A 61970-nucleotide genomic window follows, 5' to 3' on the forward strand; every position below is an offset into this window, starting at 1 on the left:
GTATTTTAATGGGTTTTATTGATGTTATTATGTAGAAATCATGCTTAGGTTGTTATTTTGATTCCTAGTATCATGTTAGGATGTTTTTCTTAATTTGGTGTTTAGGGTGACAACAATAAGTTCCTAGTATCATGTCTAGGGTAATTTTAATATCAAGTATGATTAAAAGTGTGATGCTTCCTATTTTCTTTTCTAATATTTTATGATTGTTAGTATCATGTTAGGGTTAAAGCTTTGATTTTTATATGCTTAGTGACATGCTAGGGTTTGTTATTAATCTTGTTAGTATCATGCCTAGGATCTTGCTATTATTATGCTTTAACATGATTATTTTAATTATAATTTAAATATATGATTTATTATTATTATTATGTTGCTTGATATTATTATTGTTATTGCTTGATCACGCCTTTTATGCATGTTTAAAGGGAATTGGTACTTGTAATCACGCTTAATAAGATATTAATAATCTTGTTTAGGATTAATTTGATTATAATTCAAGTGATCACCAATAATAGATTTATTTGTGCATTAATATTCAACCAACATAGATAAACAGGTTTAGGGTTAAACCTATTGATTGCAAGTTAGTCAGAAAGCGCACATGAATACGATCAGAATACAGTAGAGGCCTATTATTAGGGCAGGTTCAATCTCTTTTAGGTTGGATTTGTACCTTCATCCCCGAACCCTATTTGGTTTAAGACCTTATGTTGACGATCTCTTGGATCGTTAAGGGATGTAACCTTCACCTCGTGAACGGTTTACAAGTTCCTAAAAAACTTGTTGGCGAATCTTGCTCTATCTTCTTTCCCTTTGGACGCCACCTTACTTTAGTGTATGATCACAGTGGGGTTCAAGCTAGGGGTTAACGCTTGAAATATTCCCTACACGTTGGAAAAGTGTTTCCGACGAAAAAGGTGGTTTTTCCTACCATGCCGTTTCCGACAACCATTTCTGACGGAATTTCGTCGGAAACACCTTTTCCGACGAATTTCAGGGTGTTTCCGACAGAATTTTTCCATCAAAAAATAGGCCTATTTCTAGTAGTGTTTCAAACTTGTTTAAACGTCTTATTCACACATTAAATTTTCCCCTATTTGGTGAGAATAAGTCGATTCCAAGATCCAAAGAATCAATGAGGGTTAAGCATGCTTTGGCTTGTCTTAACACTTATCACTTTAAGATAAGCAACTCTTTATAATAATTTATCTCTTTTGCCATGACTTGTGAGCACTCCATCACTCATATCGTTGAGTTTAACCAAAACCAACATGTATTATGATGTCTTGCTTTGGCAAACCCATCAACATACCTTGCGTTCTTAGGAAAGTAGTAATGCCTCGCTTTGGCGTAGCCCATCACTATTCTCAATAGTTTGGTAAGTGTTGCTTTGGAATGACAAGTTTTACTCAACTTTTTAGGGACGTAGGTTTTCTATGTTGGTTGATATAAGTGAACTTAATTAATCATTGCAACATTCGAAATTCTAAACATGCATCTAACATATCATTCATATAAATAAGCATAAGTATATATAAAAACATAAGTAAATGATGCATTCGACAACTAGCATGACCCCTTGAGTCTTCAAGTCTTCAAGGGTCTTGATTTGCAACTTCATGGCTTCGTCTTCTAACTCCGTCTTCAAGACATAACCAAAATAATGCAACTACTAGTTTCCTATGATTAGGACTAATCTAAATATTAAGGTACAAAATTACGTAATGGTTCACAAACCATATTTAGATTTACAAAAATATATCAAGGAACGCAGTCCGTATTTTCTATCATAATCGGGCCTCACTAGTTGCCATCTCTAAAAACTTGTGAGTGAATATACATTCCATTCATCTATTCACTATATGTGAATGGCCAATGCATTTTACAATGATAAACAAGTAACAATGCATAAATATGCATAAACTAGTAACTAACTTAGGTGGTTAATCCGATTAACGCCCCTAATTAAAACCAGTCAAAGTTGTTAACCGATTATGAGATTAAGCACAATTAAATATAGCTCAAATAAATAATGAAGCTCGCACTAAATTTTTCATCCAACTTAATTAATCCGATTATTCAGCCGGTAAACCCAATATTTTGCCAAATTAAAAATTTTCAAGTTCCGCTCAAAACCAAGGCCTAGCCTCTAAAATTTAATAAAATTAAATAAACATAAATAAAATAATCAAAATGGAAATAAAACACAAAATTTCATAGCCCTAAACACGCCCAAGTGCCTAGCATCAAACCTTGTGCTAGGAAACTAGGCTCCGGGTGCCTTTTCAAGGGCTCCCCGCACAACCACAACCACGCCAAACGTCACCCTGTAACCTACAACACGGCAAAGCGCGTAATGTTGCCTATGGGACATTCTCGCAACGTTTGGCACAACAAGGCCCTTTGTAGGCTTGCTGTTGTGCGGGCTTATGCTTCCTCACAACAGCCTGCCGCACACAAGGTGCACACAACAGCTCCCTCGCACACGTCGCACGCACAACATGCACTAACGCACCAGCTCGCATCGTAGCCATCCTCAATTTTTTTTAGTGACAATGATCTTCCTCAAGCTAGGGAACACCGTCGAAGGTGACTGCTTGTAGCATCTTTAGTTTTGCTTCTCATGTCTTTGGAAGACTTGTGTCTTTCCTGTCACCAATTTGCCTAAAAGGTTACTTGTTCACTAGGGACTTAGTGTACCTGCATTTATATTTTGGACCATAGGACTTTTCTTATGTTTTTCTTTGGGTTGACCTAAGGCTTTCTGTGTTTTGACTCATTGTGTTTGTTTGACTTGAGGGTGACTCAAGGTTTAGCTTATTTGACTCTTTATGTGACTTAATGTGTTTTGACACGTGTGTGTAGACTCAACTTGATGTGATATGACATGACTTAATGTACATGACTCGTGTGTGCATAATGTTTATGCTCGTGCATTTTAAAAATGCAGAAAAAGCAAAAAATTTCCGTCATTTTTTTAGAGGGTACCAACTTTCTCCCAAAAAAGAAAGACGCAAAAAAGAATCGAAGTGAAGTGTGAGAGAATTTGTGGTGCATGTTGAATGAGCTTAGTCGAATGTATGCATTGATGTTGTATCTCATGGTGCAAGGATTATAACATCCTAGACTATCTTAGTTGATGACTCGATGATGGAAGTATTTAGGTAACTTAGGCGCGAAGGCTAAGTACTTCATACTTTGTGATGCAATGATGAGTGATTTTGATATGACAAGGCATGCTTCAACGTTGTGTTAAGATTTCATGACAAAGGGTTCTTATGGGAAGGTTTATTTGGCCATGTATTTTGATAGGACGTCGTCGAGCCTACCAAAGATAAAAACCTAACTTGGTCTCTCTAATGGGTAGAAAGGGCAAGTAAGGGTCGATCCCACAACGACTAAGGGGAGCACTAACAAGTATCGATTTGTGATTGACAGGGTAAAGTCGTATCCCCTAATCAAAAATAATTCCTAAGTCCTCTAACTAAAGTAGATAGGGAAGTAGGGTCGATCTCCACAGGGAAACAAGTCTTTTTACTCCTAATTAATTATTATAATCTAAATTATCTAAGTAACCAATATTTATATTTGAGTATGAAACTAAACTACAAAGAATAAGAATAGGGAGAAAACAATATATAAAAGGATCTAGGGCATAGGTTCACCAATAAATAATACTCCAGGGTAAAACATAGTAATCAATCATTGACATTGCATAAATAACATAATTAACAGGCTCTCGCAATTTACTAGATCTAAGTTCTTATTGAAAATAGCCTTTAATATCAAATTAACATCTGCTCGATTCATCAATTTAATATTGCTATACTTTTACAAGCCGCAATTGTAAAACATTAAAACAATCCAATAAGAAATTATCATGCAATACCAATAATCAATAATAGTTAATCATCAATGCATCAATTAACCAGATTGTAAAGGGCTTTCACTACGTATTACAATCACACAATTAATTTACCGGTATTAAATCTCATCTCTCGATTCTCGACTTAACCATTTATAAATTAATCTGCCTATTGAAACTAGACCTAAACATCAATTCTCATCTATCGAATCTTGAATCAATATTGTCAAACTCATGCATAAAAGATAGGCCTAATCTAGTCACAGAGCATTAAATCAATCAATAGGAAATTAATCTAACATTGATAATCAACAACAACAAATTACCCCTTCATATTATTTATTGGATCCCCATAAACCCTAGAAATTAAACTACTCACACATATTAAAAACTAAACTAATCAAAGTAATAAAATAAATCATGATGTAAGGAATAAAATAAATAACTAAGATTAAGGGAAGAGAAATCGTTACCAAAATAAATCTGGAATTAAGAGTAGAATTAAGAACAAAGGTTTAAGAGAAAAGAAATCTAAGAAAATAATTAAGAGAGTAAAGAAAAGTGAAAAGATAAGAAGAAGAGAGCCTAAAATCGTATTATGGAGGAGTATTTATACTCCGTACAAAAATCCTAAACCAAAACAAATTAAAACGACGCTAATCGTCTCCTAAAAATACACACGCCCGATCGGGCGAGGCACCGCCCGATCGGGCGCGCCTTTTTGCTCATTACTACTAATCTCGCGCCCGACCGGGCGCGTCATCGGGCGTCAGACTAAGCTTCTCCCGCCCGGCCGGGCGCGCCTCTGGGCGCCAGCCTCTTTGGCCGGGCGGCTCATTTGGGCCACTATTTGAACTTCGATTGGGCTCCAATTCTTCGGGCCAATCTGGGTTTCCTCTTTGAGTCTTGAATACTCGGTCCAAATGCCCCGATATCACCTATACTGAGCCCTTAATCACCGGTTTGATGGCTCTAACCTGGGCTATAAACTCTGGTCGTGCTTCTCCAACGCTCGTGATTGCTCCAAAATATCTCGGGAAAATACTCCAAAAGTGTAAATCCCTACAAAAGTCAACCAAATATACGAAAACACGAGAAAACACCAATTAGTAATAAAAGTGGCTCTAAAGGCCAAAAACACTACTCATTATGACCAAGGGACAGGGGTAAAATAATATATAAAATAGACACATCAGTGATAATCTAAGTCAAGTCTTTTTGGGTTTTGAGTTATAATGAAAAACTACAAACAATAATAAAAAGGATCTTGGGAAGGTATCCACCAATTAAGTCATTCACAAACTACAATTTAACATACAAAACATAGCAATTTGGGGATAAATTAGGGGAAGTCATCTAAGGCACCCAACTACTCTCTCAAGCTAGAGGGATTACTTGAGTTATGAATACAACCTACTCTCGTGGTTACAAAGTATAAAACAAGTGTTAAAGCATTATCACGATGACATAAACATTCCCTTGACTGGAAATTCCTATTCTCATGGCATTTCAAGTCAATTAAGCATAAGGGAGCTAACTCAAGTTCATCTCTCGATCCTTCGTTGAGAAAGCTTAGATAAATAGTTCTAGGAATGGCCACTTACAAGAACTAACAATGAAACCATGTTGTTGGAGATGTATGATCATTATTTATTTTTTATCATGGGTTTGTTAGGATTTGGCTCCCTTAATGCATAGTTTTTCTCTCACATATTCCTAAATTTATCCTACCCTTTACCCTAGCCTTACATTGCAAGATTTAAAGACCTTCCGACCTTGTGCATAGAGTTGTGTTAATGTGAAAGTGTTGTTTATCAATGCAGGTTATGATTTGACATATTTCGAGTCGACTAGTAGGTTGAGTGTTCATTGTTTTAAACACACGAGAGTGTGAGATGGGTAGGCATTGTTCACAAGTAAAGGGGTAAGTTGGAGAGAGATCGAGTACATCTTTTACTCGCCACATAAATGAGAGTTGAGTGTGTGAGCACTAGTCTTGAATTCTATATGCTCTTGTGGTTTGCTCTATTTGACAATTGTTGGGGAGGAAGGGTGATTAGATGAATAAGATTGATTGATGTTGAAACATGTTCATTAGATTTGCCTTGAATCGTTTGTGCTTGATTTGATTATTGGGGTGAGGCATGTTTTATATGTTCATTGATGAGCTCTTTGCTTAGGGACAAGCAAAGGTTTGGCTTGGGGGAGTTTGATATGTCCATTTTATATAGTAATTTACCCCCGTCCCTTGGTCATAATTAGTAGTGTTTTTGGCTCTTTCGAGCCACTTTTATTGCTAATTGGTGTTTTCTAGTGTTTTCGTAGTCTTTGTTGAGTTTTGTAGGAAATTGCACCTTTGGAGCATTTTCTCGGGTTTTTCATGGAGCGACTACGGAAATTAGAAAAGCACGACCATCTTTGAAGCCCAAGGCCAGTTAGATTCATTGAGCCGGTGATTAAGGGCTCGGTAATCGGGATACCGAGGTATTTGGACCGAGTATTCAAGACCCGAAGAGGAAATCCGGATTGGGCCGAGGAATCAAGCCCAATCGAAGTCCAAGCCTCAAAGAGAAGCAAGGGCCCGATCGGGCAAGCTAGCACGATTGGGCGCGGCGTGCAGCTTTGGTGCTGATGCGTGGCCTAAGGCACGCCCGATCGTGCGAGCATCTAGCTCGATCGGGCGTTGCTGCTGAGAAGAGGCACGAGGAAAAAGGCGCGCCCGATCGGGCGGCCTCTAGCCCGATCGGGCCATGTTTTTCTCAGACCTGATTATATTAGTTTTAATTTTTGTTTTGAGGAATGTTTAAGTACGAATTATGTATGTAATTTTAGATTACCTTCTTTTTTAGATTTTCTTTCTCTACTTAGGATATTTCTCTCTCTTAATTTCTCTCTCAACTTTTGTTCTTAATTACTTTCATTAATCCAGATTTCTTTTGGTAACAATTTCTTCTCCTTTAATTTCAGCTATTTCATTTACTTCTTTGATTATGTTTTGTTTTATTTATTTGATTAGTTTAGTTATGATTATGTCTGAGTAGTTTCATTCTAGGGTTTATGGGGATCCATAATTAATATGAAGGGATAATTTGTTATTAATGATTATTGATATTGCATGATAATTTCTTATTGAATTGTTTTAATTCTTTGCAATTAGATTATGAATAGAGCAAATGTAATTTGATTGTGAATGTTTAGCAATATTGAATTGATGAATCGAGCAGATGTTACTTTAATATTAAAGGCTATTTTTAATAGGAACTTAGATCTAGTAAATTGCGAGAGCCTGTTAGATCTATGTTGATTAATAAATTGCGAGAGCCTGTTAATCATGTTATTTGTGCAATGTTAATTATTATGTTTTATCCCGGAATATTAATTATTGGTGAACCTGTGACCCTAGGCCTTCTTATTATTGTTTTTCTCCCTAAACTTATTTTTCGTAGTATAAAATTTATTCCCAAAAATATTGGTTACTTAGATAATTTAGATTATAATAATTAATTAGGAGTAAAAAGACTTGTTTCCCTGTAAAGTTCGACCCTAGTTCCCTATCTACTTTAGTTAGAGGACTTAGGTATTTACTTTTGATTAGGGGATACGACTTTACCTTGTCAATTGACGGGTTTAGCTTAATGATTAATGGTTGTGTATAAGCTATTGGAATCAAGAAGGGGGTAATGGACAAATTAGTGGATTAGCTGACTTTAATATGCTTTAGTAGTTGTTCTAGCTATTGCCATGATAGATATGGGCAATGAAGAGGGTCTTGCTACACCAATTGACTACTTAATGATTTTTTTTGAAAAATGGGAACCAGAACATGAAATAGACAGCTCTTATGGTGCTTTCTCTTCTATGCATATCAAATCTAGATAGAGCTAATGTCATAGAAACTTTGCCCTATCCTCTTCTTTTTCTTACTTGGTTTAACGGTACCTTTGGGAGGCTTGTCAAGATTTGACTTTAATAATATTGATGGTAGCTGCCGTGACATCTTTGGCTCTCAGTATTACATCAGAGCACATCAGAGCCTCACTTTATTGTTAATCAAATAGAGTTTAGGAAAAGGAGTATTGATATATATGGTTCTATTATTATTTTTTCCACAAACTACAACTACTTTAAGGTAATGTTGTGGTTATGAACCTCAAGAGCTATTGTTTTAGATTACGGTGCCTAATTTTTTTTAATAATTTTTTTTAATGAAATTTTCATTTAGGCAGTCTTGCAGTGTTTCTTGTAAGTGATTAGGCTAAAGAGAAATGCTCTTTGGTTATTATTTAATTTTTTTTTTTTTTTTATTATTTTTTTTTTTTTTATCATAAATCAATGGTAGTGAAGCTCACTTTCTATTGGTATTCATCAGAAAATTGGCATAATTTAATAAGTCAAATTAGGCATGCATAAATATGTGTATTGAAGCTATACACCATCGAAAATGGATGAGATAGAGTGGAATAGTTCAAAAGAACAAACATTGCACCAAAAAACTGTATATTTAGGGACAATGGCTGAGTAGCATACCTTTCGGCCAAGCTAATTTATGGGGGAAAAAAACCTTTGATTGTGTTATTTGGGTATATCTTCAATGCCTCACTTATTAATTTGATGACACAATTGCTTGATTTTATCCGATTTGGTTTATTTAAGTTGATTTATTAAATGGGGTTTGTTTGATGTTTGAGGTACCCATTTTTTTTATTTTTTTTGGATTGAATTTTAGTTTAAAATTGATAAGATTTATGTGGGTTTGAGAATTTTGGATTCGGTTGTGATGATTTGTTGATAATTTTTCATGCTTTATAGGGTTTTGGAAGTTTGAGAAGCTAATCTGTTGAGTGAATTAAGAAATAAGAGGTTGATTGTGTGTTTAAAGGTGAACAATTGTTCTACTTCATAGAAAAATATTCTGTTTGTTTGTAATTTGGATTTTACTAGAACAGAGTGAGAAAGAAAGAGAAGTAAGGAGAAAAAACGAGTGAAATAAAGAGAGAATGAGAAAGAGGGCCACGAGAGAGCAATAAGGATAGAAAGAGAAAGTAATAAAGCAATAAGGGAAAGTGGTGATAGGATTTACTTTATTATTTTATAATAATGCCTCCGTTTCATAATTAGAAGCCAATTTTCCTTTTTTGGGTGTTCACAGACCAAGTATCCTCTATAATACTAATTGAGCTATATTATGCTAAATTTTTTATCGGTACTAATAGAAAATGAGCTTCACTCCACTCCAATTTTTTTTTTTTTTTTTTTTTTTTTTTTTTTTTTTTTTTTTTTTTTTTTTTTTTAGCTTAGATAGATCATGTTTACTTTATTCATCATAACCTAAATCTAATTTCTATAAAATTGTTAGAAAATCTCTAATTTACTTTAATTGTGGCTTTATAATGTTTTGGATTGATGCAAAGTCACGGCATTAAGTGAGAGTTTATTTTCATTGAATTTATAGATTTTATACTCAAGCTCCCTGAATACATATAATCATATATGGTAATGAGTTTAATTTCATTGAATTCAATTTTTTTTCAATTTGTTTGGATGGAAAGTGGTGGTGCTTATTTGCTTATTTTATTTGATGCTGCAGGTTGATGATCATGTTAGTCTAAAACAATATTAAGGAGGATTTGAAGCCAGTGAAGAATACCGACCATATGAATATTGCTTGATCTCAGTATTTGAAATTAACCAATTAAGCAAGATGTGTAATAGAGGATAGTGATTTTTATAATTAATCAAATGTTGCTTTTATTTCAACAAAGAATATGCAGTACAAGATGCTGCCTTCAATTCGATAATTTATACAATTTTTTAAGGGTGAGCAAATTATTTAGGCATGAGCAAACTATACGGAGGTGAACAAACTGTTTTAGAGTAATGTAATTTGAATATGATTTTTAGGAGTGAGAAATTCTTTGGAGGCGAACAAATTATTTAAAGATGAGCAAATTCGGTACGGGTAAGCAATTTATTTAGAAGGTAATTGTATATTACATTTAGAGGGCGAGGCAAACTATTTATAATGATCATGAGTATGTAATTTTGTATGATTTTTAGGGTTTAATAATTCTATAAGGATAAGCAAATACTTTAAGGGTGAGTAATTTTTATAAAGGTGAGGTAATAGTATACAATATTAATATACTTATAGACAATATGAATAATAATAACATCTCTATACTTAATTATAAAACGCTTTATTATTCTTAAATTTTCCATCCAACGTCAAATTATAACCTAACAAAACAATAACAATTATTTTTACTCCTTATCGATAAAAATAACAATTAGTATTATTCACTTACACTAACATTCTATCGGCACGGCACTTAATATTAGTTCATTGGGCTTGCGCACGATGGCTCAAATAGTGTAGTGTTAAAAGCCAAATTGAGTGTGACAGAACTCGTAATTTGTGGCTTGAGGTTGATTGCGGCAAGTTACTTGAATTCATAAATTTATCCCTTTTAATTTAGAGCAAATTTGGGAAAGTTGTATTCCACCTGAAATTACACCCTTTTGTACTCATGGATTCTCATCTAGTGTAATACATATTTTGTTCTGCCTTTCAAAAAAAAAAAAAAAAAAAAAAAAAAAATCCAAATTTTCTTATAGTAGACAAATAATAAAGTACAAATAAAACAAACACATATCCCTTCCATCGTACGATATAGGGCCTACTTCATGAAGAATGAGAATTTAGTACATTAACCAATTAAAGAGTTTTTCCTCACTTTAAAGGATTAGGAATTTAGGATTTAGGGCTATCTATATAAATAATAAGTTAATAAGAAATAAGAAATTTCTTCCTCGCCATTTTCTGGTGTGCAGGTCTAGCTAGGCATCTCAGAAATTATTCGGAATTGCAAGAACAAAGAATACATGAATTTGAAATTTGTATACTGTAATATCACTAGACAATGGAGTAATGGATTGATTAGGCAACATAATTTACTGCGTGACTTTAATGTAAATATAGTATGGTAAAAAATTGTTACGAAGTATTATTATTACTGTACAAGCTCTTATAAATGATTGTATAACTCATTTTAGTAACAAAGTTACTACACAACTATATTACACAAGACATAAACACAGGCACGCAGCAACACGTGGCACGACTATGCTTTGATAGTTCATATATAATCTACCTAAACTAGATATGGAACTTAAACAAAACCTCATAAGTACACATCTACTACCTCCATTTCATATTATTTGTAACAATTTGACATAAAGTAGAGAGGAAAAATGTTTAATCGTTGCAAATAATATGAAACGGAGATAGTATATGATTATAAGAGAACATCGGAAGATTGAGCCTCACGAGCAACCTTGATGAATACATCCTCCAAAGTGGTGTCAGCAAGTCCCCATGCTTGGACTGTGAATCTCTTCTTAAAGTTCTCGACTGCCTTGAAAACATCAGAAATCCGGATTTCATGTTTTGGGATCTCAAACTTTTGAGTTCCTGATATGTGGTATATCTTTTGAGCATTTGGCGAGAGGCTCATCACCATTGTTTCCACTTCTGTATCATGCTCTGCAGAAGTTGTCATTGTGAATACAAAGGACCCTCCATATCTTCCTTTAAGCTGCATTATACAAAAACAAAACACTATTTATATATGTATAGCAGAGAAAAGCAAGGTTACCTTATTGAGATGGTGTATGTGTATCCATGCAATGGTGGTTAGAATTCCTACCCAAATTTGACAATCCTATGTTTTTACGATTCAAAAACATGCATCTGTGCTAAATCTTAAGCAGGGATAAACTCTTTTCAATCTGTTTGATTTGATTTTAAGCAGGGATCGTGCTCCACTAAGTGTAGTGCTACATCAGCACAATAGGTGTGCTTGCGTGTTTATAGTCAGGCACGGGAGAAGTGTCAAGTGAAGAGAAAATCTCACTTGACTTAACAGGAATACTTTGGTGAGCAGTGCCCAATGGCTGACTTGCTAGCAAATAGTCGAAGGTGTTAGCACATAACATGCTAGACCGACAATTTGGGTAGCATAGACTATGTTAGAATACTATCTTCTATATCTGTGATGATTAGAAGTAGAAATTACCTGCTTTGGGCCTCCTATACATTGCAAGCTGCCATCAACAAAAATGCCTATCCGGTCACACAGAACTTCTGCCTCTTCCATAGAATGGGCTGAAAGAAGCAAAATAAGAGAGACAAAGAGAAAAGATATTAGGGATCACATTAAGAAATATAACCATAAAGTATATTGACTCACATTCAACTCAATAATAAGTAAATGTATAGAAATATAGAATGGGTACTTGTGAGAATAATCGCTCTGTCTTGTTTAGCTTGCTTCACGACATTCCAAAGATTATTTCTTGAAGCAGGATCTAATCCAGTACTTGGTTCATCCATGTAAACAACCTTTAATAAGAAAAATCAATTAGAATATCCGAAGTCCAAAAAGTTACAAGCAGCAAAGTCACGGGAAAAACCTTAGGGTCACCAATCAAGGAGATAGCAACACTAAGTCTCCTTTTCATTCCTCCACTATACTTTCCAGTAAATTTGTCAGCAACGCCACCATAATATAAATTGACGCTTTTTAAAGATTCATCAACTGCCTGTAGTAAACATAGAAATTACATTCCTCCTGATTTTTCAGAGCCTTTTCTTGTCCCATGCAATGACACTGTATATTAAACTTACCTGTGTTAAGGCAGAACCTTTAAGGTTCTTAAGTCTGCCATAAAAGATTAGATGCTCTCTTCCTGTTAGGGTCTCCCATAGCAGGCTGAGTAAAGGAAGAGTATAAATGCATTAGCACAAACGTGTAAACAAGTGTAACTCAAATGAAAATTTTAATCATTTTACTAGGATAAAAGACAGGAAACATACTCATGTTGTGGGCAAACACCCATGCTGGTGTATATATCATTCATTTGAGAACGGATGTCTGAACCCTCAACAAATGCTGCTCCAGATGTTGGCTCTGTGAGTCCAATCATCTACACGAGAAAAAAGAAGACATTGATCGTCTATTTTCCCATTTTGCAAACAAATAAACATTACACTCTATATTTTTCCTTTTATGTTAATTTTAGTCATCACCAAAACAAATCTCACATTCTGTATTAGTTTGCTGGATTCAAGAGCGAATAGTTGAAAATAAGTAAGATCACTAATTCACTATGTGTTCCCTTGAAATTAATAAGAGAACGCTTGAATTATCAACACTAGTTCTTTTAACTTTAAATTTGCTTCAAAATTACTTAATGATCATACATGTGTTCAAAATCATACTCCCTCTTGCCCCCATTGGGGAGTAATTACATTAATAAGTTTGGTGCGACAGAAAATTTGGTGGGACCAAACGTATTGTATGTGAGAGTAAAGTTGTGGTCCCCTCGTATGGAATAGAGCAAACTTAAAAGAAACAACCCAAAAGGGCATACTTAAATATATGAAGGTAGTACTTTTGAAGTCATGCACATATGTAGCAAGCAAAGGGAACAATGTTCTCACCATGCTGATGAAAGAGGTTTTCCCAGCCCCATTTGGGCCAAGCATCCCAAAGCACTCACCACGAGGCACAGCGAGAGATAATCCTTTAACTGCAAGCTTTGGGGGGTTCCCATCCCTACCAGGATAGATCTTTCTCAGGCTGCTGCAAATTATAGAAGTGCTTGAACTTGATTCTGATAACAGCTGATCCACCCTCTCCCTCTGTTCAAGATTGCAGAGATGTTAACAACTTCTTAGTGATTGTACAGTAAAAAATTTCATGTGGAAACTAAAAACATATTTATATTTTAGGAGTCTTCTCTCAAGATTAAACCCTAACTTATCAAAAGGATGGGCAGGGGGAATAGAGAGAGATTTTACTATATAAGGGGAAAAAAAAAATCTAAGAATGGTTCTATTATCTAATCTAAGTTTTGTACAAGTGCACAAAGTGCAGGCTATCTGTCTGACACTCAGGTTAAATGCAAGGCTCTATGAACTTTTATGAGAGATGTTATGATGTTGACCAGCTGCATCTGAGTGTTTTCATCACACTGACGGCCAGTGTGGAAGTCCTAGATAGTCATGAAGTGCCTAGGAGGCCACATGCACTAAAAGAGTTTTAAGAGTTGGTTAGAAGAGCGTTGACATAGGAAATTTGCACAACACTACCATGTTTTTAGCCCTTTTTCAGAGGCAAAGAAAACATACCGCCCCAATATAACTCATGCTTAGGTAATGACCACCCAAAGAAAACATAATACTCTACGTTACAGTTTGCAGTGGCTTCCAAATGAATATTGACCAATACAAAGAGACTTACAAAAAGCAGCATTTGCATGTATAATTGGGATATAATTCCAAAGATAGTATGATATGTTCATTCCCAATTTTAAAACACTTGTTACTTTAAATGAAGATTACAAAGTACAAACAAATATGTATACAATGGTTTAAAAAGAATTACCTCTTGCACAACATCAGCTTTCTCCATCTCCACAAAGACTTTTGATCCTTGTTTGTGTAAACTACGCTTTCGTGAAATAGAATTTGACTTTCTTATCAAGCTGCGGAAGAATAATAGAGGATTTCTCTTCCCACCACTTCCAGATGATATAACTTGATCAATGTAATATGCAATAGGAAGCATGATCAACCACTCAATGAACATGATGATCATAATCTCTTTCATCCCATTCCTGCTGTCACCCAAGTTTTCCCATCGCATACCATGGGTGCTCATTTGATTCCCAAGATAAGAATATTGCCCGAGCTCATATAAACCTCGATACAAAGAGAATCCAGGATATAGCTCCATAACAATAATCCATCCTCCTACAATAAAAATCCAAAATAGATAAGAACCACATGAATTTCATTATATCAACTGACAAAATTTATGAATTTCCCAAGTCCAATTAAGAATATAGCAATTCAAGCCCATGCATAATTTGCGTTAGATACCTACCAATCTATTGCTTGTTATGCAACTAAGTGCTATCATATACTTCCTCTATTTCATTTTAGTTGACACACTTTGACTTTTGCCACAATTACATGAGTTACTTTGACTTCATTTTGTGACTACTTTTAAGAAAAAACATAGCCGAGTGGGGTCTTGTATGATTTGTCTCAAAAATTTCGCAAGTATCAAATTTTTATAATTTTTGGCGGTACATAATTGAAGTTATGCATTGGTAAAAGCCTCTAAACAAAATGCATCAACTATTATGAAACAATGAGGTATAAAGATAGATCTAAATTCGTGCATTGCTTGCTTCACATTTTATAAAATGCGTATGACAGCTCATAAAATTTTGACATTGAAAATACTAAATTAAAAAGGATACCATAGAACAGTAAGGGTTATTTGTGAAGCCAGAATCAGTTCATCAAAGATTTTAAATAACTATATTTAGTTTGTATAAGAAACCTCTTTCTATCAAATTGGCTGTAAATGATGAAGTTTCATCTTCAAGTGTGTATGGCACATGAAAATCTACTAAATCCATCACATATACCATTATATCTATAAATGTACTTGATTATTATTGTAGCATATATTTTTGTACATAAAAACCCCTAAATGTTGTATACTTGCATAGTTGCATTAACCCCCAAAGTGCAGAGGGAAATGGGCAATGCTAAAGAGTATATACTTTTCACCGATTGACAAATTTGCATCTGTTATTGAGAACAATGACATGTGTGAATGACCAAAACAAATATGTAGAATAATGGAAAATAGAAATCAGTGACGATTTACTTGGAAAAGAGGTATCTTCAATGAAATTTTGAAATAGGAATCCTCCCAACAGCCCGGTACCAAACGTCAGTAAATAACCTACAGCTGAAAGAAATTGAGACAACATATTAGAATCATGACAGTTTAGCAGACTACTTCAGTGTAAGAAGGCGGTAATAGGATAAAATTCACACCTCTTGCAGACAAAACATTCGAGAACAAGGGGGCTACAAGAAAAGCCATTGAAATCTGCAAATTCATATAGATGAAATAGAATACAAATTGGATGCTGTAATCATTTAATGTGAAGATTTTTAGTCCTGCAGAGAATACAATACAAGGCATGAGAGATATACATAGTAAAACACTTGTTGTATGTTAAAGGGTAAAAAAAATATGAAGTAGTACTTATGTTTGGTTTTATTTACCAATAAGTGATCCGAGTACCACAAAACATATCATGTAGATCACAGATAAAGCTAGAAAGTAAGCATAGGAAATTGTCCAATATGGACCATCACCAAGCCCATGCATTTTCATCATAATACGCAGTCGTTGTTGTTTTTCATAAACCAGAGCAGTTAGCACAACCTGCATCAAAATACAAAATTCATAAGAAATAAATTAAATTTTTTTAAAAAATTATGTGAATTTCTCAGTAAAATAGGCAAACACCATGGCGTAATGATTACGTCAACTGCATACACAAATAGCCTACAATTTAAACTTTGAGGCACCTGAATACTTTGTAAGGATTTAAGAAATGTGATAGATAATTTATAATTCAAGACATGTTGGGGAAAATATTTGACTGCACAACAGTTAAACTGTCTCTACTTTGATTTTTTTTTTCCTGTTCTATCCTATTTATTAAAAGTTGGGGAATGAAGAGGTGGTTTTGGGCTTTTAGCATTATCACTTCTATCTGTAAAGTAGAAGGGAGTGTAGGTTATGCAAGTATTGTAGATTCACAATGAGCTCCAGTTAAATACTATCCTCTTCTCCTTTTAGCATTATCACTTCTCCATATAATTGCGTACACCCTTCAAGGTGTTCATTCACACCAAGAATATGCTTGTCTTTAAAAGGAAATTATAATTAACATAGACCATATAGCATGTCTTTTGACTTGACTAAGGTAACTTTGAGTCTTTCCATATAAGCTTGATCACACTTTAAATCCTTCATTTAGATACCTTAATAACCAAAGCATAGCGTTGCCTTTTTAAACTGAGATTGGCATCAAAACTAAAATTTACAATCTCCAAAAAAAAATAAAAAAAATAAATAAATAATACTCCCATTTTTAAGTGCTTGTTTCTTGAATTTTATGGGAATTTAGGGTGGATGGAGAGAGTATGTAACATTCTTGAAATGAAGAGAATTTTATATGGGAAAAGTAAAAAAGTACATAGTAAATCATACAGTTAATTGAGTTATTTTACATTGAAAAGGTCAAATTAAATGGTTTTTAATGACACTGAAATTTGGGAAAATGTTGGGCTTTTTCATATGGGAAAGGTAAAGAAGTAGATTTGTAATGATAAAATTATGTGGTACTTTTAGTAGTACCACTTAATTCTAAGACACCCAATTAAGGAAGTAGGCACTTAATAATGGGACAGAGGGAGCAAAACACAAGGATCATCATGCAAACACAACAATACTGGTGAAGGTGGATGATAGGATTGATTTTATTAGCTTAACTTTCATAAAATGAGTAAGATGTTGCTGATGGGTGCCCCGATAACTTCTGAATTTTATTCACTTCCCTCAATAAGATAATAAACTCTCATTACAAAGTATCCATCACAAGCTACTGAAGACAACTTATGTATATTGTACATTCAACTGGACTTACTACAAGACATTAAAGTCCAATCGCTAAGTTTCATAATATATAATAGAGCTATGGCTGCAAAAAAAATAAAGGGAAAATCCAATATATGGTGCTTTTATAAGATAAAAACATTTGAAAGATAAAACATACTTACAGGAAATAGTGCTATAATGACATATGTGAAAAATTGCGCACTGAGGAGAGACGAAAGATCAACTCTAAGCTGACTTCCAGGCTTTGGCATTTCCTTGACATACTCAAGAAGCATTTTGGTACCAGGTCCGAATAGACTTTGAAGATAGGCATTAGATACCTGTAATATAAAATTGAATGTTTATACTGAATAAACATACAAAAATGGACATAAAAGCATAGAAAATCATAGCATAGGGATAAAGATTAGTGCATAAAGCTCCTAGCAGAGCAAAAAATTTGTTCCCACTTTGACTTTCAAATCTGATGTAAGGTGACAATGAGCAATTGCACCAAAGCATCTACTACCATTTGGGTTGAACGCCAAGATTTGGTACAAATGTACAATTGCTAAAGTGCACTATGATAGAGATATTTCAAATCACCACAATTGAGGGAAGAGCACATATACAAGAGAGGGCAGGAAATAAATGGGCCAACAAGCTAGAACATTAATATAAATAATAAAATCAAATGAGGAAAACAAACAAAAGGAAAATCTCAGTGACTGCTGAGCCTAAAAGACAAGCAAGGAGCTAGAAAATTACCTGATTGACTGAACGTGGTACACGTAGCAATCCAATTGTAGAAAATCCACTGTCATTTTTGTACGTTGAATTGTACCATATGCTCACATTGTAGTTGTTCATGTTTGAGTTGAGAAAATCATATGCTGTTAAAAGGAAAAAATATAATAAAATAAATATTTAGAAGCGAATTTAGAAAATTATATATGGGAAAAGAAGTGATTCTACAAACTTAGTTTAAAAATTGCTAAGGACTTACCAGACACATATTCATTTATCTTCCTTTCTGGGTTACCTTTACGGTAACCCTTGTACAACTCATCATTAATATCAGATGAACTATTGCGCCATAGATGAAGACCTTGAGCACATTCTACATCTCTATAAGAGAATCAATAAGATCATTAGAGCAAAAAGCCACAAGGTAGTACATGAGAGGGAGAGAGAGAGAGAGAGACAGAGAGTCCTCAGGAATTCTAAAATTAAGGTAGTACTAAAGGATGAAAGGACATATCTTTTGAGATGCAATATGGACAGTCAATTTGACAAGAAAACCTTCTTGTGTATTCATGCGCGGCACACAAAGTACGGTAGAAGAGAAAAGGTGGGAAACAGTTTATTCTCATACAAATGAATACATGCATGTTTGAAGTTAGATAATCTTAGAAACTTTATTAAAAGATTTGACATCCAGAATTCATTAACAAAAATTTTAGGATATATAGAAATGTTGTTACTTGTATATTGTAAAATAAAGTTGCCACAGTGGTAATGACTAATGGGTTAAAGATTTTTCGTGCAAGATCCAATTATTTAACTAATTAAGCTATTCAATTTATATGATTATCACTCTATTAGTAGCTTATTTCTATTTTATTCTTTTAATAATTTCTTCTATTATATACTGTTGATTGCCAAATCTTAAGGGTTAAACGCTGACTAAGCTACTTACACGGTTAATTAGTACTTCCTCCATTTTCTTAAACAATCCCATTAACTTTCTACAACATTCACATAAGTTACTTTAACTATTACTTATATATGTGATGTATTGACAAGGTATAATTTACTTATGCACGATGTTGTTAGATTGGCCTCAATGTGTACTTTACTAATATGTAACTTTTAAAATTTTTGTAAATGCATAATAAGACATATTATGGTTAATGTAATAAGTTAATCTGAACTTATCTAAACTTATTCACTGCTGAACATAAGTTCGGATAAGTTAATATAATAAGCTCATAAGTGAATATAACATGCAGATAAGTTAATCTGAATTTATTCTTTGCTCGTAGAAAAATAAGCTATGAAAAGCCAGAAATCTAGTTATACCTAGCTGCATAGATGATGATATAACCTCTTCAGGTAAAGACAACGACGAGTTGGACTGGCAGAATGGTCTCACAAAGTGAAGAGGAAGGCCTGAGGAGTAAGCAGGATCAAGAAAATTCTCTGTTGCTGGCATCGAAATTGTTCCCTGAAACAGTTGAAGGCGTCAAGATTTCATATCTTTCCATAACAACTAGTGAAGACAAAGTGGATGCCTAAACACTTACCAAGACATTGTTTGCCAAACTAAGTAAAGGGTTGGAGGAATTCAAAGGGGAAGTCGGAAACAGGTTGCTGGCCATGCCTAGAAAGATCAAAAATCACATAATCAAACAAAGTTCCAAGAAACAACCAAAGTGAAAAATCTTTGTACATATACACAGAGAAGAGATGTACCTTGCCCCAATGTTCTATTAGTCCCGGTCACAAGTACAGTGACAGGACAATTACCTGTCCGTCTACATGACTCGCTAGGCAAGTTTGGAAATGTAAAACCATCAGTTCTAACAGCGCGACTCAGGGGATCAGGAAGTTGAAGCAATGCAGGCCATTTTTGGGGATTAGGAATCGGACAACTAGAAGCTTGATCTAATGTTGAATATTGAATCCCACATTCAGTTTTACCATTAACTTGAGCACATCCACATTTGTACTTATCTTTGTTCAATTCATTGTCTATTGCTCGTTGCAAGACAGCAAGAAGAACACAAAGTAAAACTGGAAAAATTATGAGACAACAATTCGAACGTTTGTTTCGTCTCTGCAATGTATAGTTCAGGCAACAGCAAAGTTAACATAGTAATTTAATTAATCACAATGTTATAAGCTTATAATCTTCTCAATTTCAAATGAATTGACATCTAAATTATGCAATATGATAAAATGATGATCATCTAGATGTAAGAATCTAATAGTAAGCAAATTTATGTCTAGATAATTGATATCTTACTTTATATTAAATAAGTTTTATATAATTTTTCAATATCTTAGAATCATAGATCATCCACCAACTCTATTTATTTAACACTAAAAAAATCTTAAAAATTAATCTCAATCAACATACATTCCAAGATCACCCACAATATAAACACCCCCAAATTCACAACTTGAGCCACATTTGACTAAAATTTTACTCCCAACATCCGGATTAAGTTATCACATCGCTAGTTTAAATCACATTATCAATGTGGCTATTAAATCGAAATAATCCCGAAACAAAGGGCATGACAAATTACTTTAAATTAAATCACACATTTACACAAACCCACTAAGAAGTAAGAAAACACCAACTACAGCAATATTAACACTACAATCAACAAATAAACATTTGAATTATAATATTACACAAACCCCATTAAAAAAAACCCAAGTTCTATACATCTAAACCCATAAAAATATAAAATGAGTTTTTAAACAACAATTAAAAAAATATAAATGAAGCTTAAATTAATTGCACCCAATAAAAAAAAATTAAAAAAAAAAAAAAATAAATATGCAGAAAAAAGGTACCTGAAAAACCAAGTTTTTTCGGAGAAGAGCATTGGCCTGAGTAGAAAAACTGGCGCGCCCATGTGAAGGAATTGCCATGGAATTTTTTTTGAAACAAACAAATTCAAACTAACTGGGTTTGTGAGTTTGACCGTTAAATTTAAGAGAGGTTTTGTTCTTTAAAGTACGAATTTACCCTCATGGAAAAAGATAGACTTTTTATTTTTGGGTAAATTGCGTTGAAATTTCCATCTGATTACCTCTGTAATCACGGAAGTTGTACCCTAATTTTATATCATTAGTGTTATAATCTAATACGAGTACAGCTTATGCGTTGTCCTTAGATTCGAAATAGTCAAAATTCAACCCCATCATCGATCATCCCCTTGGTAAATCCTAAGTAAATTATTTGTATAAGTTGTAATAAGGAGTCACATCCAACTTGTTAAAAAAAATGACTTTTTTTTTTTAACATTATTACTGATCTATATTCCCATAATGTTTTTCTCAAAAAAAAAAAAAAAAAAATATCCCCATAATGTAAAACAACCTTGAAATTTTAATTGTATATATTTCATTTGTTTATTACCAATCTATATATGTACCACAACCTCGAAATTTTATTTGTACTTCATATATAATTCATATGTTTTTGATATTATATATAAAGAGTTATAAAAGCAAATGATGTAGACAAGATTAGATTACATATCTTAAGTGTCTTTTTTAAACTTTAACCAAAAGGTTATATATGATTCATCATTGATCAAGATTCAAGAGAATTATTCAATGTGATGTTTATGTATTTCATTTTCACCAAACAAAAATATTTATGTATTTCATATTACACAACTAATTGAAAATAAAACATATACTTCGTACAAGTATTTGTTTAATGGTCTAATTTATACTTATATATTATAATACATTCCTAAAACACCTAAACAAGTACAAACTTGCAACTCGGGGCATCGCCATACACTAGTTTGATGTTGTTATTAGACTCAATCACACACCCTTTCATACAAAAAGATAGACTCAACTACATTAATATATGCTTCGTATATATATATACTACGTATCTAGTATATTTAGTTATATACTTAGGAATTTTCAGCTTGATGTAACAGAGAAAATCAATTAAAAAACTCTTTTAAAAAAAAAAATCAATTAAAAAACCAATGATGTAGCAAATGCATACTTTTTAATGTTAATAAAGCTATGTTCTCCTCATAATTTTTTTTTTTAAATGTTAAGAAAAATAGAATTAAGAATGTGTTTTTATCAATAATCTTATTTCACTTATAATCTGATTTATTTTTTATTATTTTTTTTCAAATATTTACGGAGTACAGTAGTTTAAGGGGAAAAAAATCACTAAATTTTCTCATATCCTTGGTTTTCATTGTTACAATAAAAAATCAAGTCATTAAAATTGGACATTGTTCATTTAAAAAACATGCTTAGGGTCTGTTCACATTTACTTAATTTCAGTTCAGTTCAATTCAGCTCCAATCAGTTCAATTCATCTTCTAATTTCTCTCTCTTATAAAGTATTCATTTCATTTCAATTCAGTTCAACTCAGCTCCAATCAGTTCAGTTCAGCTCAGCTTTAATCAGTTCAGTTCAATTTAGTTCAGCTCAATTCATTAAATGTGAACATAACCTTAATATCTAAGATGAATCTTCATTGTTATGACTTCTGACCTATACCTCCTCGATCTTTTCAACCCAATTAACGTTGAATTTGATTAGAGTAGTCATAGTGTGAATCAATATACTACATTATTAATTTATACGCGCTGTATTATTGTAAAACGACATGATTCACATGAGTATATAATTAATTTTACTCGTACTAACTTTATTAATATATTCATGTTCACTTTATTTATATTCATAACGCTAACATTTCATTGCACGAACGAACACTCGTATTAAATAATGGCGGGACTTCTTCTTTTTGTCCTATTATCGAATTATTGACGATTTATTAATTTGTTATCTTATTACTTAGGAATGTGAAATGAAGGAACTTTCCTTTTAAGTTTGAAGTCAAACTCACTGATTAAGTGTGACGATAGTATTATACTTCCGTGATCATTGACCATGAAATTAAAACATGTTAACAACTTTAGAACGAGTAACTCATCTCTAAAAAAAAGTTTGTAAAGCATATCATAATTTTGCCTAAATCAACTCAAATCAAATTAGCACATAAGCAATGTTCTTTGAGGATTAAGAATCATGTACTACTCCAAATTAAGCACTCATAATAGGGATTGATCCCATAATAGGGATTGATCCCGAAATTTGAGAAATAATTTATTTTTACCACTAAACTAAATATTATTTGGTGAAGGAGATATCAATGTATGTAATGGTGTATCAAGAGTTCATGACGTATGAATTTAAATCATTTGATTTATTGCATTAATTGATTGATTTTCAATTCAAAATTGAGTATTCGTCTTTTACATTTACCAATACTTAATCACAATTTAGCCATTTATATTAAATCATCTTAATCAGTATGATACGAGAGAGACCCCTCACTCTATCACAAAAATTGGGGGAGGGGGATGAGGATCGAACCCCAATAACTTGGGGGGGGGGGGGGGAATACCATCTCCATTGTCCTCATTTGTGTAAAATCATTGAATCTTTGATGATACACTATATTCCTTCATCAACACACAAGTTGCAGTGTTGTAGCTGATAAAATTTCACTAAATCGAATCGATGAATATCTAATTAAACATATATTTTAAATGACACGACTATTCAATTACGTAAGTCATTGCGTAATGACATGAACTTTGCTTATGAGCATATCTAAGCACAAGCCTTAATTATAAATTTAAAATTTTAGTTCCAACTTGTTTTGAGATGAACTTTGTACTACCAACTAGTATTTTATTAAATTGAGATCTTAGTTTGACTTAGACCAAAATTCAATATTATTATATGCTTAATAATTCCGCGTACTGCGAATTAATTTATTTTCTGAAATGTGTTCTAATTTGAGAAAACAACAAATAGTAATTTCTTTCTTAATTTATTTAAAAATTGTATCTTTTCAGCCTCATTGTTAGTTTTGTGACAGTTGCATGTGCGAGAATATTCCAGGGTTGGAGTTTCCTGCTCACAATTTTGTTATGTGACATGTTACCGTGTAATGCTAAGGGCCTGTTAATTTTTGCTTAATTTCAATTCAGTTCAGCTTCAATCAGTTCAGTTCAGTTCAGTATATTTTAGTTCAGCTCCAATCAATTCAGTTCAGCTCTTAATTTTTCTCTCTTATAAAATATTTATTTCAGCTCAGTTTAGTCCAGTTCAGTTCAGTTCAACTCTAATCAATTCAGTTCAGCTCCAATCAGTTTAGTTCAGCCCTATTCAATAAATGTCAACAGAGCCTAAAGTTATTCATCAAACAAATCAAACTTTACTCAAAGTTACATGATGATTCTGAATAATGAGCATATGTTCTGCATTAACTTGACTTCTAAAGTTCTATTATATTGTATATATATAATCAAACTAATGAATAATGATGATTATAAGGTCTTCTGACTAGTTTTTTTTAAAAAATAAATAATAATTTATTTTTGAATATATATATAAAAATTACATTAGGTCCGTGGCCTTTTGCTTGCTCATGTATCACAAAATTTTACAACGAACTTACAATGAATCTTCATTCCATGAAATAGAAGAAAATAATTTGATTGACGATATCAAGAATTTAACAAATGGACCTAGAATGGAAATAGAGTTATTCACTTTTTTGAGTCTTAATTAGAAGGAATTTCATTAGCTAAATAACTCAAGTTCAAGCTCCAAACAACGCAAAGTTGCATACAGGTTGCTTTAATGATAATCTTCAAAGTGTTATGAGGGTAATACTAATAATAATGTCCACCTCTTTAGAAGGGTTCAAGTGTTGGTAAAATACTTGTCGATTCCAATAACAAAAAATAGAGAAGATGAAAGGGAAAATACTTGATTGAAGATCTCACACTCACAGTCGCGCCGTGGAACAATAATCCACTGCCTTAGAAGCGAAATACGCCACCACCGGTACAAGTTTCCTAGTGACGCACGCCTCCAAGTTTAACGCAACTCTCCCCGTAATTCGTGCACCCGAACTCAAAGAGTGAAATTGCTCAAAAACTGTTCAGATCTCAAAGGGTAGTTTTTTGTTTATGTGTTTAGGGTTCAATAATAATAAAATTATGAATACAGGAAAGGCAATGCTCATATTTATACGAGTCCCGAAATAAGGAAACAAATAAACAAACCGACCTAAGGAAAAAGGCAGGCCCGATCGGGCGCGAGATAAAGTTTTCCCAGACCTGGTGTCGCGCCCGGTCGGGTGAACACCGCCCGGTCGGGCGATCTAGAAAACCCACCTCGGGCGAGCCGTCGGGCGAGAGCTGCCCGATCGAGCTCGTCAAAAACTCGAGTCCGTCGCCCGGTCGGGCGAGGGCTGCTCGATCGGGCACGAGAGTTCTCCTATTTTCCTTAGCCACCTCCGCCCGGTCGGGCGAACCATCGCCCGATCGGGCGCGAGAATCCGTTTGCATTACCTATTTCCAATAATCCCCCACTAATGCGAGCGGATCTTCAACATGAAATCTGAACAGTAAATGAAAGTCTTAGTACTTAAATGCTAGTATCCAAAGGTTTGAACTAACACATTAGTGCACAAGGTTTTCAACACTTCCCTAGTGAGTATCCTAAGATTTGAACTCCTAGGAGCGAGGAAGGGACCTTGAATACACATACCTTGACTTTAGAGCTTAAGCAACTCCGCCCATCTTGGCCTACACCTTGGACTCTCATGAGTACTTCAGGAAAACTACACCACAATTTTCCCTTGAAGGAGGCCACCCCTCGTACTCACGTAGGTGTTCCGTCTGTGTATAAAATACATATTCCCAGCACATCTAGAGTCTTTCCTTGCAGGCTTAAAACACATTCAAGCACCTTGCAAACTCAAGATTTTTCTGTGCAATGGAATAAGAACATTAAGAACGAAAAGTTCAACCCTATCAACTCGACGGTGCATCTATCAATCCACTTCTCAATGAGCTCTTAGGCTAGATGCATTAAGGGATACTCCCAACCTCAGTCATTCGGTACCACTATCGTTCCCTACTCGAGCAGTAACCGGGCTAGTGATTCTAATTCATTTAAGGATCACTATCGTTCCCTACTCTCAAGCAACTGGGCTAGTAGTATTAAGAGCAAGCAATGCTCAACCTTCCACCTTCGGTGTCATTATCGATCCTACTCTAAGAGCCACTGGGCTAATGGTCTTAAATCCACTTAAGAACCATTATCAATCCCTGCTCAATGAATAACTGGACAATGACATTAAGAGCCACGCTCAACCTTACTGAATCCACCTGATCAACAAACCACTGAAAAAAGTTATAGATTCAATAAACATAAATGGTGTAAATCCAACAATGAGTCAACCAAAACAAGGCTCTAGACCCATTCAGAACAAAATTTCAACAAATTAAAACATTTCGGTGTGTCCATGTAAGCTGTCTTAATTGACCACCCAATCTGGGTTATGGACATATTAAGAGCACTTAAAGCTCAACCTGCAAACATCAAGCAACAAGTCTACCAAAGCATCTCATAACCATATAAATTAGAGGGTTATTAAGCCAGATCACTTCAGGACTTAGACTCAATTTTTAAACTTCGTCATTAGAATAATTTAAAATACCCCACAGGATCTTAAATATATATATTCTCTTAGACAATCAAGCACTTACCTGTGCTTCATCCTAGTATAAGGACCTGCTTGATTCTTCTTTGCTTTCACATACTCTAACATGAGTATCACCTCCACAAGATCTGTCTAACTTTGTCACTACATTTGTAGTTCCTGACAACATACATAGACACTTGTGAAAAATAATGTAGAGAACATGAGGATCAACTTACCCCCACAATGGACAAACTTCCAGAGATTAATTTTTGCAACAATCATCTTCTTGACACACGTCATCCAATCTAATGAACCTTGCTTCATAATGGATAGTATACAACAATTTGTTTTGCAGCTCACTCGAAACAGAGCACCACCCTTCATCATATAAAAATCATACACTGAAGAGGTTCAACTAATCATCGTTGTTCATTCAATCATTGTCTCTTATAATTTACTGGATAGGTACTTGAGAAACTTCCTTAGTTTAACCTTCATCCCTGTACTAACTGAAACTCAAACAATAATAATTAAGTAATTCTCTCTTGACAAACAGAATGAACAATATAGTTCACTACAAAACCACTACACGTCAAGAATAGTTTGTTCATCATTTAGATTGCAAAACATTAGCACATTTGAATCAAACATCAAGGCCAAATCATGAAAATAACTCTAGCTTAGACATGATAAATATAATTTACCAAACCACTTTCTCTACATCACAATAATGAGATTGATGCGTACCTTTATTAGTTCATTGGCATACTTCCTAGAACCATTCTGCTTATCACATTATCTTGTACTTGTTTCTTGGCTTAGAGACACATATACATCTTTATCTCAATTAACAACATGCATGTGAAGTTAACAACTTATGATGATTCTAGCAAATGAACTCTATCAATGCGAACCATAGTAACATCACACATGCATCAAGAAGTTCAACTCACATGCCAAGAAAAACTTAACATAACAAGTTAGAGTACTCAAATCTAACCCCCACTCACCATACATATCACAAAGGATATAACACCATGAGCAAAAAATACCTCATCTTCTAAGTTGTCACCTCTGCATGCGTTTTAAAATACACACCCTTGATTTACAATCAATCATGCTAGGAAGCTTAAGCAACCTTACTGCAAACCAGACAAGCTTAGAACAAACCAGGTGAGTCATAAGAGTTAGTCAGCACCAAACTTACAAAATAAATCCTAACAACATAGTATCTTACCTTTAGCCCATTTCCAATCAACCACCTTTCAACTCACCTTGAAAGATACTTACAACTGATGGATTTATAATAGCAAGGAAATATATACTATTCTCAAACATATCAGACTCAAAGAGACTGCACAACTCGCTTTAACATGCTTCTTTCCACAACTAGTCAATCAGGTTTATCCATATGGTTCAGGATTTTTCCATTCACCACTACATGAATATATACCACACAACAAACATCTATATACAACTTTCAAACAAGAAAATAAAACCCAGATGATATAACACTAGTTTAAGCTTTAATCCAATACTCCTTAGATGATGAACTCATCAACTTTACTGGCAGAATAAAGCTTAGGAAACAAAAACAAATCCTATGAACGAGCAAAAACTAACATGTCAAGTCATAGGAAAACATATACTTGAGACATTTCAAGGATTTAACATATCAAGCTCGTACATAATAAACGTAGCAGATATTCAGCATACATATCACCCACAGACCCACAAGCCTTCATGCTTTACGTGAAACATATCTAGAAGTCAATTCTTTATTATTGGAAACCCCCACATCACAGATACTACATGAAAATAATCATGAATCAGGTAGCAAATAAGGGAGTATAAACCAAATTCTTGGGTGAAATACTTACTAAACAAATAAACAACTGATACATATCTGCAACCCCCACAATACTAACATTCACAGAAGATTAATAGTTTGTAAAGACATATAGAATGTTAATTCCCATCCTTATCTCACGTGGTGGGGCACTTACACTTCAAACTTGCACGGCCATTCTAGCTTTACTTAGTCAAGCCTTTTTATTATGCTAATAAGCACGGAAATCAACTTGGTCTCATCTAGACCATCAACATGAAAAATAATTGCTACACCTCTAGCAAATTAAATACATTTCAAGTTCGGGAAAAAAGCTAATTAAGATCACAAGAATTAAAAGAAACAATAATTCTAAATCCCTTTTTAATCTAAAAAAGGGACACTTACAAGCTTATCACATACTTTATGCTCAGCAAAACATTGTCCATGATTGGGAATAAGGTCAACAAAACACTATCGTAAAATAGAACACATGTCATCCCTAATCTACTGGGACAAAACATACATTAGCAGAAATAAATTACTTGCAAACCAACAAACAAAAAGCTATAGATAAACGTCACTTTCGGAGACCTTCCTCCTCAATACCACTCATCAACAAGAGTACAAACTAACATACTAGTTAGTCACAAAAATCTAACTCAAAACACCCCCACATTGCTAAACAATAGCTCATAATAATTAAATTATGCATATATAATAGGGGCACATAACAATAGACACAAATATTATGTAGAGTTAGAAATCACTTAAATAAATTGAGAAGGATAACTTATCTGATTACGAGCAATGGTCTGACCAACGATTGTTGCATATCTCGGCTCACTCGCTAGACAGATTTTATTAAGTTATAACTCGACAGTCGACACCATTGCTTCCCATCGATCCTCGCACTCCATAACCGATTGCATTACTTGCATATCCTGTTGGAGTTTTCGCTAGAGAAGGAGCAACCTTTTGATAATCTACCACTTTATTTAATATTCCAAATTAAAGACTTCTGAATTGCACTGCTTCCATCGACATTCTTCAATGGAAATTTCAGGTTTTCTTTTCTCTAAATTCTTTAAATAACATGGTTCAATATGAAACCATATTTGACAAACGAAAAAGTTAGGAATTAACTTTCCTTAACCTTGCTGACATGATGTCCACTAGGAGCCACAAAATAAAATCAGGTGGGCTGCTTTATCAAAGATTAAAAGACAAAGCTAAGGTTTAGCGGCGACACATATCATGAGTAGAAATATATGCAACCAATCATGAAGCAAATAGCTTCTGCCTGTACATGGTATCAAATTGATCGAAACAACTAGTTTCTGACTCCTTTGAAATCTTGATTTAATTACCCAAATTAAATCACCCGAAAACAATAATCGGCAAATAAAATCAACATCAATTTCCCTTGTCCTATGATCGAACGATTTATGATTGAATAATCTATGAATCAACAGTATAATAAATTAATACTATTTCGCTTCTAAATTATTGGTAAAATACCTGTCGATTCCAATAACAAAAAATAGAGAAGATGAAAGGGAAAATACTTGATTGAAGATCTCACACTCACAGTCGCACCGTGGAACAATAATCCACTGCCTTAGAAGCGAAATACGCCACCACCGGTACAAGTTTCCTAGTGACGCACGCCCCCAAGTTTAACGCAACTCTCCCCGTAATTCGTGCACCCGAACTCAAAGAGTGAAATTGCTCAAGAACTGTTCAGATCTCAAAGGGTAGTTTTTTGTTTATGTGTTTAGGGTTCAATAATAATAAAATTATGAATACAGGAAAGGCAATGCTCATATTTATACGAGTCCCGAAATAAGGAAGCAAATAAACAAACCGACCTAAGGAAAAAGGCAGGCCCGATCGGGCGCGAGATAAAGTTTTCCCAGACTTGGTGTCGCGCCCGGTCGGGTGAACACCGCCCAGTTGGGCGATCTAGAAAACCCACCTCGGGCGAGCCGTCGGGCGAGAGCCGCCCGATCGAGCTCGTCAAAAACTCGAGTCCGTCGTCCGGTCGGGCGAGGGCTGCCCGATCGGGCGCGAGAGTTCTCCTATTTTCCTTAGCCACCTCCGCCGGTCGGGCGAACCACCGCCCGATCGGGCGCGAGAATCCGTTTGCATTACCTATTTCCAACATCAAGTTGCGTATATCGTTCCATGTTTGGTGGTATAGCGGTGTAGTCGTCGTGTAAGCTAAATACTAGAGTATATAGGAATACTAGGGAAGGGGAGGTGCTCAATATTACAAGGGAAGTATAGGAAGTTAGAACTATATAGTTAACTCTTTACATTAGCTAGGTTTTGTTGTTTTCAAGTTGATTATATAAATGGGATGAAAGTTCAAATTAACCAAACATGCATGTTTATTAATAAGTAGAGTTATCCTTTTTTGTTTGCCGCACTTATTTTTTTTTTAAGAAATTATCAGAGCTTAGATCCAACTATACTCGGATCTGACCTGTGTCATATGCATACACCTGTTTTATAGTGGGTAAGTCTCCTAACAAAAACTTCTGCATACAGCGGTGAAGCTTGAACTGTGATCAACCTTCCTTAGCTTAAGTGGTATCAAGGTGCTTATTACCACTTGAGAGGTTGAGCCAATTCTTTTGGTAGTTGTTTGTTCAAGAAACTTTTATTCGTTATATTTATATGAGCTAATCTGAATCTAGTAGACCTTATTAAAACCAATGTTAGTAGTATTTTGAACTTGAATAACTCTACCAAGAACTTATTTTTACAAAACTTTTTATATCTTTTTTTTTTTGAAATAACAAAACTTTCTATATCTAAACTCATTAAACTTTATCTAGATCTAATATATATTAGTGAAAACAGGGTAAATATAACATCAGGCCCTAAATAAATCGAACACATAGTTGTTTAAGCTTGAGTAATTTATTTAACGAGCTTGAAAGAATTTGCTCGGAACCAGTGGATTCATGAGTCATTCAGCTCAACCAACATTCTTGCGAAACAATCGAATTAATGTTCAAACTCGTTTATATACTGATCAATAAGCTTTGATCGAACTAGTTCACGAGTGTATCGGCTTATTAACATCCTTCATTTTGTTATATGTCATTCAATTCTACATTTTATTTTGGGAAAAAACCCCATATATTATCGTTTCTATTTTATATTCCTACAATACACATTGTCATACATCTTTATTTTTTACACATATTGGTTTTTTTATTCTCAATCTGTGAAAATCAATTATATAAAAAAATTCATTAATAAAATATAGTCAAACGGTACTAACAAATGCAAAATTGAAAACATATTTTATATGTTTACAACATTATTATTCTTGATCTTATTCAAAAAAAAAAAAAAAAAAAAAAAAAAAAAACATTATTCTTGAGTTCACAATTCCCATACAAAAGAAAAAAGAAAAAAGAGTTCACAACCTTAAAAATAGCCATTCCAACGCGCCTTAACAAAACAAAGGGAATCACGCAACTCCCTTCCTATGAAATTTCTATGGTACCCCGTTCCCTTCCTATAGTCAAAAAGTCAATCTGAATCTGTATTTTTTTTTTTTACTTTTTTTTTTTATATTTTTTTTTTTGTTAAAACCCAAACTTATTCAAAATCCCAACAAAATTCCAACCAATCCAAACAAAACAATCCAATGTCAAATTTCTGTTAACACACAAAACGAATACAGAACAGTATCAACGGAATTACAAAGGGATTCCATTTCATTGCTAATTACACCAATCCAAATCCTCAAAATAAAACACAAACACGAAAACAACCCCGTTTTACTAATACGGAGTAATAATAATGGAATTACAAAAGGGGATTCCATTATTATTACAACAATTGAAATCATTATTCTGTAAAAACGCATTGCTTTCATGGCGTCATAAATGGGCAACAATTCTCCAACTATTTTCTTCATTGGTCTTCATCTTCTTGATGTTCTGTATCCAAAAAGCATTCGATGCCCAGTTCAAGAACACCACTAATTTCCAGAATCTTCTCGATCCAAAGCCCCTTGTTTCGCCACCGATTCCGCCTTGTGAAGACAAGTTCTTCATCAAACTCCCTTGTTATGACTTCGTTTATAGCGGTGACTCAAGTCCTAATGTTAGACGTATTGTTTCCAGAATCATGGCTAATAATCCTGGCCGTCCTATTTCCCCTTCTAAGGTACGGGCTATTTTATTTTATTATTTTTTTTTTTCGGGATTGATAGTTACTTTGATAGTGTAATTTAACCGATTATTGAATTGGTAGAAGGTTAGGAGTAGTTTCTTCTACGTATTTTGGCGTGATGATGTGTTGATTTGGTAAAAATGTTACATACATTGCATTTCACATTGTGCATAGAGTAAAAAAAAAATGTTATACATGACCTTACTTTTTACCTTTGGTGGTTAACAATTTTCAAGGTTATGCATAAGAATTTAGAAAATGCTACTATACAATTTTTTTGGTGTTTAGAAAGTTAGGTGATGAAAATCGATTTCAGAATTACCTAGAATTAGAAAGGTAGCTTTAATCACTTGTTCTATCACTCACTTTCAAAATGCTACTGTATATGAATTTTTTTTTTTTAATAATTTTGTTTCCAATTTTCAAGATACACTATAAATCTATAATTGTTAAGTTGATGTAACTTAAGAAATGAATGAGGTGTTCGAGGTCTCTTGTTGATCATAATTCTTTTAAAAATAATATATTTCGTAGATATAAACAAATAGTGGTGTGTTAATATTTAATTGATGCGAAGTATGATATATTGATATAAAACATTGAACCTTGGTTAGTTATTGTTACTCACGTTTACAGAGTAAAATGGAGAAAAAAAATCAATCATTAACGATTTAAAAACACTTTGTGTATTTCTTCAAAAAAAAAAAAAAAAAAAAAAAAGCAAAAGTACTTCGGCCTTGTTCTTTTGAGCTTACGGGAATAGAGCAGAGCAAGTCTTACAAGTAGAGTGTTACAAGTTTTCAAAGAGGGAGGGTCTAGGGTGTGTTAGATACTTAGCTGGATGTCTTACCTCTATACATTTTTCTTTTGTTTTACCTCCTTTTTAATTGACTTTTTTGTTTCTGGACTTTTCAAAGAGGTTGGGAGAAGGGGTAGTGAGTTAATGAGTAATGACTACTATTATCTATGATTTGAATGTTCATACCCAAATCTAAATTGCACTCGAAATTACTTGACTCGAGCTAAATAAAATCAATCGATTTATCATAATAAGTTAATCGACAATAGGCCCTCTGTGACAGCATTAAGAGTCGGTTGACTAGCATTTACTAGACCATTTTGATCAAAGAAGGGATTTTTTTTCGTTTTCTTGCAAGTTGGTAGAGGCATTGCTGTGGCTGTTTAACATAAGAAACGACACATTGAACTCGCCTTGTTTTATTTCTTATGAATTCAGTTGCACTTGCATCATGATTACTGCTGGTTGCATTATCTGAGATCTTAAGCTAAAGTTTTATCAAAGATTATAACATGGGAATACAGGCTTCTGCAGTAGCTAGCAGAAGCAAAATGCTAAGCTCAAGATAGTACTCGTTTAATTTATTGGCATATGACTTTTCCGCTATAAAGCATGGATGCTGCAGTCTGAAATTTACATTAATTAAATGAAGTGAAAAAGGACAGCTGAAGAGGGAAATGAAAATTGCAAATCAAAAAACTTTCTCATTCATGCTCAATGATAAATTCTTTGATTCGCGCTTGCTTATGCAGGTTAAGTCCTTTGCAACGGAAGCTGAGGTTGATGCATGGCTTCTTAGCAACCCAATGTACTGTCCAGGAGCACTGCATTTTGTCGAACAAAATGCAACCATTATAAGCTATGGTGTTCAAACTAATTCTACACAAGTACAAAAAAGAGGGAGGTATGAAGATCCTACCTTCAAATTTCAGGTTCCACTTCAGATTGCTGCAGAACGAGAGATAGCAAGGTTTCTTATTGGAGGTATCCTCTATTTTCTGATACTCTTCAGGTTTCTATCTCTTTTCTGATTCTTGTTATGTTTAACCAATGCTGCCTTTTTTTTCCTGGATTTCTTGCTTGATCAGATCCGAACTTTAGCTGGACAGTAGGCTTGACAGAATTTGCTCATCCTCCAGATGACCCCTTCTCCACCATTGCCACTATCGGTCCAGTCTTTTTCCTTGCAGTTGCCATGTTTGGTTTTGTATTCCAATTGAGCTCCCTGGTGATGGAAAAAGAATTAAAACTTAGAGAGGTTATTTCACTTTATTTTCTGGAGAACAGTTTAAATGAAACAGAATTTTATAGGAACATTGCTGCAGTACACTGAAGATTCCATGTTTAATACATTTTGTGCCTTTTCAGGTGATGAGTATGATGGGTCTGTATGATACTGCGTACTGGCTGTCATGGCTAGCTTGGGAGGGACTTCTTGTTGTTGTTTCATCAATTTTCATCGTACTATTTGGGATGATGTTTCAGTTTGATTTTTTCTTGCACAACAATTTTGCGATCTTATTCCTTGTGTTCTTTCTTTTCCAATTGAACATGGTAAGCTCTTTGTTTCTTTTGTTATTGACCAGTTTTAAATACACAGTTGATTCTGGATTACATAATATAAAATGTTCAAAAACTCTGTAGCGTCATTCTGTTATACTACTTTTTTTTTTTCATCCACTGACCTCCTCTCTGATCTTTGCTAAACTTGCATCAGACTGCCTTTGCATTTGCGCTATCAGCCTTCATTAGCCGGTCATCTTCAGCTACAAATATAGGATTCTACAACTTTATTATCGGCTTAATCACCCAGGCTAGTTTCTCTAATTTCTTTTGAGAGTTCTTGGTTAAAAGCCAGGGAAACCAATAGACTTGTTTACTGACGTTATTTCATATTGTGCAGATTGTGACAGCATTTGGGTTCCCATACAGTAAAATGTTCTCACAAACATACAGAGTCATATGGTCCTTCTACCCTCCAAATTTGCTAGCCAAGGGTATCCAGATGCTCACAGATGCAACTAGTACACCTCAAGACCCTGGAATGAGCTGGAGTGGAAGGACAAAATGTCCACCTAACGACGATGAATGTATTTTAAAAATGGTGAGTTTTATCCTACATATTTATAAATTCTATTAAATTTATCTCCCTTTTATATCCTTTGATGTGATGCTTATCCTTTTTGTCATTTTCAAATATTCCCCATCCTTGCTTAGTGGACTGCTAATCATTAAGTACTGCCATCTTGTGACAGAACGATGTCTTCATATGGCTGTCAGGGACGTTTTTTATGTGGTTTGTTTTGGCTCTTTACTTTGACAATATTATTCCGAACCCCTATGGAGTAAGGAAATCAGTGTTCTACTTCTTGTATCCTGGATATTGGACAGGCAAAGGTGGAAGCAAGGCACAAGGTAGCAAGTCATGTCCTTTCCTTTTAAACTTTTCTCAAGTTCTCCTAATTTAATATATCATACTAGTTTTCTAGAAAAAAATAAAAATATCTCACACTAGTAGCTTTTTTTAATAAACTAACTGCACTTAACATGGATGCATCAGAGGGTGGCATCTGTACCTGCTTTAGTTCGTCCTCACAGCTTGAGCATGTAACTCCTGATGATGGGGATGTTCTTCAAGAGGAGAACAATGTTAAACAGCAAGCAAACGAAGGCGTTGTTGATTCAAATGTTGCAGTCCAAATACGTGGCCTTGCAAAGGTGTATCCCGGATCAACAAGTCTTGGATGCTGTAAATGCAAAAGGACTCCTTCTTACCATGCGCTCAGGGTAAAAAATCTTGCAGTTTCTTTGTTAGACAAAACTAATCCAGTATGCTACATCAGAATGGACAAAAGACAAAACAAAGCTATGCTATATTAATTATTCTCATTAAGGTTTGCCTGCTTAAAATAGGGAAATGTGTCCCATAAAGAACTAGGAAAGTTGAGCTGAAATTTCTATTAATTTTAACTTTTTCCATTGTGCTCCTTGGTCTGAAAACCTTACAGTTATACTCCATATAATTTTGTTCAAATTACATAGTGTCATTTTATGAGGAGGCCATGAATTGTCAAGTTGCTGCTGATAAAAATATATAGCTGTTTAAATATTTGTATACAAAAGAAGAATACCTTATATGTCGATTTCTCCAGGGCTTATGGGTGAATCTTGCTAAGGATCAGCTATTTTGTCTTTTGGGTCCCAATGGAGCTGGTAAAACTACTGCTATCAATTGCTTGACTGGAATTTCACCAGTGACCAGTGGAGATGGTAACAGTTTGTTAGAGAATCTGTACTTTCTGGTTTAAATTTCTTTTCTATAACTATATTAATCTCACAATTATTGTTGATCCACAGCATTGATCCATGGTAATTCCATTCGAAGCTCTGTTGGCATGTCCAATATTCGCAGAATAATAGGCGTGTGTCCTCAGGTAGTCTTCTGATACTGTATGATTTTACAATTTGAGTAGTCAAACAGGATGACAGCTAAAATCTATTAAGCTCTAGTTAAGAAACTGATTGCCCCCTTTTTTTTCATTCTAGTTTGATATTCTTTGGGATGAGTTGACTGGTCAAGAGCACCTCAACCTCTTTGCAAATATCAAAGGTCTTCCCAGAGCTACAATTTTGACGGTATGTTTGCCAAACCAACTCGACTTCATTTTCTTTACTTCTCGAGACTTTAGATATGAAATTCAATCCACCGCCAATGATTATTCTCCAAGATTGATTCCTCAGTCTTAATTAGGATAATGATGTCACTCACTCATAAGAGTTTCAACTTAAATATGATATGCAGGTTGTTCAGGATTCGTTAGCAGAAGTGAGGCTAACTAATGCTGCAAAAATGAGGGCTTCAAGTTACAGTGGAGGAATGAAACGCCGTCTAAGTGTCGCAATTGCACTCATTGGTGACCCTAAATTAATCATTCTGGATGAACCTGTATGTATGCAATTCATCAGAACTTGTTATTCATATATTTGAATGAAATATAAGCTATAACAAAGTTCTTTTTTTAACTGCAGACAACTGGTATGGATCCTATTAGCAGGAGGCATGTGTGGGACATAATAGAAAATGCAAAACGAGGGCGAGCCATTATTTTAACTACACACTCTATGGAAGAAGCTGACATACTGGGTGACCGTATTGGAATCATGGCCAAAGGAAGACTTCGATGCATTGGGACTTCTATCAGATTGAAGTCACGCTTTGGAACTGGTTTCATAGCCAATGTGAGCTTTGTTGGGAACCTTAATGGAACCCCTATCGAAGGAGATTCTAGTGATATGAATCACTCCCAGGAGGCTGTCAAGCGGTTTTTTAAGGATGTATGTTACAGATCCAAAAGTTCCTTGTCTATTGTTGATCTTATTAGTGTCTAAATTTCTACTTGTTTTGTTGCAGCACTTGGGTGTAGTGCCTAAAGAAGAGAGCAAATCCTTCCTGACTTTTGTAATTCCTCATAAAAAAGAGGAGCAACTGACGGTAAAATTCCTCTCTTCTTTTTAGTCATCAAGTTCCTTTCTTCTTCTAATGTTGCTGCAGCAATTATTTTGTTGCTAATGCCCCTTTGATTTATTCATTTAACCAGATGTTTTTCGAAGAACTACAAGAAAGAGAAGCAGAGTTCCAAATAGCTGATATCCAGCTTGCTCTTACTAGTCTGGAAGAAGTTTTCCTAAATATTGCAAGACAAGCAGAGATGGAAAGTGCTGCTGCCGAGGGAAAATTGGTCACCTTAAACCTGACAACATCCGAGACTTCAGTTGAGGTACGTCCATAAACGAATTGTGTCTGATTCACATGGAAATCTAATAATATGAAGTAAAAGAGGCTTTTTTAATCTGACCCCTAACCTTATTTACCCTTTCGCTTCATATATTACAGATACCTGTTGGGGCTCGATATGTGGGGATACCAGAAACAGAATCAGCAGAAAATCCCAGAGGTGTGATGGTAGAAGTGTACTGGGAACAAGACGATTATGGTGCTTTGTGCATATCAGGACACTCTCGCGAAGTCCCCATACCCTCAAATATACAGCTACCGACAGCACCACACACTATATCTCGCCAAGGTGTCTTGGGTCGAAGGGGGAAAATACATGGTCATGTTATTGATCCTGATCAGATTCCTGAAACAACATTCCAAAGATAAAATAGTCGCATATATTGTGGTGCTTACATAATATACTATGTGATTAAGCTAAGTATGCATTCTTTTTACACATACACACTTCTGTATATGAGAATGTGGATTAACAAATTTTGACCTTATGATATGTTTGTGTTCACTTAAATTACCCCCCAATTGGATTATTGGATTGTAATACATTGTACATAAAGTCTCCAATACAGTAGCTTGTACTGATATAAAAGTTTGGTTTTCTAGAAACGGAAGTTAGAGTTTTGCTGCTGGTGCTGAGTTTTGCTTTATGATTAAGCTTTTTTAATCTGTTAGATGCATAGCGACGGCCATGCCTTGTTGCTTGCGAATTGATCATCTCCTATGGCCTTATACCTTGGCAGTAGGCACCACTTTAGCTATACATTGTGATTTTGCATAATAGCTTTTTTTTTAACCCAACAACGAAAAGCTTCTGCACATTATTTGTAACCTTATTTCTGATTACAACGAAAAGCTTCTGCACATTATTTGTAACCTTATTTCTGATTAGTCAACGAAGAGTACAGAGTAGTCTGTTATTCTTGGATTTGTCATGGGGGTTTTGGCAAATTAAAGTCAATGTCAAGTCACTTTTTTCGGCAAGTGTATATAGGAACTCTACTGTTCGTGCATTACTCAAGCTGCACCGCCTGATGGAATGTGACCATTGTTCTTGGTGTTCAAATACGCCGGAAACAGTGAACCATGCCTTATATTATTGCCTAGCTGTACAAGACCTTTAAAGGGAATGTGGATGCAAGAATTTGGTGGATGCTGCTACTTGATGATTTCAAAGAAACTCTGATATCCGAAGTCATGGACCATGTTCTTCCCTTGATTGATTCACTACAACAAATGTAGTCAGCGCATACTCGTAAATGATAGACGCCTTGTCTTGCAGCGTTTACAGCGACTTAGGTGTGGAATGCACCTCCTGTGGGAGTGGTGACCGCGGTTGGGTAGGCCTTGGAGAGTTGGAGCTAAACTAGAAATGAAGGAAATGTGCGATTTAATCTGATTATCAAACTTTATTACCTTTCTCTCCAAGACTGCCATCTTTTTAACTGAACATGATTCTCTCTTTTTAACTGTCGTTGATACATTGGTGATATTTAAAAGATTTTTTTTAAAAAAAGATTGAAAATTACTCCATTACATATATTATTTACAACGATCGATGGTAGTATAAACAATCTCTTACTTTCTTTAGAGATAACAAAATAAAATAAAATAAAACTGCAGGCAAAACTTCTTTTACACTTCACGAAATACTTAACGAATAAGATAAGGATGAATTCATATGTTCATATCATCATATGAATCCACTTATATTTTTCGTTAAACCTTTATCTTGTTCGTTTGATTATTTTTCTTTTAATAATCACTTAAGTTACAAAAAAAAAAATAAAAAAAAAAAAAAAAATAAAAAAAAAAAATAATTCATTGAAACAATATTTAAAATATCACTTGTATATTATTAATTCAATAATTCTGAAAAACAAAAAACAAATACTCAGTAATACATACATTGACTATAATCTGAACAAAATCGAATAATATTTGACTCCCTGTTCAATAATAATAATTCATCCAAATCCAATCATAGAAACAAACAATTTATTTAATAAATCCAATAAATGTTTCTTCTAATTATACTATTAAAGAACAACAAAAATCTCCTACTACTGTATATTAATCAACAATATTAAAAAAAACAATTGAATTTCAAATATCAAATCCAAAGAATAATATTCATACTAATTCTTAGATCATGGTAGTTCTTGCATTGTACCCATATTGAGTTCTTCGAATATTATCTTGACGCTTCTTGTAAATCCACCCGGCGCAACCAACCGCCGCCACTCCAACCATTACTCCGACGACTAATCCGGCTTTATGACCGCCGTTCATTCCGCCGGAAGAGGATTCCTTCGCTTCTTCACTCTGTACTTTCGCAACGTCATCAGCGGCACCGGTTGACGGAGATGGTGACGTGGATGGGGATGTTCCCGGCGAGGAGGGAGAATCCGATGAGGTTTCCGGCGAGGGGGATGGTGAAGACGAAGTGTTGTCGGAAACGACGTCGTTTGTAGGAGATGGTGAAGGTGAAGCAATGTTGGAAGATGGAGGAAGAGAGATGGTGGGTGAAGGGGAAGATGAAGGAGGAGAGAGAATGTCGGAATCAGCGAGTTGAGGGGAAGGGGAAGGAGAAGGAGAAGGGGGATCTGAGGAAAGGGCGAAGTGGGTGTGAAGAGAGAGAAAGAGGAGAGAGAAAAAGAGGGGTCGCCATTGAAACGCCATTGTTGTAGATCTGTAAAACTGGAAGAATGAATGAATGAATGAAGTAGATCTGAGAGTGAAGATGGGTTGTTGTTGTTATAGGAGAGAGAAAGAGAGTCAATGAATTGAAGAAGAAGGAAAGTGTAGAGAGTGAAAGATGAAGGAAGAGGAAGTTTCTGGGGGAATTTGAACTGCAATTGAAGTCGGTGGTGGGTTTAAAGATGAAGAGAGAGAAAATTGTTTCCCAAAATCTAATAAAATTGCGGCGTTTTATTCGGGATTTTTTTATTTTATTTTTATTGTTTGCCTTTTCTTTGGATGCAAACCAACGAGGTTTTCAATTGGAGTGATTTTGCGTCTATCGGTTGTACAATAACTGTTAAAGTACTGGAATTATGGGTACACATGATTTGTCAACACTCAACAAAAACTCGTGAGCAATTCAGCAAATAAAGATATCAAAAATACTTTCTCCATTTTTTTAATCTCCTTAGGGTTTATTCTATTCGGCTTAATTTCGATTCAGTTCATTTTAACTCTATTTTCTACTCCGTACATCCTGTCCAAACTATTTGCAACTTTGAAATATTTTATACTACGTACCTCACAAATAATACCCCAAAATTGCGAATACTTTGGACCAGAGGTGTTAATTTAGTTCATTTCAGTTCGGTTCCTAATTTCTTTCTCTCGTAAATAATTCATTTCAATTCTATTTACTTCAATTTAATTTAGCCCCAATTCATTCAGTTTAGTTGTTTTTAATAAATCGGAAACATACACTTAGTTTTTTTGAATCCAGGAAGGAAGCTCTAACCACTTGAAGTATCCCTCACTTTTTTTTTACTATGTAGTTAACACTAAAGCAAGTTTCTTTTACTAAAAATGTTTCTATTCTAGATATTGTTGATACTTCGGGCCTGTTCACTTCAGCTGAATTTCAGTTCTGCTTCAATCAGTTTAGTAAAAAAAAACAGGCCCTAAGTATTTATTTACGGAAGGACTGATGGTGTTTCCTTAACATGCAATAATACACATTGTAATTTACCTCATATGAAAAGATAAAAGAATAATGATTGTTTTACAGTTCAAATGGAAATAAAATAATTATTGACAAATCAATTGCAATTAATATTGCCCTAAAAAAATTACAATTAATATTAACAAGCTAAAATTTGACACTGACTCTTTAAGTATCTGTCATCAATTAATAAACTTCAATTAAGCTACAATTATGGAATTACTTGTATAACAATTAAGAAGATTTTTAAAAAAGGGTAATGAACTAATGATATATGTAGTCCTTAGGGCTATATAAAAGCATTTAATGTACTTCCTAAAATGGAATTAAGTTGGAAATTTATGACAAAATCACGAGCAAATCGGTGTTATTAATGTTACTTTATTCTCAATATTTCCTTTTTTAGCTTCTTATTCATAACCCTTAGGGCTATGTTTATCATTTTTCTTTAAAGAAATTACAATTAAGAAATTCTTAAATTTTCCTTCTTTATTTTTTTGCACAAAATATCACAATTAATCTATAGTAATATGTAAAGTGAAAGGGGGTTTTGGGTGATAAATTTCACTTTCCCAAAATACCCCTTTCATCTTTTATAATTTTCAAAAGAAAACTACCATAATTTAAAAAATATAACTACCATTTAAAAAAACAAAAAAACAAAAAACAAAAAAACTACCAACCTTTGATTTTTTTATTTATTTTTTTTTTGAGGAAAATCATATTTTGCATGAACATTATAATATACTCATATCTTACCTTTTAACCTCTATGATTTCATCAATTTATAAACCCACTAATATTTTTTCTATTAGAATAAGGTAGATAATATTTTAGGAAAAATAAAAAGAGAATCGAGTCATGCATATCAATTTCTTATGTTGCACACGCAATTTGCGTGTGTCTCACAGCTTGTATAAATAAGAGATAATTGTCAACTTGTCATTTATGATTTGAGTTGCTTTTGGACCTTGGGTTTTTTTATTTACAATTAAGTAAATACATGGAGGAGTTTATGTACACTTCCTCACAAGATTGTGGCCTAAATTATGGAGTATAAAGTAAGAAAAATTTAATATTTAAAAATGGATGTATATCTAGCTTAATGCGTCGGAGTAGAGCAATCGAGAAAGGCAACATAATCTGTTACCCAGTTTCCTTTCCGATAGGGCAATAGATATGTTTCGCTTGGAAGCTTAAAAAGAATCCAAAATAGCCTTGCTATTTGCCATAAAAGCTGAAGTTTTCAAGGACATCTGAATGACCCTGGCCTGCAAAATATTAATAATTGTGAGATTGCCGTCATCAATAAATATATAGATATACTTCCTCCGTCCCAGTTTACTTGCAACATTTTGACTGGACACGCTTGCCGATGCACATGTTTGACCGTTGATATCTTTTATTATAAATTTATATAAGTTATAAAAAGTTTATATTAAGAAACTATACATTAAAATAGACCCAACAACATCTTACATGATTACATTGACTTTCATATAATAGTTAAAAAAGATGGTCAAAGGGAGATGTGTGAATAGTGCAAAAAGTCAAACCGTTGCAAGTAATTTGGGACGGAGGGAGTATTAATATCCTTATGAAGAATAGGAAAATTGCCCGGAATAATCTAACTTTTGTGACGTTCGCCCAAAATAACCACACCATTGGGTTATTTTTAAATATTTCGATATTTATACCTAATCCACTTAAAATGATCCAAGAGGTGGGAAGTATAATTAATTCTCTTAGGAAGTGTATGAATCCCTAACCCTTTAAAAAGTGGGAACTTCTCCAAATGAAAGGAATAGTGATATGAGTCACAAGTCAATGAAATTTCACTATTCCTAAGTTGCAAAATGTGAGAGTTTGACCAACTTGCATTTTAATGTCATTCCATTCTCATTTTGTGACATTTTGGTGACTTGGCAAATTTATGTTGAGATATCAACTTGCTTGGCAATGAACAATGGTTAATACTCACTATTGCGATTATGTTCGTTTATTTATTGCATAAGTTTGATTTGTTTAGGATATTGTAATTAGGGATTTATAATCAAGTTTAATAATCACTGTTAGCATGAACAATTATTTATTTAATTTAATTTTGTTAATGTTAATTTATAATGCTCAGTATTATTCATTTATACTCACTATTATTCATTTATTTATTGCATAAGTTTAATTGTTCATGATATTGTGATTAAGGATTCATAATCATGTTTAATACTCACTGCTAAAATGGATTATTACTACTTGTTTAATTGTTCATGACATTGCGATTAAGGATTCATAATGAAGTTTAATACTCACTGTTAAAATGGATTATTAATACTTGTTTAATTGTTCATGACATTGTGATTTAGGATAATCAAGTGTAATACTCACTGTTAAAATGGATTATTAATCTAAATTGATGAAATCAAATTGCACACCACTTGTTTAATTGTTCAGGACATTGTGATTAAGGATTCGTAATCAAGTTTACTACTCATTATTAAAATGGATTGTTAATGTAAATTGATGAAATAAAATTACACACTACTTGAATTACAAAGTATAATTGTTCAGATCTTTGGCGAACTAAAATCATACCTTATTTGAACTGTAAACTTAATAGAGTGATCATTTCCATCAAGATAATTAGGGTTCATTAATCAAGATCATTTGTATTTTAATTTTAATTTTAATTTTAATTTTAGCGCATAAATGTGAATGATTTGGGCTGATCAATTTCATTTTCTCTTAGGAGTGAGTAATTAGTATTAGTACGCAAAAATGAGACCAAATTTGTAATGATCATTTCTTTGATTGGCTAATTAATTTACAATTAGTAGATAGGTTAGAAATGTGTAATTAGTACGCAAAAATGAGACCAAATTTGTAATGATCATTTCTTTGATTGGCTAATTAATTTACAATTAGTAGATAGGTTAGAAATGTGTAATTGCTTGATTAGGCATTAAAGGGAATTTAGTTTCTGATTTTATGCTTGATTATATTTGTGCAGGTAAAATGGGTATTAAATTATAGAAATTATAGAATATGGTGAAGGGTACATTTAGGGTGGCTGCTTAATGCTAGGGTGGCTTGCCCATACCTCAATTGTTCACTGAAAAGTGAGAGACTTTCCTTGTTTGGTGCGAGCTTGTCTTACTTAGTACATTTGTGTACAAATTTAATACAATTTTTTGCAGTGTACCTTGCCATCTTCTTCTATATATACCTTGGTTTTATTAAGAAGCTTTGTATGGTTTTTTCTTCTTCTTATTGGTTTTCTTTGGTATGGTTCTATTCTAAGATTTTATATTTATCATAAATAATAAATAATAAATAAAAAATAATAATAATTACAGCACATAGAAAATCTTTGAAATAATGTGGTGGGTTGTATTGCAATGAAGCTGATTAGCAGTGCCAATTTTGGTTCATTGTTATGTAATGCAGCTTCAAAAAATGAACTTGATTATTGAACTTGAATAACACGTGACCTGGACATTCTGGACAGCATTCGATGTGCTATAACGATTGGACTTTCTTTTGAAATTATGCTTTGGGAATAATAATTTTCTTTTAATGCTGGTGGTCATTGTTCATGTTTTTATTTTGTTGTGATGTGGAGTAATAAGTCTTGGGTTTTACTTGAATTGTTGTTTCATGGTTGTATTGTTGTGTTGGTTTTTTCCATAGCTCTATGTTGAAGGATTTTATTTATTATCTATGAATAATCTTATTGAAGGATTTTTATCTGATTTATTGTTTTCCCAATTCTTATTGAAGGATTTTCCTCTGATTTATTGTTTTCCCAATTCTTAGGAGAATCTGTTTCTAATAATACTATGATGCCTCTCAATTCAGTTGTGTTGGTAATTTTCTATGTGGTAAAAAAAAAACAAATCATGTGTTGCTTGATTATGCTATTTTCCTAATGTAGACACCCATTTGTGTCTCCCCAAAACCAAACCCAATGATGAGTACCTTTCACGTCGAATCATAATCGAATGAAACGAAAGTGTGGAAGGACTAGTGTTGCGGAAAGTTTTTATTTATTTTCTCTTTTCTCTGTTTTTGAAAACTTTATTTTAAGAAAACAGTCAATCCAGTTTGGTTGGTCCATGATATGGGTCCAATAGTAGTGTAGTTGGATGGGGCTTGCAAAGACCTTTCCAATGATATATTATAAGCCCAATTCCGATGAATATTGAGGAAGTTATGGCCAATTTACTAAATTAGGCCCGGTTTGAGCTTTATGTACGGCCCAATGATCTAGGGGAGGGCCTAATATGATTTACCATTCCTAATGCAATTAGGAATGGTTTTGGTCTTCTAGAATCTTCTAGAAGGTTCTTTTCATTCCTAATTCAATTAGCATTGGTAAGTTGACATTGTTGACTTTTCAGAGTTTTAATCAAAATCAAATAGCATTTTCGAAGAAATTATATTATTTTATCTTCCAGTACGGGAAACTTATCGGATTTTCGAAAACGCATTAAAATCAAGACTGGCGTCCAACCCCAGGTCTTGGCGCCAGGCGCTAGCCACTGGTGCCTAGCGCCAGCTAGCCAGGGTTGGCGCCAACCTTGTTTCCTGAGCGTCAGACTCTGTTTTGTTAAATTATCTTTTTTGGCTGATTTTCTCTATAAATATCGTATCAAAAACTCCGTTTTGATTGATCATCTACATCTATCAGTCACCAATTCTCCTCAATAATTAATTCTTTAGTATTCTTTAATTCATTCAATTCTTTCTTTCTTTTTTCATACAAAATTCCGCATTCACAAGATCTAGAAACACCTAGCCATATTCGAAGTTGCCTTCGTCTTAGACGTGAAAGGTTTAATTTCTGAGGGTTTGGTCCCAAATCTCTCTTTCAATCATTTAATTTAATTGCTTTGATTAGTATTTTCCTTGAAGTTACTAACGTGTGTATTTTGTTATTAGAAAGAGGTACGAGGCATCAAAGTAAGTACTTTATTGATTTATTGATGTTATGATGTAGACATCATGTTTATTTGTTGTTATGATGTTCCTAGTATCATGTCTAGGTTATTTTTAATATAAAATATGATTGTTATGATGCATCCTATGTTCTTTCTAATATTAATTCATGTTAGTATCATGTTAGGGTTAAAGATTTGATTTTTATTGCTTAGTGACATGCTAGGGTTTGTTATTAATCTTGTTAGTATCATGCCTAGGATCTTGCTATTATTATTATGCTTTAATATTAACATGAACATGATTATGATTATAATTGTTATAGTTTATTATTATTTTGACGATGATTATTTTATAATTGTTATGATTATTTATTATGTTGCTTGATTATTTATTCTTTATTGCTTAATCACCTTTTTATGCATGTTTAAAGGGAATTTGTACTTGTAATCATGCTTAATAAGATAATTAATAATCTTGTTAGGTTAACTTTGATTATAATTCAAGTGATCGCCAATAATAGATTTATTTGTGCATTAAATTCAACCAACATAGATAAACAGGTTTAGGGTTAACATATTGATTGCATGTTAATCAGAAAGCGCACATGAATATGAGCAGAATAAAGTAGAGGCCTATTATTAGGGCAGGTTCAATCTCTTTTAGGTTGGATTTGTACCTTCATCCCCGAACCCTTATTTGGTTCATGACCTTATGGAGTTGACGATCTCTTGGATCGTTAAGGGGTGTAACCTTCACCTCGTGAATGGTTTACAAGTTCCTTAAAAACTTGTTGGCGACTCTTTTTCTCTATCTTCTTCCCTTTTGGACGCCACCGTACTTTAGTGTATGATCACAGTGATGTTCAAGCTAGTGGGATTTTAAAGGCTTGAAATTATTCCCTACAGTTTTTGGCGACTCCGTTGGGGAGGATTTCTATTTTAATTCCTGAATTTGTTTCGGCAATGATCTAGAATGAGTGGATGAGTCCCGAAAAGTTCTAAGTATTTCATGTGCGTAATTTTGATTAACATTATTGTCATATGCATAAAAAAGGTTCTCATTGGAAAGACCATCCATAATGAGTCAAAAATATAGGATTTTACACGTAGGAAATTTGAGAAATGTCTTTCACAACTAGGACTGAAATAACACCGCGCGAAATTGGAAATTTTTTGTTGGGGTTTGGTGAGTCCGACTCACCGCAGAAACAAACCCCGACCCAAGGAACCACTCGCAATAATTAAAATCATAAAGAATAAATAAATAATCACAAAGAAAAGATAACGAATCTTACCCTCGAAGCGAGCTTCGCCCAAAAACCGGGGCTCTTACTTGAAAGCTACGAGCACGTCAAGCGTCGCGCCTCCGACGGTACCACCCACAAAAGGGCGAACACAACTTTAAGGTCTACTACCTGGGGGTTAGCGAGGTCCAACCAAAACCCGAGTGTTATATGAGTTTAAGAGTTTTCCCAATATTATGGAATGCTCTTATTAACTCCCACTCAAGCATCATTTCCAATGCCCAAAGTTGGGTATTTATAGGGAATGATGGAGTATGAAAATCTCTCCCATCAATGTGGGACAATGAGATTTTCACATTTTATTTTAAAGCTAAAATAAAATTATTAAGCAAACTTGTAATAAATCAACAAGTGTTAAGCATACATGAGAGAGTAGGTGAGGACCACTTGGAGATGGGGACCAAACTTGCTCCCCACTCTCTCCCTCACCTTGTGCCACATGGCAATCCCACTTACTCCCATATTCCAACCTTCCCCTTATTCACGGCCCTATGGCCCGAGCCAAGCCACGAGCCAAGCCCGAGCCCAGCCCGCACCAGCCCGCACCCAGCCCGCACTTGGCCCGAGCCCAGCCCGCACCTGCTGCTGCTGTGGCGTGGTGCGGCTGCGGCTGCTGCCGTGGTGCGGCTGCTGCCATGGCGCGGCTGCTGCTGTGCCTAGCCGCGCTGGCCGTGGCTGCCAGCACGGTGCGCCGGCTCGTCTTGCCCCTAGCATTCGGATGCTCAGGGCACTCCGATGCTAGGGGTATTTTCGGGAATATTGTTAATTTATTATTATTTTGCGCGTCTCGTCTTTTATCATTTAGACTCGACTTCCGACGATCGGTTTCGACGCTCTAAGCTCGAATTACCGACGTCTAATTATTTAACACTCGGACGACGAATTAATTTCTTCCGAATTAATTCGTCAAGTTGGTTCGCATATATTTGCTTGGGTGTGACCCGAAGGGTTCAGTCAAGATCAAGCTGTAATATTAATTATATTAATATTACTGATCGGAAGCGGCCTCCACCCAGGCATTCCGATCACTTGACCTTACTGAATATATTAGCTTTCTAATAATTCTGAACCCGCTATCAGAATAATACACTTGTTCGAAGGACACTATTCCTTTCAATCTCCCACTTGTCCTTCCGGATAAGTGTGCATTTAGTGTATAGCCCTTATCCTATGTCTCTTCATGTCTCTTCCTGAACTACAGAGTAAGATTACTAGTCATCTCTGTTACGTCCAGAAGTGTTTCTCGAAATCCGAGTTTGACTGTTAATAAGCAGATGATTTCTAAAATCCATCTGAGCACGGCCATGCATTTTTCACAGTCTCGCTCTTCGAGAGGCCTTGTAAAAAACAAGACATGTTCCCTATTGTTAGTAGGGGGACATTTCCAGTCTTGTAATGTAGCTTCTCTTACTAAGAGGACTCACCGACCCAATATCTGTCTTTATAATCCCCAGTCACGGCGGACGTTTAGCGGATACCAAAGCGGACCAGTACTCAAACAAGAGATCTCCCACTACTCATGGTCAAAGGAAAAGAGTTTCGATAGTAATAATGAGAAAATACTTATGACGATTTTTAAATCTCTTAAAGTATCCTCATAGGTCGATCCAGTATGGTTCTAAACCAATACCTGTGCAAATGATTTATATCCTCATAGCACAAGAAACGATGCTATAAATCATACTACACACTAATCTCTGATGGTCATCAATCGTCCACAAAATATGACCTTGATTAGGGATAATTTTCGATTAAAATATTCAATGTTCACTTAATAGGTGTTTCTTTATCCAAGCCATTGACTTGATACCCTATTTTGAATATTTATTAAAATCGAATGGACTCATTATTTAATTCTAAATCACAATTAAATAGATACGGAGTGATTTAAATTGCATGAAAAATTTTAATTACTCCAAAACTGAATGGTTCATCATAGTGCTTTACATCAACATTGTTCAAAATTTGATTAAAACACTATAAAATGGAATTCAAAGCCAGTTCATGACATGCTTGATTCCCATTGCCTCAATGTGTTTGTTGTGCTTCACTTGAGGCAAAGGTTTAGTAAGTGGATCGGCTACATTGTCATCCGTTCCAACTTTGCAAATTCTGATTTCACCTTCTGACTTCCATTCTCGGATCATGTGAAATCGCCTCTGGACATGTTTGACCTTCTGATGTTCTTGTGGCTCTCTAGCCTGAGCAATAGCTCCATTGTTGTCACAATAGAGGTCTATTGGACCCTTGATGGAGGGTACAACAGCAAGTTCATCAATGAACTTGCGAATCCAAACTGCCTCCTTGGCTGCCTCAGATGCTGCTAAGTACTCGGCTTCAGTTGAAGAATCAGCGGTTGTGCTTTGCTTTGCACTCTTCCAACTAAACGCTCCTCCATTGAGACATAATATATATCCTAATTGTGACTTAAAGTCGTCTCTGTCTGTCTGGAAGCTTGCGTCGGTATATCCCTTAACAACCAATTCATCTTTACCACCATAAACCAGGAATTTATCCTTGTTCCTTTTCAGGTACTTTAGAATTTTCTTGGCTGCAGTCCAATGCGCCTCTCCTGGATCTGATTGGTATCGGCTCGTAGCACTTAAGGCATACGATACATCAGGCCTAGTACATATCATGGCATACATGATCGATCCAATAAGCGAAGCATATGGAATTCGACTCATCCTTTCTCGCTCATCAGGTGTCTTTGGACACTGCTTCTTGCTTAAGGTTATGCCTTGTGACATGGGTAGGTGCCCTCTCTTGGCTCCTTCCATTTGGAATCGAGCCAGTACCTTATCGATGTAAGTACTCTGACTCATTCCAATCATCCTCTTTGATCTATCCCTATAGATCTTGATGCTTAATATGTACTGAGCCTCTCCCAAGTCTTTCATTGAAAAACATTTCCCAAGCCAAGTCTTTACAGACTCTAGCAATGGAATGCTATTTCCAATGAGCAAAATGTCATCGACATATAAGACTAGGAAGGCGATGTCACTCCCACTGACCTTCTTGTAAACACAAGACTCATCTGGATTCTTGATAAAACCAAACTCACTGATGGCTTCATCAAATCGCAGATTCCAACTTCTGCTTGTTTGCTTTAATCCATAAATGGACTTCTTAAGCTTGCATACCTTCTTAGGATTATTCTGGTCGACAAAACCTTCAGGCTGTGTCATATACACAGTTTCTTCCAAAATCCCATTGAGGAAGGCGGTTTTGACGTCCATCTGACATACTTCATAATTGTAATATGCAGCAATCGCGAGAAGAATTCGAACGGACTTAAGCATAGCAACTGGAGAAAAGGTTTCATCATAATCAACGCCGTGAATTTGCCTGTAACCTTCTGCTACCAGCCTTGCTTTGTAAATAAATACATTTCCATATTTTTCGGTTTTCATCTTGAAAATCCATTTACATCTGATAGGTGTATAACCTGTGGGTAAATCAACCAAGTCCCATACTTGATTTTCAAACATGGAGTCCATTTCGTATTTCATGGCCTCTTGCCATTTTATAGAGTTGGGGCTCGTCATAGCTTGCTTGTAGGTTGCCGGCTCATCTCCATCCACTACTAGGATTTCCAGATCTTCGGTTAATACAACACCGAGATATCTGTCAGGTTGAGATCTTGGCCTAGTCGACCTACGTAGGGTAATGGACTGAGCATTTGCATTGTCGGGTTGACTTTGCATACTTTGACTTTGACCAATGTCAACAGCTGCTTGGTAAGCACTTTGATTGTCAACTTGTCCTTGTTGCTCGTCCTCTCGAACTTCGTCGAGTTCGATTTTCCTCCCACTTGTCATTTTGGAGAGATGCTCCTTCTCCAAGAAGACACCATCACGAGCAACAAACACTTTGTTCTCGGATTTGTTGTAGAAGTAATACCCTTTGGTTTCTTTTGGATAACCCACAAAGTAAACCTTGTCAGATTTTGGATGAAGTTTGTCAGAAATGAGTTTCTTGACATATGCTTCGCATCCCCAAATCTTGAGAAAAGACAACCTTGGCGGTTTGCTTGTCCATAATTCATATGGAGTCTTTTCCACTGCTTTTGACGGAGCACGATTTAGAGTGAGTGCCGCAGTTAAAAGTGCATGTCCCCAGAAAGAGATTGGAAGTTCACTAAGACCCATAGTAGATCGGACCATGTCTAACAGGATTTGATTCCTCCTTTCAGATACTCCATTCCATTGAGGAGTTCCCGGAGGTGTCAACTTTGAAAGTATTCCATGTTCTTTCAGATGGTCATCGAACTCTTGGCTCAAATATTCGCCACCTCGATCCGATCGAAGCGCTTTGATTTTCTTGCCGAGTTGGTTTTCAACTTCTTTCTGAAATTCTTTGAATTTATCAAACGATTCAGATTTGTGCGACATTAGATAGACATAACCATATCTACTGAAGTCGTCCGTGAAGGTTATGAAATACCGATAACCACTCCTTGCGGGTGTACTCATTGGTCCACATACATCGGTGTGTATTAGTCCCAATAAGTCACTGGCCCTTTCTCCTAACTTGGAGAATGGTTGCTTTATCATCTTGCCTAATAAACATCCTTTGCAATTCTCAAAGGATTCTAAATCAAATGAGTCAAGAATACCTTCTTTTAGAAGTTTCTTGATGCGTTTGATGTTAATGTGGCCAAGGCGACAATGCCACAAGTAAGTTTGACTAGACTGTGTAGTCATAGATTTCTTTGTATTGGTATCAAACATTTGTCTAAAAACACGTGAAAGTGTCATTCCATAAATATGTTCAAGACATCAAAACAAAAGGTCTTGATTTGATGAAAATGACGTCCAACATCGGAAATACATCAAAAGTATGGTAGATAAAACTAAATAAGTTCTACATCTTTAGACAAAACATGAGATGACAAGTTTCTCTTGGATAGATCACTTCCATCCTACTTGTGAACTCGATTCCTCTTGAAAAAGCACGACTCACTTAGTTCCTGAAAAAGGAGTGTTGTGAGTCAATTTTCCGGTATCTAATACCTTATAAAATTGCTTATATTCAAGTGTATAAGATGATACCTGAGGTTGAGGTTACTTTTCCTTTCACCTCATCATCCAGATACATGCCGCATTCTCTTTTGTAGTGTCCGGGATTACCACAATAGAAGCAGCGCATCTTCCTCTTGTCTTTGAACTCCTTCTTCCTTGGTCTAAGGGCAAAGTTAGCCTTCTTGCAAGAATAGGTCTTTTGGAGCTCTTGGATGACTTCCCTTAAGGACATAGTATCCCTATTGGCGGTGAGACGCTTCTTAAGCCCCACATACCCCGAGTGAAGAGAGCTAAGAAGAATGTGAGCCGCTTGCTCGTCTTCCACCGGTTTGCCAATTAGCTCCAGATGGTTGAATAACCTTGTCATGTTAATTACATGAGCTTGAAGTGGCATTCTGGGCCTAAGTCTCGCACTGTAGACTTTTCCCCATACCTCTTGTCTTTCTTTCGAGAGACATCTTTCTTGCGGTGGCTTGATCCTCATTTTGGAGAGTGACCTAGTCACATTCTCCACATGACCATCATAATTGCCCCTAGCACTCTTGGTGACCCTCATATTGACTACATCCTCAAGAGCTTTGAGCATCATGTCCGGAAAATAGCCGGAGAAAACCCCTCTCCATTGATCCGGGATGGAGTTTTCCATGAGTTTAGAAACTCTCTTGCAATCTATACTCCATTCTTCATGAGCTTCATCACTCATGATCCCTTTCGAGTAGAAACTCGGGATCGGAGTGTCCAAGATATGCTCTAGGTAGCAATTACTGAGTGTCTTTCGGAGTTCATCTTCCCATTCCTTGAAGTTCACCAAATTGAGCAAAAATGGTAACTTTTCGGGAAGTTCCGGGTACATAAGGTTGTTGTCATTAGTTGAAGACATGATTCTACAATTGAAAGAATTTTAATGAAAAACCATTCAAGAAATACTTAAATAAGATTGAATTTTATTCATGCAAATTTTCAATACTTATTTAACGTCTTATTCACACGTAAAAATTGTCCCTATTTTGTGAAAATAAGGCGATTCCAAGATCCGAAGAAACAAAGAGTGGTTAAGCATGCTTTGGCTTGTCTTAAACACTCAATCTTCTTGGGTAAGCATTGCCTTGCTAATGGCTCTAAGCCACTCTTGGTTAGATAATCGTCGCATCTAATGCATCTTTGACGATGTATCTCTTTTGCCACGGTATGTGAGGACTCCTCACCCATACCGATGAGTTAAACCAAAACCAACGTGCACACCCGGTGTGCCTTAAGTAAGTGTTGTTTTGGAAAGGCAAGTTTGACTCAATATTATTAGGGACCTAGGATTTCTATGTTGGTTGATTTAAGTGAACTTAACTAATCATCGCAACATCAAGAAAACCTAAACATGCATCTAACGAATAATTCACACACATATATATAAGCATAAAATATAAAGCGAAATTATAGATGCATATTGGCAACTAGCATGACCCCTTGAGATCTTCATATCTTCAAAAGGTCTTCATTTGCAATTCAAGGCTTTGTCTTCCAAGATACGCCGTCTTCAAGACTTCACCAAACTATGCAAAAACTAGTGTCTACAACTAGGAATAATCTAAATATTAAAGTACAAAAAATACTTAACGGTGCGTAGACCGTATTTAGATTTACAAAAATACATAACGGCGCGTAGTCCGTATTTTCTATCCTAGTCGGGTCCCACTAGTTGCCATTTCATAAAACCTGTGAGAGAGAATATATTTATTCCATTCATCCATTCACTATTTGTGAATGGCCCATGCAATTTACAAAATAAAATGCATTTGAATAACGCGAGCACTAGTAACTAATCTAGGTGGTTAATCCGATTAACACGCCTAATTAAAACTAGTCAAAGTTGTTTAACCGATTATATAAATTACGTCATTAATAATTGAAACTCCCACTAAATTCCGCATTTCCTTAATTAATCTAATTAATTAAGTTGGTAGCACCCAAACTTTTCAAAATGAAATTTTGCCAATGCCGCTCAAAACCGAGGCCTAGCCTCCCAAAATTATAATTAAAATAAACAAAATTAATTAAAATAGATAAAACGACAAAATAAGCAACATCAAGCCTACTACGGCTAGCTACCTCACCGCACCAAGCATACACACACGCCAAGACCACGAACACACGGCCCACGGCACACGGCCGCGAGCTGCTGCCACGGCACAGCCGCGCGTGGCTGCTGCAGCCCGCGTGTGGCCGCAAGTAAGGTGGTGCTGCCACCTTGGTAGCCACATATGGGCTGCTATGCAGCCCGGCTCGCCAAGGTGATGCAATGCCTCGTTTTTGCATTCCACGGCCTTGGGATTTGATCCCTTTTCACCAGACTACAATAATTAATTCTAAATTAATTTTAGAACTAATTTAGAGAGCAAAATAAAATTTTAAACAAGTCTAACTTAATAAAATTTTCAAAGTGCAAATAACCAAAATAATTCCAAGAACCATTCTTAATTAAATTGGTTTAGCTTGGTGCAACATAAAATTGAGGCAATTTCTCACTTTCAATTTAATCAATTTAAATTAAACTTGAGAATTTGACAAAGTAAAGGGAAGTTGGAAAAATATGAACTTTAATGTTTAAATGAAAATTCGAACATCTAAATTTTGTGAATCCTTGAAAATTATATCTTCCAACATGAAGATAACCAAATTTCTATCACAAAAATCAAAATTTTATGTTTCCAATCAACTCAAAAAGATTAAAACATCAAAGTTTAACACAAAATAACATGGAATTTAGTGGTTTTTAAAGTTTCAATCACTTATCACAAATAAAGATTGAATCTTTAACACTTATGGAAGCCTCAAAATTAAAACTTTCACACTAATAAGCAATTAGTTTGCAATTCTGTGAAAATAAATCAATCTTTAAGCATCAAATACTACCAAGTAAGTGTGCTTTAAGGGGACATAAAAGTGCAGAAAATAATGCAAATAATCAACCATATAATCAACTATTTATGCCATTAATTTCAAGGTTAGAAAAGACTTAAAATTTTTCGTCAAAAACGAAAAACCCCTCGAAAAAGGCATTTCTGGTAAGAATTTGGCTAAAATCACAGACCCCTTTGGAAAAAACCTTTCCAGAACACGTTTTCCACCCAAAATTCACTCTTCTTGGGCGAAAATCTGGGTTCTGGGCCAAAATCGACATTAAAACGGGATTAAAATAAATTAAACCGAGCTACTAATCTAATTAGTAACTTGAACAAGAAAATTAAGCCAAAATAAACCTTGAAAAACATGATTATAAAAATAAACGAGCGGGGCTCCGATACCGCTGTTGGGGTTTGGTGAGTCCGACTCACCGCGGAAACAAACCCCGACCCAAGGAACCACTAGCAATAATTAAAATCATAAAGCATAAATAAATAATCACAAAGAAAAGATAACGAATCTTACCCTCGAAGCGAGCTTCTCCCAAAAACCGGGGCTCTTACTTGAAAGCTACGAGCACGTCAAGCGCCGCGCTTCCGACGGTATTCACCCACAAAAGGGCGAACACAACTTTAAGGTCTACTACCTGGGGGTTAGCGAGGTCCGACCAAAACCCGAGTATTATATGAGTTTAAGAGTTTTCCCAACATTATGGAATGCTCTTTTTAACTCCCACTCAAGCATCATTTCCAATGCCCAAAGTTGGGTATTTATAGGGAATGATGGAGTATGAAAATCTCTCCCATCAATGTGGGACAATGAGATTTTCACATTTTATTTTAAAGCTAAAATAAAATTATTAAGCAAACTAGTAATAAATCAACAAGTGTCAAGCATACATGAGAGAGTAGGTGAGGACCACTTGGAGATGGGGACCAAACTTGCTCCCCACTCTCTCCCTCACCTTGTGCCACATGGCAATCCTACTTACTCCCATATTCCAACCTTCCCCTTATTCACGGCCCTATGGCCCGAGCCAAGCCACGAGCCAAGCCCGAACCCGGCCCGAGCCCAGCCCGCACCAGCCCGCACTTGGCCCGCAGCCTGCCCGCACTTGACCCGAGCCCAGCCCGCACATGCTGCTGCTGTGGCGCGGCTGCTGCTGTGGCGTGGTGCGGTTGCGGATGCTGCCGTGGCACGGCGCGGCTGCTGCTGTGCCTAGCCGCGCTGGCCGTGGCTGCCATCACGGTGCGCCGGCTCGTCTTGCCCCTAGCATTCGGATGCTCGGGGCACTCCAATGCTAGGGGTATTTTCGGGAATATTGTTGATTTATTATTATTTTGCGCGTCTCGTCTTTTATCATTTATACTCGACTTCCGACGATCGGTTTCGACGCTCTAAGCTCGAATTACCGACGTCTAATTATTTAACACTCGGGCGACGAATTTATTTCTTCCGAATTAATTCGTCGAGTTGGTTCGCATATATTTGCTTGGGTGTGACCCGAAGGGTTTAGTCAAGATTAAGCTGTAATGTTAATTATATTAATGTTACTGATCGGAAGCGGCCTCCACCCAGGCATTCCGATCACTTGACCTTACTGAATATATTAGCTTTCTAATAATTCTGAACCCGCTATCAGAATAATACACTTGTTCGAAGGACACTATTCTTTTCAATTTTATTAAGCATAGAAAGCTGCTGAGGCATGTGGGAAGTAGCGTCAGGGGCCAGAGCTTGGCGCCACACTTTTAGCCGTAGCGCCAGACGCCAGTATTGGCGCTAGGCGCTACAGTTAAAAGTTGGCGCCAGTCTCTGTTTGCTGGCGCCAATTTCCCCCAATACCGAGCCAGAAATATGCGTTCTAATTTCGATCGGTTTTTCGTATTGTTTGCTCGATCCTACTTCCTGATTGACTTTTTTCTCACTTTTCTGAAACCCATATGTGTTCTACATATGGACATAACCCTCTGGGAATTCATGCTCCATCTACCCGATTGAACGCTCCGTGCAACAAAGGGTACATCCGAGATGTTGAATTCACCAAACCATGGAAGCGAGTTTTTTTTCTAAAACTCGCGGTATCCCATCCACTCGCGCCAACCCTTCACGGTTAGGCTTCCTCGCGGTGCATCCGGACAATTAACCATGAACCCTCTATTGACTAAACCATATCCCGAACTTTAGAGAACTAGAGCCATGGTTATGTTGCGAACTCATTGCATCATGTTGTGCCTACTTGACTAATTGTGCATTATTTGTTGTGCATATATAATCTGTGTTTCTCTTAACCGTTTGTTGATTTGTGTTGAGAATAAAAAAATTAATGACTTAAAGAACTTTGCCTAATTAATTAATTAATTAATTAATTTGAGTCAATAAAGTCTATTTTTTCAATCGGAATTGACTTAGTACGACTTTAGGCATACCCCAGTTGACTAATAATACCGAAAACAGTCCCAGACCGAAGCTCCACTATTGGCGCCAAAGTCTGAGCTGTAGCGCCACACTATGGTGTGTAGCGCCAGAAGTCAACTAATTGTCAAGCGCCAACCACCACAGTGTGACGCCAGTCCTGTCGCTTGTTCGACAGTTCGGATTATTTGTCGAGTCACCACCTAAAGTCTGATTAATCAGTCTTCTGTTTAATTCGGTTAATTTTGCTGACAATAATGCTTAATTGAATCAATTATCGAGTTTAGGCACTAAGTCCCATGGTCTTACACAAGAGTCCAAGCATGTCACTTAAGAGCAATTGACAACCCTTACTTCCATTTAAGAGCATTTGAAACAATAATGTGTATCAAGGGTATTGATAAGAAGGTCTTCCCTTCTCTTTTCTCACTATCTCTCGAAACCGTTTGCCAACAATGGTTCTTTTCTCTCGAAAAAGAAAAGACCTCTACCTGGGAATCTATAGCAAAAGCTTTCGTTGATAGGTACAAATGCAACATTCAAGTCAAAACTCACCATAGAGAACTTGAAATCCTCAAACAGAAAGAGAATGAAGGCTTCACTTCTTTCTTTAACAAGTGGAGAGAAACCTCAGCTAAAATGATCGAGGTACCAAGTGAAAAAGAGTCCGTGAGACTGTTCATCAAAAATCTCCAAGAAAAATATTCCAAACATCTTAAATATCAAAATAACCTCCATACCTTTAAGGCTGTTTATGATATTGGGATCAATATTGAAGATGACTTGGCTAAGTCTAAAGCTGCCAACAATAACTCCAACAGTGGCTGGAAAGGAAAGAAGAACGACAATCCTTCTTCTTCCAAAATCGCCCACTCAAATAACGTTAGCACCTTTAATCTAGGAGAAGCCCTCGCCATGAACAACCAAGGACAAAGGAAACCATTTAGGAGGAACTTCACTCCTATTGGCATGAGTTATGACACCGCATTTGATCGATTAAATGCAAAAGGTCTTATAACTCCCATTGGACCATTTGGGGATCCACCAGTTGAGAAGAGGTCAGTTAACTGGAACCCCAACGCACATTGCAAATATCACCAAGGTAGGGGCCATTCTACTGAAAGCTGTTGGAAGCTTAAGGAAGCTATCCAAGACCTAATTGACAATAACAAACTTCTGTTGCCCCCTGCCAGTAAGAAGCCAAGCATTGACAATGCACCTTTAGCTTATACTTTGGCTATCTCCGATGAAGAAAATGAGGTTGACCCCTCATCTCTCATTAAGCCTGTCAAAGAAATCAATGTCGAAGAAAAAGGAGAAGAGATCTTTTTCGATGTCAGAGATAACCTTCCAGAACCAGAAAATAAGGAAGACATACAATTGCTCACACTGTCTATGAAGGAGGCATCGCAACTACTACGTGAAGCTCTTAAAGTTATGAAAGAACTTCATAAGAAATACGATGAGCTTCCATGTCCAAAGGAAGAACCTAAAAGAGAATTCACTCCAGTGAAAACGACTTATGAGGTAAAGTATTTTCCCTTACAAGTCACCGAAAAACCCAAGAAGAGCAATAAAGTTTACACTCCAATTGGGATCCTATATACACAAATGTTCGAAATGCTCTCCGAGAGTGTCAAGGTCAAACCTCTCGAACCGAGACCATTTGAGTCATTAAAAAGGACAGATAGATATTACTGTCAGTACCATCAATCAGGGGGGCACACCATAGAAAACTGTTTCAAATTCAAGGATTTGGTACAGAAAATGATTGATGAAAAGGAATTAATCCAAGTTCAACAAGAAGAGGACATAACTGTTAATGGAGTATGGGACAGTGATGAAAAAGATGTCTACCTAAAGGACATAGTAGGACCTTCACCTTCTGATCATACACCACAGACAACATTTGGGCTGAAGAAGATTCATTAATAGACGTCCTCACAAGATCCTGGAGGATGCAACTTCCCGTTTCAACACAATCTATGCCTACCGTACAACAAGTTCCCATACCTATCATCGAAGACAACGACATCGTTAAACAGTTTAAGAAGACAAAAGTTGAGATGAATGTGTGGAAGCTCCTGGCAACATCTCGAGAACATAGGTTGGCTGTAATGAATGCCTTGGATAAAATCGGGATAGATTCTGACACCACTCCTGAGGGACTAGCTAACTTCCTCACAAGTGACCTTCCTAGTTTGATTAATCTAATCACCTTCTCTGACAAAGATTTACCCCCCAGAAGGTGACAAACACTACAAGGCATTAAACCTCACGGTAGTCTGCAAAAGGATGAATGTTCCCATGACTCTTGTGGACAATGGATCAGCTATCAATGTCTGTCCACTTAGAACTTCAAGGATGCTCGGCATAAGGGACGAGGATTTAACTCCGTCCACACAAGGAATAAGAGCTTACGATAATACTCCCCGTCAAGCTCTTAGCAAAATAATCCTAAATGTGACGGCAGGAGCAATAGAACATGCTACTACTTTTCAAGTAGTAGACATCAAAGCCTCATTCAATTTGTTGTTAAGACGCCCTTAGCTCCATGATCTAAAGGCCGTCCCTTCATCTCTCCACCAACAAGTGAAAGCCATAGTTGGAGAAATTCCAATCACTATTGACGCTTCGCCGATGAGAATCAAATCCATAAAAAATTCAATCATCAATGTTGAGCACGACGAAGATGATGAAGACCTATGGGGCTTTAACGAAGAAGTCTCCTTAATCCAAGAGGACGAAAGGACATCACTTTGCCACGACCCCCATTCCAACGTGATTGTCAACACCATGCTGAAGAAACAAGGACACTTCCTCTGGGATGACCCTAGGAAAGAAGAAGGGGATAGCAAAATCGGTGGAGTCACCTGGCCTCCCTAAGCTAGATACTTTCGGACTTGGTTTCGAACCGACTCGGAAAGCTCTCAAGCGAGCCCAGGACAAGTTGAAAGCACGTAGAGACGCTCGCATTCAAAAGAAAGCAATTCCAATGGATTAGTTTTCTCTTACGCTTAATGGTCAGTTTATAAAAGAAGGAGAGGACTATCCATGCCATGAATTTCCCGAGAAATTTTTTGTAAATGGCATACGACAACCAGGATTCGAGATTTTCTTGGATTGCTACTTCATTGACGAAATCCCAACTCCCGTCCATAAGGAGAAAGCACCCCCATGCTTTGACTTTAACGTCATTGGATTACTTTTTGGGCGAGAAAAGAATGAGCCAGCTTATGAAGAAAATAACTCCTCACTCATTCAAACGGTCCTACAAAGCGAAAACTTCGACCCCTCGAAGCTAATTACTCCAGCCGAAGGATCACTACAAGGGTGGCGCAAGACTATCAAAGTGACTACTCCAAGTGGAAGGAAGATATCAATCCCGACAG

The 61970-nt window shown here is 35.6% G+C and overlaps 3 protein-coding genes across 3 annotated transcripts; 1 reads left to right on the forward strand and 2 right to left on the reverse strand.

Annotated features, from left to right (window-relative positions):
• Positions 1-10849: 10849 nt before the first annotated feature.
• On the reverse strand, positions 10850-21582 carry LOC110695412 (ABC transporter A family member 7-like). The gene is made up of 18 exons (XM_021872649.1): positions 20995-21582; positions 19882-20245; positions 19713-19789; positions 19489-19633; positions 18413-18532; positions 18175-18299; positions 17589-17747; positions 16023-16185; positions 15789-15914; positions 15616-15699; positions 14317-14684; positions 13371-13571; positions 12744-12853; positions 12555-12639; positions 12341-12469; positions 12164-12269; positions 11944-12032; positions 10850-11463 (listed from the first exon to the last, which is right to left on the reverse strand). Exons 1-18 carry the CDS (start codon positions 21070-21072, stop codon positions 11164-11166), a joined length of 2829 nt encoding a protein of 942 aa, XP_021728341.1. The 5' UTR covers positions 21073-21582; the 3' UTR covers positions 10850-11163.
• Positions 21583-31732: 10150 nt separating this feature from the next.
• Positions 31733-38832, forward strand: LOC110695413 (ABC transporter A family member 2-like). Its single transcript, XM_021872650.1, has 16 exons — positions 31733-32721; positions 34279-34510; positions 34615-34784; positions 34895-35080; positions 35244-35339; positions 35430-35630; positions 35782-35941; positions 36087-36313; positions 36679-36796; positions 36884-36960; positions 37073-37162; positions 37329-37472; positions 37556-37861; positions 37938-38018; positions 38125-38304; positions 38421-38832. The coding sequence occupies exons 1-16, from the start codon at positions 32353-32355 to the stop codon at positions 38688-38690; spliced, it is 2907 nt and encodes a 968-aa protein (XP_021728342.1). The 5' UTR covers positions 31733-32352; the 3' UTR covers positions 38691-38832.
• Positions 38833-40153: 1321 nt separating this feature from the next.
• Positions 40154-41386, reverse strand: LOC110695414 (proline-rich receptor-like protein kinase PERK8). The gene has a single exon (XM_021872651.1). It carries the CDS (start codon positions 40998-41000, stop codon positions 40464-40466), a length of 537 nt encoding a protein of 178 aa, XP_021728343.1. The 5' UTR covers positions 41001-41386; the 3' UTR covers positions 40154-40463.
• Positions 41387-61970: the final 20584 nt, after the last annotated feature.

This window comes from Chenopodium quinoa, unplaced genomic scaffold (assembly GCF_001683475.1).
Source record: "Chenopodium quinoa cultivar QQ74 unplaced genomic scaffold, ASM168347v1, whole genome shotgun sequence".
In the NCBI taxonomy this organism is placed as follows: domain Eukaryota; kingdom Viridiplantae; phylum Streptophyta; class Magnoliopsida; order Caryophyllales; family Amaranthaceae; genus Chenopodium; species Chenopodium quinoa.

What these genes read in the sequence shown, in the direction of transcription:
- LOC110695412 (XM_021872649.1), bottom strand. Translation starts at nt 21,072, where the DNA reads ATGGCAATTCCTTCACATGGGCGCGCCAGTTTTTCTACTCAGGCCAAT. An exon ending in GAAAAAACTTGGTTTTTCAG is followed by an intron (nt 20,246 to 20,994) that starts GTACCTTTTTTC and finishes TATACATTGCAG; the next exon opens with AGACGAAACAAACGTTCGAA. An exon ending in AAGGTTCTGCCTTAACACAG is followed by an intron (nt 12,470 to 12,554) that starts GTAAGTTTAATA and finishes TGTTTACTACAG; the next exon opens with GCAGTTGATGAATCTTTAAA.
- LOC110695413 (XM_021872650.1), top strand. Translation starts at nt 32,353, where the DNA reads ATGGAATTACAAAAGGGGATTCCATTATTATTACAACAATTGAAATCA. An exon ending in AGCAAGGTTTCTTATTGGAG is followed by an intron (nt 34,511 to 34,614) that starts GTATCCTCTATT and finishes TTGCTTGATCAG; the next exon opens with ATCCGAACTTTAGCTGGACA. An exon ending in TAATCATTCTGGATGAACCT is followed by an intron (nt 37,473 to 37,555) that starts GTATGTATGCAA and finishes TTTTAACTGCAG; the next exon opens with ACAACTGGTATGGATCCTAT.
- LOC110695414 (XM_021872651.1), bottom strand. Translation starts at nt 41,000, where the DNA reads ATGGCGTTTCAATGGCGACCCCTCTTTTTCTCTCTCCTCTTTCTCTCT.